The 70855-nt window shown below is 46.0% G+C and overlaps 2 protein-coding genes across 4 annotated transcripts; one reads left to right on the top strand and one right to left on the bottom strand.

Annotated features, from left to right (window-relative positions):
• Window positions 1–18062: 18062 nt before the first annotated feature.
• ATOX1 (antioxidant 1 copper chaperone) lies at window positions 18063–27738 on the bottom strand. Its single transcript, XM_067566420.1, has 4 exons — window positions 27585–27738; window positions 25586–25661; window positions 22007–22181; window positions 18063–18690 (listed from the first exon to the last, which is right to left on the bottom strand). Exons 1-3 carry the CDS (start codon window positions 27588–27590, stop codon window positions 22057–22059), a joined length of 207 nt encoding a protein of 68 aa, XP_067422521.1. The 5' UTR covers window positions 27591–27738; the 3' UTR covers window positions 18063–18690; window positions 22007–22056.
• A 3792-nt stretch (window positions 27739–31530) lies between these two features.
• On the top strand, window positions 31531–66193 carry G3BP1 (G3BP stress granule assembly factor 1). Of its 3 annotated transcripts, none has more exons than XM_067566404.1 (13): window positions 31531–31621; window positions 32367–32478; window positions 49934–50047; window positions 54723–54804; window positions 55890–56063; window positions 58640–58730; window positions 59074–59167; window positions 59578–59782; window positions 60982–61083; window positions 61695–61806; window positions 62346–62471; window positions 62591–62700; window positions 65083–66193. In XM_067566404.1, exons 1-13 carry the CDS (start codon window positions 31573–31575, stop codon window positions 65287–65289), a joined length of 1578 nt encoding a protein of 525 aa, XP_067422505.1. In that variant the 5' UTR covers window positions 31531–31572; the 3' UTR covers window positions 65290–66193. The 3 variants fall into 3 exon arrangements, with proteins under 3 accessions (XP_067422505.1, XP_067422507.1, XP_067422508.1); XM_067566406.1 differs by having other exon boundaries at window positions 31538–31621; window positions 62570–62700; XM_067566407.1 differs by lacking the exons at window positions 31531–31621; window positions 32367–32478 and adding an exon at window positions 32678–32820 and having other exon boundaries at window positions 62570–62700.
• Window positions 66194–70855: the final 4662 nt, after the last annotated feature.

Here is a 70855-nt window from a genome sequence, read left to right as displayed (position 1 = left end):
CCACAGAAATGGGGCAAAGCATGCCCTGCGTGAGCTCGCCTGTCTCCAAGGGAGGGCTGTAGCGGCTTAGGATGGAGCTGGGGAAAGAGCAGAGGATGCCACCCACAGGATGTTGTCTGGGCCCCCGACGCCGACCCGCCTTTGATTCACTCAGGTCTCCATGTGACAGATCCCACAGTGACCTTTACAGACAAAGGCCAAGATTTCCCAAAGTGTCCATTGAGCTTGGGTGCCTCCATTTTGGGGGTTGCCAACTTGAGAGCCCTGAAAGGGGCCCAATTCTCAGCGGTGGGGGTGGGAGTGTGTGCGCTGCACTTACTGAAAATCAGGCTCCCTTGAAGGCCTCTCCGTAGGGGACCCCCCCCTCAAAAAACCAGAGGCAACCCCAAATCACTAGTGATTTTTGGAAATCTCGGCTGAGGGTGCATTGAAATGCCAGTGGAGACGTTTGCTGCTCTGAACCGGAACCGTGAAAAAACTGGGTTCAGGCCCGTGCATTGCTGAAGACAAAGGAGACCAGCGGAGGCTGTTTTGGGGGGTGTCGGGAGAGTGATTTTACATGAAAATGAAACAGGAGCCTGGAAAATGTAGTCATTGCCTTGTGGTGGCTGGACGACGGGATTTGACTGTCCTCTTAACACTCAGCTTCAGCAAAATCTTGTTATGCTCCCTCCTCTCTCCTCAGCCTGTAATTAGTTTGGTGACTGGACTGCAGTGCGTGTCTTCTGTGTGAATTTTCCCTCATCCTCTCTCCTTCCTGTGTTACTGCCAGCTGTACAAAATGGCTTCCCTGCAGCTGGGAACGGTACGTGTCCATGAGCTGCCCAGGGTGTGGTTCTGCAGATGTGGTTGTGTAAATCGGGAGATACAGTTTAAATAAAGGATCCCATGAGGCCACGTCCCTTTCAAACAGTTATTAGTGTGTGCGTAAGGCTAACCAGTCCGTGCACAGCAGTAACATTGGCTCTTCCCCAGATCCAGGGTCTGCAACATGGGGCACAGATCTGGGCACGGGGGTGTATTTTTGCAGCAGTCATATACCACAAGCATGAGCATGGCAGAGCGTGTATTTCTATTTGGGCATTAGAATCCTAGATGATGAGGGTTGGCAGGGATCTCAGGAGGTATCTAGTCCAACCCCCTGCTCAAAGCAGGACCAACCCAACTAAATCATCCCAGCCAGGGCTTTGTCTAGCTGGGCCTTAAAAACCTCTAAGGATGGAGATTCCACCAGCTCCCTAGGTAACCCATTCCAGTGCTTCACCACCCTCCTAGGGAAAAAGGTTTTCCTAATATCCAACCTGGACTCCCCCGCCCACCACAATTGAGACAATTGCTCCTTGTTCTGTCATCTATTACCACTGAGACCAGCCTAGCTCCATCCTCCCTGGAACCCCCCTTCAGGTAGTTAAAGGCTGCTATCAAATCCTCCCTCATCCTTCTCTTTTGCAGACTAAATAAGCCCAGTTCCCTCAGCCTCTCCTCATAAGTCATGTGCTCCAGCCCCCTAATCATTTTTGTTGCCCTCCGCTGGACTCTCTCCAACTTGTCCACATCCTTCCTGTAATGGGGGGCCCAAAACTGGACACAATACTCCAAATGTGGCCTCACCAATGCTGAATAGAGGGAAATAATCACTTCCCTCGATCTGCTGGCAATGCTCCTACTAATGCAGCCCAATATGCTATTAGCCTTCTTGGCAGTCAGGGCACACTGCTGACTCATATCCAGCTTCTTACCCTCTGTAACCCCCAGGTCCTTTTCTGCAGAACTGCTGCCTAGCTGGTCGGTCCCCAGTCTGTAGCAGTGCATGGGATTCTTCCGTCCTAAGAGCAGACTCTGCACTTGTCCTTGTTGAACATTATGTGAGTGGCATTTGTGTTGCTTGTGTTAACTGTTTGTGCAAGAACATGCTTCACCCACTTTGTGGCAAAGCGGTATTTCCATTTTTAGGGCTGTCACGCCAACCTCTTTTGCCAGTTAAATGTACCTAAAAATGCCCTCCAACCTGTGACATACAGAACAAAACCTCCCACTTCCAAACTCAAAGGGCTCCACCAGGGGGGTGTCATGGAGCGGAAGGCAGGACAGTAATTCCCTTGATTGATTTTGGTCAAACAAGTGCAGCGGATCTGGTAGGGCCCCACAACCCTGCTTAGAAGAAAAAGATGTTACATTGTAAGCACGCCACAAGCTGATCCTGAGAAATGGCTAACCAGGATCATAGGCATCCTTGGAAAGTCATCGGCCCCCTGGATGAGTGTTTTCTTTCAGGCACCAAGCAATGGGGTTGATGCAGACGGCTGTTGCATGTTCATTGCTATTATTGGGTCGCGACTGCTCAATATCTCTCAGGGACTGGCCAAAAAACAATAGAGGAAGCAGGAAAGCCCCAGCGTCCCTGTCACTGCATCTCCAAGCTGTCCCGGACTCTTCTCTATACCATTATGAGCCATTATAAAATCCTCTGGCGAGGCCGGTGATTAATGTTGATTTTACAATGGGAAGAGAAAAGGGCGAAGAATTTGATGTACATAAAAGTCCTCATGCCTTTGGCAATCCACTGTTGTATGTGATGAAGTTGTAACCATGTCGGTCCCAGGATATTAGAGAGACGAGGTGCGTGAGGTAATATCTTTTACTGGACCAGCTTCTGTTGGTGAGAGAGACAAACTTGTCTGTGGCACTCCAGATATTTATGAGCATGCATAAATATTTCATTCCATGCATGGGATAATCAACCGAGACTACTTGCTTAATCTGAGCGGCTTTAATTTGGCAGGATGTCTTTGATAGGAAGGCTAAAGAAATTAGCAAGCACACAAACACGGAAACTGAGTCTGATGAAAAATATAATAACCCAACAGAATATATTAACGCGCATAAAACACTTCAGATCCTTTATCGTGGAGGCAGCAACATTGTTTTTTAAGTCCTTGATGATGCACAGAGGAGCTTGTTGAGTTAACGCACCAACTATTTGTTGCTGCAGTTAAATGTGTTCGGGCTGGTCTCAAACTAGCAGTAGTTTGCTCACATCGGCAACCACCGTAGAGTTTGGCACAATTTGGCAAGACTCTGTCCAGGAGAAGCTTGGGACAGAAATAGCAGGAGATGCCGCAAGCCTCCAGGACAGAGGAACACTGGCAGAGCTGAATGTTTGTGTGTGGCCAGAACTGAAATAGCCAGGTTGCTGCAGGATTCTGACTGAGTGGCAGAGCTGTGTGAGTGGAAATTTGCATCATGACTGTCCATCCTGTGCCTGGCTCTAACTAGCCGTGTGATCCTTCACTTTTAGGATTGCTAAAATTAACCAAATTGCACAGTGAAATTAGTCCTTTGCCAGGGTTGTCTCTTCCTGGAGCATCACTATAACCCATGACTCATGCGCCCTGCTCTGACACGCTCAGACAGGATCACAGCTGGAGAAATACAGCTGTTTAAATAAAGTGGGGAGGGGAGAATCCACTATGAGACCAGCAACATTCTGCATCCATTGATCAGAGGGGAAAGCACCACATGAGGTGTTGTGGGAGTACAGTCATTGGAGCAGTGAAAGCTGAAAAGACTTGAGAGAGGTCCCAGGAGCCTGGCGAATTACCAGCCATAGGAAATCTCCAAAGATGAATAGCCGGGGCTTCCCATTCCCCACCAGGAGTGACTGTCACCCTCTGCCAGTCCAGTGTGGAAAGAGTCCCCTGGGCTGTCCAGATTAGAGGTGGCTCTGAACCAACCCGCCCTGCATCCAAATATCCCAGAGCTTTGGGGGAGGTCTGGAGCTAAATCCCAAACTTCGTGGCCTGGGTCCAGATCACAAGTCACAGGACAAAGGTTCCTCATTGTGAGCTCTCTTGCTGGCCCTGCAGGAAAGGCAGCCCACCCCTCGCAGTGCAATTCAGTCTGGCAACTGGTAATGCTTTGAATACAAGTCCCGACTCTCTAAGCTGTCCCCACCCCCCCGGCTCCCCCACCATAAGTAGCTGCTTGGTGGGAGTTCGGCACACAGGCGCTGCCAGCAGCTTATTGTTCATTTTTGCTTTAAAAGAATGGGAGTTTTATAAACGTGGTTTTAACATTGCACGTTTGTAACAACAGGTTAAAAAGCCTCATCAACGGGTGGGAACCTTCACTAGCCAATCAGAATTGTCCCTTCCTAATGCTTGGTACTGTTCATTAGCATCAACGCGTCCTCAGCGGAAGATTTTTTTTTTTTCTTGACTTTAGAGGTGGGAAAGGTTAGAGGGGGGGAGAGCACCTTGTTGATGCTTCTCCCTCTAGCTCCCATAGGGAGCAGCCCCTCTGCTGCTCCTCTGGTCCAGCCCAGCCCCCAGCAACCTGCCTCCGCCTCTCACTTGTATTGACCTGCCTGCCCCCGCCGTGCTCTGAGCGCAAGAGAGAATTCGTAACCGGGATGAGAATCCCCGCGAACGCAGTAGCTATATCACCGGGGAGAAGGCTGATAGTGAGAGAGGCTGTAAAATACCAACTCAGCCTCAGGGGGAGGATGGCGGAGTCTTAATCTACTGGGTTACACCCGTGTAAAACGGATGTAAGATCAGAATCAGGCCCCAGCAATACAGCAGGGCATGGGCTCAAATCTAGGCAGCATGCGACCTTCTTCTGTTAGGAAAAGATGTTTCCCTTTCGCACACACACACAGACTAGCTAGGCGTCTTTTCCCTTCCCAAGCGAGCTGAGGGTGGGGTGATCGTGTCCGCTCCGTCGGATGTGCCCAAGGCTACACTGCCGATGCTCCCCTTTCCCAAGGAAAGGTTACAGAGTTCCCATCCCAGCCAGCCAGCTCTCCGAAGTGGACCTGTCTTTACGGTGACATTACCGAGCTCCAGGGTTTTGCCATTCAAACTTGTCGCCTTGCAGGGAATTAAAAACCGAGGGGTTTAGTGATGCACCCGGGAACGAGTTTGTTTTTCTGGTGGATGGCAAGTCAGAGAGAGAGATGCCTCCAGCCGGCAGATGTACCACCTTTTTGCTCTTTCCCTCCCCAGATCTCTCCGACTTTAACGTAGTTCAGTGGAGTATAAAGTGCAGCCCCATTCCCCCTCCCCAACCCGCTCTCCGTGTTCCTAGCTTTCCAATCCTGGCATGCACAGGAGAGGGGGAGGGAGAGAGAGAGAGATTTCCTCTCTCCCCCGTCCGCGTGTGCCTGGTGATAACTTGCATCTGGGACGAAATCAGGTCCCTGTGATCACAGGCTGACGTGACAAGGGACGTGTCAAGGGGGTGGCTCCCAGCCTTCTTCTGCTCCCAAAGGCAAGTTCTGCCCTGCAAACTTTCTGACACCACTTCAGCGATGACGACGAAGAGCCAGCCGAGCGATCCCTGCGCATTCCAGGCCGAGTCGCCTGTGGATTCTAGGGGGGTGATGCAATGAGCTGAGTGGATTTTTTTCTGGCCTTGGTTCTTCCATTTTACAGGAGTTGGCAGCTACTGGCCAGTTGCCATCCTAGGCCTGGAAAGAAGAGCAGGAGGGTTTTGGTTTTTTTTGAGCAATAGCCCCCTCTAGGGACATGTTTTAAAATCGCTCACCCGCGGGTCCCTAATTGTTTTCCACCCATGGAAAAGAGCTGATTCTCTACACTAGGGCCTGCCAATGTTCTCTCCTTCTCCTAGCATCTGTCCCTTTAGCACAGCCCCATCCATGAACCAACGTGCCGTGTGGCCAGGCAAGAGTTTGCCTCTCTGCTGCTGCCGTTTGCTGGCCTCTGAATGCAGTCTTCTCATGGTATGAAATAAGGGCTTGATTTTCAGAGGGGCTGAGCACTGCCGTCTCCATAGACCTCAGTGCACTTTGAGCCCCAGCGCAGACCAGACTCGGTCCATTTCATGCTGATGTCTTGCTGTGCAGACAGTGCCCCTGTCGGTGAGGAGCAGAGGAGGGAAGCAGTTGCGAGGGCAGGAGAAGTTCATTGGCAGGACTTGGTGGAGGGGATTGGAGAAGCCAGGCAGAGTAGGAGGGGGCAGGTCCCTAAAGTAAGACACAGCCGTGTACAGCAGTGGACAGGTGTCCATATCTCCACCACCGTCGGCCCTCACTAGAGACCAAAGATTCAGTGGCTCACTGAGTCTGAACTGTTGGCAGGACAGCGCAGCTCGGAATGGCACCTATTGATATTGCTGAACCTGTCCTGGGCCCAGCTTCGCTCTACCACCGTCTACCACCTCTGACCCTCACTACACAAACAACCTGAAGAAGGGCAGGATTGCCCGTTAAATAGCAACCAACCCTCCCCAAAGAGAACTCGCCCTCGCCTCCTAAAAAAAATCCCCCATCAGCAGAACTGCCCTAGGAGAGGATGCTGGAAATGCCACATGTTCCCTTTCCTGGGCTTCTCCCTTGGCAGAGCAGTAGCTGAATTAAGAAACCAAAGGGAGAGGAAACCGTGAAGTAATAACAGTGGTGCTGTGAAAAGAGCCTCAGACTTATCCAGGACAGGCCTGGCACCGGCACTCAGCCCACTGACTGCGGCCCTGGAAATTCGCTCTTTCCCACTCAGCAGCCTGTGTTGTTGTCTTTTGGCTGCAGAGTGGCGGGCACAGGCATTTTAGCACCAGGCCCAGGGACAACATAAATAAGGGGAAATGTCAACTCCAATGTACGTCTAGGAGTTTTTCTCCATCAAACAGAAACTTCAACCTCCTTTTTCGCTTGTATAATAAATGCCTAGTGGGACGGCATTCGGCACGGCGGGAGAATGCTATGGCCTGAAAGACCAGACCAAACCCCACTGATCTACTTATGGGTCAAATGGCCTTAGCTTCTCTCTGTGTGTTGGTAACACAGCCCGGCTCTGCAGCTACTGCCATACGCAGATAGGAGAGCTCTATTTCCCAGCCCCTCCTGTTCGCCCACGGACCAGGCCAGACTTCGATCAGGGTGTCCATGTTAACGATCTCAGCTGCTATTAATAGCCCAGAGAAGGACTTTGGAAAGGCTCTGGGGCTGGATCCTGGTCCAGTTCATGCTCAGGTCCCTTTGAGCCATCCAAAAGGCTGCCCTAAATAGGCATCTGAGATTGCCCCCAGCATGGGGGAGACCTTGGCTGGGTGTTGGGAGTAAGAAAGGGCATGATGGTTTTGCTGGATGAGTCTCATCGGAGCTGTTTGAGAACAGGGCCGACCCCTCCAGCCAAACACGGCGTCTGCTGAAAAAACACCAGAGCAAAATCAGGTGCCCTCTCTTTCAGGGCTTATCTACATAGTCCTGGCTTGACATGAGTAATGGGACATGGGTGAGGCCTCATTTCTTGGGAGACAGGACTAGGGACATAAATGGATCAGCAGGCTGGAAACAGATTGTCCGTACGAGCTAAAATAAGTGTTTTTCGGTCCTAAAATTTCCCACCCTTGGTACCATGAGCTCAGCTTCACCTGTGCCAGAAGGTTTTTTTTAAAAAAAAAGGGGGTAGGGCATTTTCCAAGCTCTGCCTACAAAATAAGCCCCACCTGCTGGAGACACTGCTCATGGCAGATGATGCAGATGTTTAAAATAGGATCGCACATGCTCTCTGGGCATCAGCCGGCTTGCCTTGTGAGTTAACGCCCATTGAGATGAATGGGGCTGCACACAGCTCTCAGAGCCAGGCTCTTGTTTCAGGCTCTCCGCAGGCAGACATGACTGCACTGATTACACTCCGTTCACATTTGCAAGATTTTCTTTGCGGCCATGACGACCAGAGATGGACCTGGTTGTTGTAAGTGGGAGCTGAGATTCGGATGCACAAACCGGTAATGTAGGAGAGGTGCTGGAGTGCTCCCCCGACCCCGGATGGTAGCCATGCTGAGCTGTCTTTAGGGAAAAAAAGCAGGCTCATTAATGGGGGTTGGCAGGAAGGCAGAGCTTAGGTACGTGGGCATCTTGCAGGTTTTCAGGGGATTTAAAAAAAGGATTGACTGAGAACCAAAGAAATTGCTCAGCTGGGATCCCAGAACATCAATCCACCAATGCCTGATGCGTCAGAGAAAGGTGAAAAGCCTCCTCATGTCTCTGGCCAGTAGCGCAATGTTGCAGCCACATGAGGGGAAAATGCCTCCCTGCTCCCTGTGGCAATCAGCTGAGGACCTGAAACCTGAGATTTCATTATTCCCATGGGAGCTGGAATTCAAATGCCCAAGCTCTTGTTTTGATTTCAGAGCTGAAAGTAAGCCCAGCTGGAATGCAGGAGGGGCCCAGCTGTGCCCTCCAAAAACAAACAGAAGATAAGAACAGCTCAGTGCAGAGAATTGTTTTCATTCTCCTCTCTCTGGATCTGGCTAATAGAAATGTGATTGAATGGTCTTACTTTGCACTCACTTTGCGATCTCTTTGCAAACTCTGCCTCCGGCCCCCTGAAAGGTGGATTCTAAGATCGCAGTTTTGCATATTGGGAAAGCCCAGAGAGCTTCAGTGATTTACCCCCAAGTCACAGATCAAGTGAGTGAGATTGCTGGGAAGAGAGCACAGAACTCCTGATTCCCCAGCCCTGTGCTCTAATTCCTAGAAAAGCTCCCTCGGTTGATTTAGTTGATAACAAAAGTTAGTGAAGAAAATCCTCCCTTTAGCTGGTCTTAGCGGAGACCTGCAGAGAAGATTCTGAAATGAGATGACCCTCTAGTTACGAACTGGATGCCCCCGTTAGAAAACAGATGTCTGTCAAAGATATTTAATGTATCTATCCCCACCACCATCCTGTGGGAAGTGGGGAACAGGAGGGAAATGACTTGCCCCATGCCACCCAGCAAAGCCAGGATTTAAACTCATGTCTCCTGAGTCCCACTCTAGTATCACGTTCACCAGGCCACATTGCTGTCTCTAGAGCTTTGCCTCCATTCCCCTAGTGACGAGGTTTAACTTATGATTAATTATTATTATTATTTTATTCTATCCAAGACAAAGTGGGCTCTGCATTTTGATTGGAATGAGGTGGGATCTGTGGTCATGCTCATCTCTTGTGGATGTGAGTTCCACAGGCCAGGACCAGCTGTCAAAGAAGCTCTCGTTCCTGCATTCGCTAGCCTCATCCTGATTGCTGACAGACGCCATTTCCCCTGCAGGATGTAGCTGTCGTGGTGGCCAAAACAGACGTGGTCTTTTAGGTAACCAGGGCTAGCCCCTTGGAGGGTTTTGAGGATTAGCACCATGACCTTGAATTTGACTCCGTGTTCAGTGTATTGAGCTGAGCCCCAGATGATGATGAGCTCTGAGCCTGTGTCATTTCCTAGATGGGTTGCCACATTCTGAACTCATCGGCGCTTTTGTCAAAGTCCTAGGAACAACCCATTGCAACACAGAAGCCTGGAGATCCCAGATGCCAGGATCGCCATGACCAGGTCTGTATCTGCAGTCTCCTGACCAGCCATAAGCAGAAGAAGCCATAGATAGCTATTTGAGTAACCAAATATTGAGTAACGATGGGTCCTGAAGGACCCCACAGTCGCGGACCATTCTGATGATCAAAGACCAGATGCCCTCAGCAGAGGGGGATCTTGAGTGGGTGGCAAGTTTTCTCGCAATTTTGCCCCACCAGCATCTCATCTCTTTTGACTAGGTTTAACTTCAGCCATCTGCCCTGCCTGCAGGAGCTGGTCTGTCCCAGACTCTATGGTTTGGGAAAGTCTTTTAATATTATCATCTCATGCCCTTTGTTCATGCAAAATATGTCAAGGGAAAACAATGCAACATGGCCTTAGCTAGAAGCAGGACATATTTCTTGATTTCTGGCTATTATCTTGAGACACCCAACCAGATTAGCCATAACAATAACACACTGTACAGTGTCTCCACGCGACCTACATCTGTACGGAAAACCTTGATAACAAAGACTTCATTTCACTTAGGGAGGTGGAAATTTACAGTTCACTTGGCTCCCCGTTATTTTCAAGGCTCTTAGAGCTGCGCGGCATAACCCAGCCCTGAGCAATCTGTGCTGTTATCATCCACTCCACCCTACTCACTGTCTGGGTTAAGGCTACGGGCAGATCCACCAGGTTTTTAAACAAATTTCTGACCAAATCAATGGAATTAGTCTGACAAGAGCTGCCTGTTTTGTTAGCGTTGTGCGTGATGGATTAAACAGGCAACTCCTGTTTTGATGACTAGTCATTACGCGCCTAATCCCAGCCTGCGTGATGCAGACAGTGTGCTCTGTGGGCTGAACTCTGGCCTCAGAGGCCTGCGGATGGCAAAAAGCACTTCAGTAAAAGCCGCACAAGAGCAGCAGAACAGGGAATTTAGCCCCGTGATCTAACAGGGAGGGCATGTAGTCAGATGCAATGGATTCCTCTCTGTATTCCTGTTCCTCTCTTCTTCCTCAAGGGAACAAGATGTATTTTCCATGCATTTGCCAACTGTTTCATAATGTTCATTGTCTATCTGTTTGAAATATGTGACTGGATCTCAAAGTCTGAGATTGTTCTGAACAGATTGTATTGCACTGGGGATTTTACAACAGCCGGAAAGCTGGACAGCTGGGGAATGTTTTACGCATTGCATTGCAACATTCTCCTACCACTGGCTAAATTCTGCCCTGAGGTAGCCTCTGCAGCTCCATTGGCTTCTAGTAAGATTGCATGGGTGGAAGAAAAGAACAAAATACGCCTACTTCTCTGTAGTGTCAGAGATTGTTCTAAAGCATCTTCCCCGCACACAGGAAGGTACTACAGTAATGAGCGTGATGTATACGGTAACATAGGAATTACCAGACACGCTGAGACTCATGATCCACTGAGTCCAGTGTCCTGTCTCCAAGAAAATACAGCCTCAGATATTTCAGAGAAAGGTGTAAGAAACCCTGCTGTAGGAACAAGCTAGCCACAGAGAAAGTTTCTTCCTAAGTCATATTAGAGAGGGTGACCATACGGCCCGTTTTTGGCTGGGACAGGCCCTTTTTTAAGCCCTGTCCTGGCTGTCCTGACTCTTTTTTTTTTTTTTTGGCAAACGTGGGTGTTTGTCCCGGTTTCTCTCGCCAGCTTGAGTTGGCAAGAACAAATGGGACAAATGGCCACTTTTGTAAAAAAAACCTGAAGTGTGTGTGTGGTGGGGGGGGGGAAGCAGCGATGCCAGCCCTGCATGGGGGAGGGGGGGGCAGGGCTCGGTCAGCAGCTCAGGCCGGCCCTACATGAGGAGTGTGGGGGGGAGGGGGCTTGGGCCAGCCCTGCGTGGGGGTGGGGGTGAGGGCTTGGAGCAGCCCCACACAGTGTCCCGTTCTCCCTTTGGGAAATACGGTCACCCTATATTAGATAGAGACCGTCTGGTGCCCTGAAACTACATAGATAGACAGATATCTAGTGTATTGGCTGCAGTGGCAAATTGCCTTCCTAGCACAGCAGCAAATGCTCAGCATGTTCCTCGCATCCTGCGAAGCCTCCCGGAGAGCTGAAACATCTCTCTGTGAGTCAAGAATAGCTGGCTGCTTGGCAAAGCATCCTAGAGAAGGCTCCACGGCTTTAGTGCCATTCATTTGTATTGATCATTCAGGAGAGGCATCTCCCAATCTGTTACCCGCCACCACCCGAAATGCCACTTCCTGTGGCAGCTGCCGGGCCGGGCAAGCAGCCAGGCTTCTCAGCACCTCCGGAGTCAGATACATTCTCTCTCAGACCAAGGACCAAAGAAGCGCGGGGCTTTTCCAAACCTACCCTGCCACCAAAGATACACTGCTGCATCTCATTTGACTTTGTTTTCTGTCCCTCCCCATCTGCTCTCCGCAAAACGGTTGAATAGCTTCAGTTTCCACAGTGAGAGCGCAAAGCCAAATCCTGAGTTCGACCTGGCCAAAGTGCCAGAGAAAAGAGAAGCAAAACAACAGCCTCTTCACGGTGCTTCTGCATTCCACAGTGGCTGGGAGATGTGATCTCAGCTCTTTGTTTTTATCTTGGCCTGAGCACTTTTCCTAAGCCTGTTAGAGAGTCACTCTGCAATCAAATATTTGCACACGTGTGTTTCCATATTCTGACACTATTAATTAAGCTTGTTGAAGATTTTTTTTAGTGGGGGAGGGCCTTCACAGATGTTTGCAAAGTCATGGGCTCTGTCCCCGCTTGTGCTACCATTCGCAGCACAGAAAGCTGCCTGCGATGGTCAGAAGACAGTGCTTGTGCGCGTTGGCACAGGCGTCTTGGGAAGCCGGCAATCTCATCTGGGATTTGTCTGAGTGTCAGGTGCAGAGAGGTAACGCACGCTGGCCGGTACAGAATATTCTGAGCCTGATCCGGCCCTTGGAAGGAGGATTGGATCTTTGTACTCCTTCTTTTAAATGCTGGGTGCCCCCTTGTAGGAATGGGCGAACCTGAAGGCTTTGAAGTCCAGGTACAGTTGGAAGAGGCACCCAAAAGTTTTCCGGCTAGTTTTCCTGTTTGAATCCCTCCACCTGGGTCTTCCTCTGAGGGAACACGGCCATGCATCTTCCATCATTTTTGGCCTCCTCAGTACAAAACTGTAGAGCAACCTGGACGGATGTTTAGAGATGCTGCCGATACCCAGCAGGGTGAAACCCACGCCTTCGGCTGCACATCTGGCCTGGCTGCTCCGGTTCCAAAGGCAACGTGCCAGAGTAACGCTATACATGGCAATGCTGAAGCAAAGTGTGTGTGTGGGGTGGGGGTGTGTGCATGCCTGCATGTCAAGTATCACCCATGGTGCTTGTCTAGCTCATAGTTGCTTCGTAGCTGCACTGGGGTGGAGCGTTAAGGGCAAACCGGAAGGTGTGAGCCTGCCTGTATGTTGCCCTGGGCACGGTTTTTTTTTACAGAGTAAATTTAAAAGTGGACTTTAATAGGCAAATGCCAGAAAATCCCCTCTTGTAACAGGCTAACACTCATGGCCCTTCACACAACGTGCCAGCTGGCTTGGTACCAAAGGAAGCGAGCCTGAGATATCCATAAGCTGAACCAGCTTTTCCCTTTCAAAAAGCTCATTAAGAGTTTACAGTTTGCCCCATTTTTTTCACTTCCAGAAGGATCATTTGTCTGTGTGCTGCTCTTCCTTCTCTGTACACACTGGGTGATGTTATTCTGGGAATTCGCTCATTTCCTGGCTGTTCCACATGATCTAACTGTGCCTTTGCCTTAAACAGGACCCACAATGTCACTTGCTAATTACAAAGGGTGGAAAAACCAGTGTTCCTTAAATGGCTACAGAATAGCCGGTCAGCCTGCTTTTTGCCAAGACAAGACCAGATACCTTACACCTTTCCACCAAACTAAGACAAATTCTTGTTTTAAGACTGAAAGGCAAAAGGTTATCCACCTGCCAAAGCCAGGATGATCACAGTGTATCTTTAGATGATCCTTTCGGGAAATGGGGGGCTTAGTCTGTTGCACCAGGGACTCCCCAAAGTAGAAGTTTATAAAATACTGTGGTTTGCTGGTACCTGAGACAGAGCGAAAACTAAGTTCCCACGAATGCTTAGCGTCTTATCAGAAAGGACGCGAGCGGGCGAGGAAGCGCGTGTCCTTGTGGCTGCTGTCAGGACTGGACGAAATGCCCCCTTCCGTTGATAAGCTAGCTAACAAGGTTGTGGGATCCTGTGAGCCGTCCCACTGTCCCGCAAGGCCAAGGCTCTGCTGGGCGTAGGAGCATGCAGCAAATCAGCCGTGCGCCGCCAGCTCTGCTCTCGCGTAATGTTAATCCTGCTGAATTCTTTGGGGATTTGACAGTAACGTGCTCGGAGTGCCGTTGCGCCGCAGCACGAGTGAACGGACACCTGGTACCAGCAGCTCTGCGCAAGGGGGGACACCGCTCCGATGCAGAAAGGGTTACTGAAGGAGCACTCCCTACCGCTCTGGGGGCAGGAGGTTGTGGGGGGGAGGAGGCAGGGAAGCAAGCAGTGGGAGGATTTATGACTACGTCCATGCCCCAGCTAAGAGCACATATTGCAGCTCAGGGACCAGCCAGCGCTAGGGCACGGAGCAGGCTAAGGCTTGCCTGACCCTCTCTTCATACAGGCCATTGGCTCAGGCTGCACTCGGGGAGGCAGAGAAAGACCCCCCGCCCCACTGCCCGGCAGGATCTCCAGTGCATGGGAAATGAGCGACGGAGCCTGTCCGGTTCCTAGTGGACAGGAGCACACATCACACATAGGTGTAGTTTGACTTCTATATTGGGGGGGGGGGGACAGCTCCAGGCAGGCCAAGGGGGCCCCATGTGGAGGGGCAAATACTGCCCCTGCCTGAGGCATGCAGTGCAGTTTGGGGTGGCAGTGTCCCCCCCAACCTACGCCCGTGATCATCATTGGCAGGCCCCGCTCTCGCTGGGCATGGACACCCCACTCCCCTCTCTTGAGCTCGCCACTGGGCGCTATCCAATGCCGCTGCGCCTACCCAGGCACGAGAAGACGCCAACCTCCGGTGCCAGCAAAGCTGAACCCATGAAAGCCCACAAACACGTCCCGGCCAGCTCCGATCCCACCCGCCAGAACCTGGGGCTGGGAGGGTTTGTCTCCAGAGAAAGCTGCTGTTGCTGGCATCTCGACGGGTTGCACAGGCGGCTGCTGGAACCCAGCACGCTGAGCGCAGCAGGAAAATCACAGCGGCCGTAATGACAGGGTTTCGTTCTCATTGAGAGATAATGGCAGGGGGAAGAGAGCAGCGTCCGTCCAGGGATAACGATCTCCTGCTGCTAGACGTTCAGAGGCATTTATCAAACCCCAAGGCAGACAGGGGCAGGGGGATGGGCATCAACCCCAGCGACGGCATTTCGCTGCAATAAGTTTATGCCAGTTGCATCCACGCACCGGCGAAGAGTTTTCATTCACCCGTCCCTCCCAGCAGCCACTGGCCGGATGAAGTGCTAGCCACTCACCCCAGCCGTTAGAGAGAAGTTTGCACCGGCTGGGGGTGGGGGTCAAGGAGTTGTTTCCAGCTTCACCCACACAAAGCAGCTTAATCCCAATTCAGGCCCCCCGCCCCCCCCCTGCACAAACAAGCCTACTGTAGTTTAAGGAATAAACCAGCTTCTGTGTTTTTAGCAAGTGAGAGGCAAGGCCCCCGGGGCAGAGGTTAATGGCATCTGGGGGGGGACCATGAAGTGCTGAAAGCTGGGTATTCGAGAGAGCCCTCTGTATGCAGGATACCCCAGAGGGCTTTGTAAGACAGGCCAATACTTGGCCCGGCCGTGACTGGGCTGGCACACGTCGTCCCTGCCATGCTACGCTCAGCAACAACTCACACGTCCCTTTGTCCCTCTGGACCGCTTTTACCCACAGGGGGAGGCTCCCACTTTGTTTCTGATTAACTAGCGACAGTCAGTGCCTGGCTTCTGTGTGCGTCTGCGTCCAAGGAGAGATCCCCAGAGGCTTCCCATCTCTCCGCAGGGGAAGGACTGAGCACACGGGAGTGCGGACGTTGTGCCGAGCTACCAGCCACAGTGGCACAACAGGCTCATGTCGCGACTGCCTGGGGTGAGCTCCGGGCAGCACTGGACCTGCCCACCACGCCACCGGTGCCACGGCCCAGTCAAACCCTGGCTGTGCATGGTGCATTTTGGGATCCACTCCTGTGACATCTGTGGTGTAGATGGGACCCATGGTTGCATGGCCCTTCTCACGGTAAGATCTTAGGGCAAAGTTAGACGCCTCAATCCACACTGAAGTCAATGGGAGCGAGGGTACCAGCATGCCTAGGAGACACCAAGTTTGATGCTTAATTTTAGGCCCCTGACTTAGCCTCACCTCCCGGCTCTGGACAGAAGCCCAGGATCGTCTGGCTCAGAGATAAGCCCGCTCCTAAGTGAAATGCACAGTTCTATGGGGAAGGGAGAGCAAAACAAAGGGAGAGCTGGGGAGTGGATTCGACAGCCATAGCAAAGCCATCAGGGAAAACAGTCTGATTTACAGTGGGACAGGCCGTGATTTTCCTGTACAAGAAGGGCAAGGCCGCAGCGCCTGGCTGGTTTGGCAGAGGGCTAACTCCTTAAAGACTGCTGTTTCCACTTAACTACCCATGAGACAAAGCCAGGAGCTGTGCCTCCACGCCACACAGTCCCTTCGCCTCCTTGCCAAACTAACGCCAGTCCCTCCCCACCCCCCCAAAAATAAATCCCCAGCGCACGTACGTTATGAAAAAACGAATGGCCGTCCGTGTCTGCCATACCTAGGCAGGAAGGAAATTAAAAGCAAACAGCATCGAGTAAATAAACAAAAGCTAGTTAATGTTAACCTAACAGTGAGATGAAAGAACTGGGTGCATAAGAGGCAGGAAATTCCAGAGGGCTGGGTTTCACCCACTCAGTTAACATGGCTCCATTACACATCCTGTGTATTTCTTAGTAAAGAGTCAACAAACAAGAAGACAGCCGTGTTTGCAGTTCACGGGGAAAGAGGAGGGTTTTTCTTTAAATAAATAAAAAAATACAACACGTGTCTCCTGTAGCCAAGGTAACCATCTGTGTGGAACATTGGGCCTGACGCTCCGGGTTACATCTACACTGGCAGGGAGTCTCAGAGCCAAGATCAACTGACTCAGGCTCCTGGGGCTAAAAAAAGAGCAGTGTAGACGTGCGGGTTCGGGCCCAGGCCCTGAGACCTTCCCCCCTCGCTGGGTTTCAGAGCCCCAGCAGGAATGTCTACACCGCTGTTTTTAACCCTGTAGCATAAGTCTGCGTCAGCTGACCCGTGCTCTGCGACTCACCGCTGTCTGGGTGTTTTGGGCTGGTAGATGCACCCTCAGATGCAGCAGGGCTGGATATGGACGTAGGATGGCAAAAGTGGATGTGCATTTCCCCAGTTCTGGGACTACTCTAAATTACACAGGCTACCGGTGGCCCCAAAGAAGTCAGACCAACACACAGGGTTTGCCAGAGTGCAGGAGTCATCAGGCATTGCCCACTTCTCCCTGGGAAGTTCCTCCTCATTGGGAGCTGGGAGCCAACGCTAAGCCACCCAGAGATTCTCCTGCAATCTTCAGCAAGGCAGATCAGCTGGGTTCTGGCTGCTGGAGTGGCACAAAGCAGGAAGAACGGGGAAAGCGTTCTAGCCCTGTAGCTCTCCTGACATGTAGACGCTTTATATCACATGGTTAATGTTGCATTACTTTGAAGCATTTAGTTTCCATGCTTTTTTAAGAGGAAAAATTGGATGTCCATAACAGAGACATGCTCCTTAACTGAGCTGAGCCACCTCAAATCACTGCAGGGCTTATAGCAGCTTCGCCAGGGCTGTGGAATATCTTAGATCTGAGCTAACACGCTTCAGAGAAAAGCCAATGTTCAAAACCCCTCTAAGCTTGGCGTGATTACACCTCCGTGGACAATGATCTAACTGTGCATGCATGAAAACGTCCATGACTTTTAAAATTCTAAACTGATTTCCTTCCAGCTTGAGTTGATTTTCCTTCCTTGAGGAAAGCTGTAAAACAAGCCAAGTTTGACGTGTCCAGCTTCATGCAACTACAAGAGCCAAAAATATCAGAAGACATGGCAAAGAGCCTATTTCACCCCCAGAGAACTCAAAAGCAGCAGAAGTGATTTTACTCAGAATTTGCTTTTGGCTAGAAATGATTAGAAAAATGTCAGTCCCAGACTCATTTCTTGACAAACACCATATGCATCTGAAAAGGGGCTCTTAGAATGGAAACTAGGATTCAGCCTTAACTAGAGGCTCTGCTGCTGGTCACAGCTATAATAAGGGTTAATTCGGTGATGCTCACAGAGAGGCTGTACTAAAACAAACTCCCTTTGTCCCAGAAAGACTGATGTAGCTACACAGTACTACAGGACCAGCCACTGACACACCAGTCATGATCTATTGTAGTCACATGGTGACTTTCTAGTGGGATCTGCTTTCAGGACAGAAGGGGCTCAGCCACAGTGGCTAGAAGATGGTAGACAAGGGAAGTACTAATCAGCAATGATGCTAAATGAAGCTGGTAGGGGGAGGGGACAGACAGGTGGTGCTGGAACAGTAATCCTAAAGGAAATCTCCATTAAACAGTAGATGGACCCTAATGTGCATTAAAGCAGCAGAGTGAGCTTGTAAATGGGACACTGGACTAGCAGCCAGAAGACCTGGGTTCTATTCCAGTCTCTGCCACTGATTTGCTGTGTGACCTGGAGCAAGTGACTTCACCTCTCTGTGCTTGTTTCCCCTCCCATCCTTTGTGTGTTTTGATCTTCGGTGCAGGGTCTGTCTCTAAGCACATGTATGTTCAGCACCTGGCACAATGGGGCCCGGATCTCAGCCCGACTATGCCATGATGCAAACAAACGTCCACAGAGACACCAACTCACGTGACTTATCACCTAATCAGCCTTTGAACTCTGATCTCCAGAGACTTCGTCTCAAGCCGAGTCTGCAGCCAGCGCACAAGGTTCCGTGCAGGTTCCCCAGAGAATAAGTAGCTTGGAGATCCTCTCTTAAGTGACAAGCAGTTTCTTTTTCTAAAAGCCCTTCTGGTGCATACGCCACCTCTCCCAGCTGAAGAAAACACCAGCCACCAGAACATGTATTTGAAAATAGAGGAAGCTCCTTCTTTTACTGCAAGGCCAGAGAGGGAGAGCACATCTGAAATCTACATTTCAAGAGGGGAGTTTTACAAATGACAGACGGTTCAAATAGATTGTGGTCCTTTACGCTGAGGGTCCTTCCTCCCCCAGCCTTCTCCTTTCCAACATCTGGCAGGGTAACCGGGGTCAAATGACAAAGGATGCCAGCAGATGTATATACAAGCCATCTTCTCACCGAAGCCATGTTAACGCTCCTGCAAAAACAAGGATAGTGGGGAGGGGGAAATGTTATACTGGAATGCCCCCTGCTGGTTAGACCTTAAAGGAAAGTCAGCAACCTGACATCTAGTCAATGTCAAAAAAAATAGGAACTGAAAAGAGTTTCAGGCATTAACTCTCCCTGGCAACCGCCTGCCAGTGCATGTGGTTTCACAACTAGCATCTTCCTCTTAAAGAAAAAATCCTCTCCCTTCTTGTTTGTGTGTAATATACACAGGAAGTAACTAGCTGTATAAGAAGCACTGAGTCAGATGCAAATCAAACAACCTGAAAACAGAGGAAAACATTTACAGTCCTCTAATCCTCCAGCTACATTTTTCTAAGAGGTTCCTTGTAACATGAGTTGCGAGAGGATTTTCTAAGTGTGATTTTCAAGCTGACTGTGTCCATTTAAACAGCAGCAAATATAATGTAAGTGATCCAAGACCACTCTCTACCCAGTGCTTTCAATTGTCAGAGCGCTATACTAATAAGGGCCAGGTTTTCAGAGGCAATGGGCAAATGCAGCTCCCATTGACTTCAGTTGGATGGGCCAGTGCTCAGTAATCCCGAAAATTTAACCCTGGGCAAAGAGTCCTCCAGGGTGGATTGATTTAAATCAAGGCAATTTAAATCACCAAGTGGAAACCTCAATTTAAATAACTGTTTTTAATCAACTTTTCCATTAGTACTTCAGGTGCATTCTCACTGGTTAATATAACCATTAAAACATGTTCATTTACAACTAAACAGAGCCATTACACTACATTCCGTGCATCTTTTTGCTATCTAGGAGGGTTTGCTAAATATTTTTTGTTTAAAAATAGAGTCTGAGATTTCATATATTTTTGTGTTTCTCATTTTTTTACTAATGACATTTTCTTAAAACCAGGATCTTCCAACAACATTTTAGAAGAATTCAGAGCTTGTCTATATTAGCAAAGTTGCATTGATTTAAAAGCAGTTTTGCTAAACCCATCTAGTTCAAGCGGCGCAAATACCTAATGCAGACACACTTAAAACAGTTTAATCCTCACTTTAATTGCTTTATCTTAATTCAGGAGCTTATCGACACAAGCTGAACTGACATAAGCAAGAGTTAAACTGGTTTAAACGTGTCTACATTAGGAATCTGCACTGCTTGAAAGAGAGAGATTTTAAATCTATTTCATTAAACTGGTGCAAGTTTGCTAATGTAGACAAGCTCTTAATACTGGCTAAAGATGCCAGAACAGCAGCCTGGGATACCCAGGGTACAGCACATGCAGTAACATTTCTGCCTTCCCCACTCTGCCTCACCCCACTTTTGTTTCAACCCTGTTGTGGAGAAAAACTCTTGTGGCAAGAGGTTAGTTCAGTCTGTCCATTCAATCCGTGAGCTCTCCACTAACGGTCTTACAGAGTGTGCGAGCTGCAGTGATGGCTTCTTGGATATTTGCCCACCAGGAACTGGACTGAAACCCTGTGTCTTCCTTCACAGCAGCCACCAAACCGTTACTAGCTGAGTGCTCCATCTTCTGCCCCCTCATGTATTCAAGCCCTCGACTAGGTTAAAAAAACTGAATTGAGGTCGAAGCCTCGTTAGTTAATGAACAATCCCCTGAGCCATGTGTTCTGTTCCCTTTTAGCACTACTGAGACACTGGGGACCTGGTTGGCCAGGTTGTTTTGTGTTGCTCAGTGTTTGTTTTCATCCAGGGTACTTTCTGGCAGAGTGTAGGTTCACCTGGGAATGGAGCTAGGCTGCTGTTCTTCCACCTCCCCAGAAGAAGTAGTCCAACCAATTCAAAGGCCCACGAAATTCAAATGATTTCCTTGTCCGCTTGTTCTCACTGAAGTGGTGTTCAGTGTTACTTGGGCTTAGTAGCAAATAAGGCCCCAGGACATGTAGGGAAAAAGGGTTGGTCTCTTACAGCAATAAAAGCGAGAGCTCGGCATGTCTCCGAGTGCTAGATGCAAAGAAAGGCTTCCCTGAGTTTGCTGGAACCGGCTCAGCGAGCCTTCCTTCCTTTCACGTGGCTGACTGGCGAGGGCACTGGCCTAAGAATCTGCAGACTGAGGTTCTATTCTTGGTTAGGCCTGCTGCGCAATCCGGGACAAGCCACAGCCCCTCCCTCCGCCTCAGCTTCTCCATCTGTAAAATGGGGATAGCGAGACACACCTGAGAGCTAGGGGTGACAAGTGCTCTGCGAGAGCATGGTATTCTTCCCTCTCTGAGCGCAGGCCCAAAGGAGAAGGATTAGGCTGAGTCAGGCTTCCCCGATCCTTTGGGTCCCTGCTCCAGTGGCAGAAAAGTTGTCTGCAAAAACCATCCACTAGCTAAGGAAGAAAGTCTAGCTTGGGCGGAGAATCAGCCCAGGAGAATGCCAGATCCCCCAGCCATTCCCTTATCACGTCTCACGTGCATGGAGGCAGGTGTCTCTCAAACGAGAGGCCGTGTCTCATACCAGGGCAAAAGGGACCATCAGCAGGGGGTGAGGAGAGCCTCTCTCAGCCTCACCCTTCCTGCTATGCACACACCGTTCGGTCACCTTAGGGTGGGAAAAGGGAAGAGCCACCCTCTGGCTCTCCCTGAACTCCATGCTGGAGCACAGCCCCCAGCTGGGGACACACGACCCCCACACTTGCCCTTTGAGAGATCACACGTGGCTGCTGAAGAAACAATTGTGATGCGACCACCACAGGGCAACGGCTAGAGGCAAAGCTCACGTTTGCAGGCAGGCGGCGTGGCGGAGGGAAGCAGACAGGTTTCCGCTTGCCACATCCGTGCAAGGTTCCCGCAGGAAGAAGCAACAGCCCTTTAAACAACCCTCACCCCACAAACGCACTGCTGGAGGAGCGTCAGCTCTGCATGGAGAGGCTCCGCTCAGTTTCCAGCAATGCTGGCTGTTAATGCTTCCTCCTCAGACACAACAGATCATGACGGTGTCCCAGGGCGCCCACAGCTGGCTTTGGCTCGGGTGAATTCTCAGAGCAGCTGTGCTGTGACAGGAAGGGCAGGGGAGTGGGGTGTTACGGTGGTTTTAGCTCCCATGCCGCAAGAAATTGAGCATAGGCCAAGTCTTCTCCACGTGCCAATCTCGGCACCGGCAGTGACTCCCCGAGTCCCACCTCATTGGCGTCACAGCTCAGATTGCTGCCCAGCTCTTCACGCTGGCACGTGCCCAAACCCTGCTGCCCCTGCACTCCCGGGGCCACCCTCGCCCAGCATCACTTCACGTGGGACCCTGGGCCCAGCAGGTGAGCTCAGGGTTTCCCTCAGCGTCGCACATCCACTAGCTGCATAGGGAGAGCCCCTCGGCAGCAGACCAACCTTCTTTGCGGTGGGGAGAAAGCCTGACCCCTGAGCCCCTCGGCTCCGGGTTATTTCTCCCCCAGGTAGGAGGCGCTCTTCCCGGTTTTCTTCAGCGTAGCCAGCAAGGTGTCGACGCTGTGCTCCGAGTCGATGCACACCTTCTTGTTGGGCAGGTCGATCTCGAATTGGACACCTGAGGGAGGGGAAAGGATGCCCCATGTGTGAGAGGAACCGTGCAGCCTCCAAGCACAGCGCCCACCATGGCCACCTCCCAGCCCCTTTCCCCCCCTTCCGCCCCTGCCCCCATCTCGGATGTAGAGTAGAGGCACTGAACAGCTTTTTCACAACCAGGTGAGCAGACTGAAAAAATGAACACGACTCGGGCAGGGCGTGCCTGTCCTTGCCAGTGATGAAAGCTCTGATGCAAAGGCAGACATCATCCAACCGTCGCTGCCGCTCCTGCTTGGACATCCCAGTCCTGCCCCACGGGCAGTACAGCCCCTGCCTGTGCAGCTTCTCATGCTGCTAATTCAGCTTTTTGACTTCACTGCAACATCAGGAGAGGGCATGAATACCCCTCCACTGCACTTCTTTAGCACCTTCACTCCACAGGTCTCAGAGTGCTTTGTGGGGCTCCATTCCCACAACCCCAGCCCAGGGGAGGAAGATACAGCCTGTCTTATTATCCCAACTTCACAGATGGGGGAACTGAGGCCCGGGGAGCTTGCACGACATTCCCCAGGATCAAACAACACGTCAGTAGGTTCTCAGCCCACGGCTCCTCACCCCTTTGGCTTAAAGATGCAAGCTTTTAAAGTGCTAACGGCAAGGAAGTCCCTGCGAAGAAGTGGGGGGGTTCGGGACCGAGCACAAAGACAGGAATTTAGTTGCCAGTGGCCCTGAGAGCAAAGTCCCTCTTTGTCTACTGGGGTCTTAAAACGTAGGAGGTCACAGCACACAGTTAACTAGCAAAACTCCGCCCAGGAGAGACAGACCGCACAGAGCAGGCGGTCAAAGAATATCTTGTTAACACATGCTGTGTGGGTGCCTCCTGCTGGCATGACAGCATATTACCATCACCAGGCAAAAATCTTACAGTGACCTATCCACTTCAGAGCTCACCTGCTGCCTCCCTCCAGGCCCTTCCCTTCAAAAGGGAAGCACCCTACAAGGCCTCCAAAGCGGCAGGCAGTGACTTCAGCAAGAGGCTAAACAGCAGGGTTGGACTGATCCAGTGCTAGTACTGCCAGCCTGCTGGGAAATGGCCATTTCCCTCATCTCTTCCCCATGCAGCAAGGACACACAGAGCGGGGGAAGGAGAGGCATCCACGTGAAACCAGAACTGGCAGAAACCACTGGCCCTGGATGCATTTGCATTCATGCAGTGTGCTTAAGGGTTTCTTTGCTCTGCCACTTATTGTCCCACCTGCCACATTGCTAGGAAGCAGCCATCTGGTTAGCGGGGAAGCCAGGCGCGGCTCTCTTGGAAAACCCAGCGCAGCAGACGTCACTTTCCATAGTTTATTTTATTTTTTAAGTCTATAATAAATAAAAGTTCAGCTCCAGCATGCCCATTGGAGGGACGGGCATTTCCCTGGTGGTCTTAGCTCTGCAGCTAAAGCTCGGGCTAGGCCGCTCTCAGCCAAGCTGAACAAAGCTGGATTCTCATGAAGAGTCATAGCTCTAATGGGGGGGGGGGGGGGGAAGGCAGCCGGGGATTGAGGGGGGCACCTGATTCATGCCGACAACTTATCCACGCCAGGCCGACCCCGCTGCTGTGTGACATGGATGGGGCGTGGCGTTTATTGTTTGGAAGAGGTGGCAAAAGCACGTGGACTGGAGAGTGCAGGCGCGTCAATCGATGGCTGGGGAGGTCGAACTGTTTCGCCGCATCCTCAGCAGCGACTGGCTGGCTGTGCTTGGCAGAGCTGCGATTCTGAAGCTGGCCATATCCCTCAGGGGAACCACACCGGATATCCCTAGGCCTTCTACAACAGCAGTGCACGGGGAGGAGTATGCTCCATGTAGCTACGGGAAATCAGGCCTCTGAGCCTTCTGCTCTTAGAGGAAGGCCTCCAAAGCCCAGCAGAGTCAGTGGAAAGGCTTCCAAGGGAGATGAGTGGGTTTTGGAGGAGGCCTTGCACTGAAAGGAGACTAGACACTGCTGCAGTCTGGTGACTGGAGCTTCCCATAGTCACACGGTAGCTCCGAGCAATGTCCCGCCCCCGCCACAGCAAAGGGCAGAGTTTCCAATTAGACATCTTGCCGCTACAGATCAATATTAGTTACTGACTAACCAGCTCCCACAGGAGCAGGGGTGGGTGGTTTTCAAGGGGCGGGGGATAGGACTGGGTTTGGAACAGGGAACACTCCAGCCCCCAGCGGCTCCCCTGCGAGCATGGTTGGGGGAAAACACAGAGCTAAGCCGGCTGGGGTCATCTGCAACGTCGGCCAAAGTCCTTTCTGCTTCCCTTTGCCAAGAGTCTTTCCTCAGGCCTGGGGAGGCAAGTGGCCCGAGAATGGGCTCGAGAATCCCCATGAGATTGCAAAGGAGAAGGGCCTGGCTCTGAAAGCCAGGATGCCAGAAGGGGCGGGACGGGGTGGGTTTTGAAAAGCAACGGGCACGTGTTTTAAATGTCACCCGCCTCTCTGCCAACCATGTCCAGAGAGGAGCTGCACAAGCCTCCGGCACAGGCTCCGTCCTTGCTGTCTCTCACCGGCATCGCGCTAATGCCACTCTGTGCCCCTGCTTCACGTCCCCGCTCTTTGCTACCTGGAAATGCTGCTTTGCCCAGGAGAGGATCACCTGGCAGACTCTTGTCCGTTGCCAGGAATGCAAGCCATCAGTGACAGAAGGCGCCCCAGCCGGGCCAGAGGGGCCAGCCCCATGTGCTGCTGTTCAGCTAGCACCAAGAGGAGCCTGATTGTTCCCGAGAACCCATCCTGAAATAGCACCACGTGGCAAAGAGCAAACTGAACGCTAGGACAAAAGCGGGAGCCTCGCGCCAGTGGGTTTCATAGAGAGGGAGCAGGTGTAGGCTCTGAATGAGGACCCAGGGCGTATAAATGACTTCCCTAAAGATACGGGGTGGATCTCCTCTGGGAGTCAGCAGGGCCAGGATTTCACCCAGGGCCTCCTAAGACTCCCATTTTTTCCAGACCAGACTAACCAGTACCTCCCCACTATGTCACCCGCCAACCCATGAGCTTCCTGTTTGTCGAGGGCTGTGTCTGGCACGCCAGAACCTCCAGCACAGACCTGGCAAGTGCGGCCGTGTGCCAATCACAGCATGAGCTTGAGGCAGGGGCAAGCATGAGCTGAGGTTGGAGTAAAGTTTCCATTTCGTTGCCACCGCAGCCATTGGTGACTTTCGTCTCCTATGGAAACTTCCCCCTATGTGAAAACCATTTGCCGACTCCCGTGCAATTCTACACCCGGCTTCTCGGGCAGGAAGTAAAACAAAACAAAAAAAAGCAGCATTTTCACTGCTGGAGGCTGGTATTTTTCTCCCCCCTTTCAAGAAGGGGGCAGTCCTGGGCATGGGGCACGTGTCACTTTGGTTAGCCGCTGTTAAGACCCCAGGCAGTGCCACTCACCTCCCAGCTTGTTGAGAACGCGTGTGACCGCGTTGGAGCATCCTTCACAGGTCATGTCGACCGAGAACTCGTGTTTCTGAAATAAGGAAGAGAACAGATTGGAGACAGCCAGGGGGCCCTTCTTGCTTTGTCAGCAATGACCCCAACACGCCGGCTGGGACCTCTAGAGACCTGGGTTTGAACCCTCATTAAGTCACGTGCAAAACATGCTCTCACCCCAATCCCACCAGGCACTGGTCACAATCCAAGCACAGCAAAGGTACTCGCAGCATAAAACCAAGTTTTCTGCAAACTCCAGAATATCTAGTTACATGATCTCATTGTTTTCTTGTGCTACACAATCTCTCTGTATCCACCTGCTGTGTTGTCTTAGACTGTTAGCTCTCTGAGGTGGGGCGGTCTTTTTCATAAGTTGGCCTAGTGTAATAAGATCCTTGTCCATAAGTACGGCTTCTAGACACTCCACTGCAATACGAACAATACTGCTTTACCTTACCTTACAAACATGAGTAAAGTACCTTTAGTTTATCTTAAAAACGTGTATTGTAAAAAGTACCTTTACTGTACCTTAAAAACGTGATTAAAGGGATGTGACAGGCACATTGTTAAAAAAAAATCATATCTATAATTTGTAAGTATGATCCTAGTTGCTACTCAGAGATACTCTATCAGTAACATAAAAATATGTTTATCTGTGTTATTTATGAACACTGTGTTATTTATGAACAACCAAAAGACCTCTCATCTTCTTTTTCGCACTTAAGCTGTATGTTCGCTATTCAGATGATAAAACCAATCAGCTTCATTTCACTGCTGCTTAAAGGCCACAGACCTAGAAAATTAGGTCGACCCAGTACATCATTCCTGGATCTGAAAAGACCACACCCCTGAACAACACAATGGGGCCGCTGCCGTTGTGGGGCTGTAGGGTTTTAAGTACAGACAAGCCCCTAGTCACTTTCTATCCCACTCCCATTGCAGGTGGGTTCCCCCGACTCCAAGGGAACGTTTTCATCCAGGAAGACAACGACAATTTTTGTTTCTGTTGACATTTTAAAAATTCATGAAGGTTGGCTGGTTTGGGAGAATTTTCCCAAATGAAAAATCTTGGAAACCCGCCCCCCCTAGAATTAGTGGATGGACCCTTCCCCCTTCTGTTAAAGTGGGTGCAAACATCCACAGCAACAGGATGGTGGCAATCGGTATAAATCAGGGGTGTCGCGCACCAGGGCCTTACTGTGCCAGGCGCTGTACGGACACAGTCCCTGCCCCAAAGAAGTACAAGACAAAGAGCCCACATATGAGACAGATCCACAGGGGAGCAGAAGGAACCAATGAGACTATTGGTGAGCAGACCAGCAGCCTGCCTGACCAGCAAGTGTTTTGTAGCGTCTCCAGCAAGGGAGAGAGTTAAGGAGGAGATGAGAGACAGGATCCCCCAGGCATAAGAAAACCAGGTGCCATTAAGCCCTGCTGATGTCTATCTCCCCTTGGCGCCTTACCCTTCGGAGGCCAGCCTGTTCCCCACTGTCCCTGCTAGTAACAATGTATCTGGTCACCAGGGGAAAGCCCAAAATCCCCGAACCCACCCAGCGGCTTCCCCGGTCCCTTCGGGAGCTGCTGGGGACAAGTCACAGCGTTCACCGGCTGGAACTCCCGAGCCGCCGAGCCAGCCCGGGGCGAGCCTGGAGCGGGCGGGGAACCCGGCCCCTGCCCAGCGCCCCCTGCAGGCTTCGGGCGGATCCGGATCGGGGAGGAGGGAGAATCAAGGCCGGGAAGGACCCGATTCGCAGAGGCATGGGCCCGATTCAGGCAATGGGGGGTGCGCCACCCCTCCGGCCATGGGGGACTGGGTGGGGCTGTCCCAGCTGCAACCCCGAAAGGCAACAGCTGGGCACGGATCGCCTGGGCCAGTCCCGGCCCTGCAGCAGCAGCTCCCAGCCCAGCCCACCCGAGCAAAGCAACGCGAGAGCAGCGGGGGCAGGCCGGAGCCACCCACCGGCATGGCGGAGTCGGCTCCCGTTTACACGGCGAGCGGGCGGCGCTGTTCCTCTTCTCCCAGCTCTGCGCGGAGGAGAGACCCAGAGGCCGGTACGTGCCCTGCCCTGCCCGGCGCCGCCTCCTCCCCGCAGAGAGAGGCACGTGTGCAGCGTCGTGCACGCCTCCCTCTCTGCCAGCGGAGGGCGCGGTGATCGCTCCCAGTCCACGGGGAGCCCCGCCCGGCTGCTGCGGTGTGCGCCCCCCCAGACTGCCCCCCGTGCAGCCGGTCACCCTGCCTGGCCCTTCCTGCTCCGCCGCGGCTCGCTGCTGCCCTGCTTGCAAAGATTTAGGGCTGTACCTCCCAGTTTTGCCCCCTCCCCACTCTGTCGGCTAGGATATAAATAATCCCACATGAGGCGGGGGGGGGGGGAGACACAATTTCCCCACCCCCCCCATTTTTTCCGAAAGGATGCCCTTGGCTGAACCCGAGCCAAGGCAGAGAGCCCCAGGCACAGCGGCTCTCAGCCCTCCCGATGTGAGCCCTGGCTTTTAGGGGGTGTCTCCAGACCAGCATCTTAGGCCCTCTGGCCCTGCCACGGGCAGGAGAGCCAAAGGCGTGACAGGGTAAATGTGACCGCTGCCCTCTTGGCCGATGCCCTGGGGCTTGAACTGGGGCCCTGGGGCGGGCGCTAAAAAGCTCGGGCTGGCAGAAATGCAGCACCTCCTTATAACAGCCCCATACATACCTGGCTGAGCCCAGAAGGGGGAACTGTAACACACACTGGGTTACAAAAACCCAGAGGAAGAACAGGCAGATGGGTCCCACCCCGGCAGACCACAAAGAAGATGGGGAGCACCTGACGTTTGGAGCCCTGCAGTGGTCCAGCTTCATTTAAGGGGGGTGCTATTCACTCTTTTTTTTAAAGTGATTGTTACATTTTGGTTTGGAACAGCAGGGAGAGCCAGGCAAGGCCCTTCACGGGCATTTGTTGTGGCCCCGGCTAATTGGTAACATCCATTCTCCCAGGCTTGGACTGGCCAGGAGTACAACCCCTCACCCCCAAGGAAGCAAACCTCATAGGCTGCACTCTGCCAGCTGGAGCTCCCCTAGGCATCCCACTGCTGGACAGCACTATCACACAAACACGTTTCTGATCCCAGGTTGTGGGCAGGCCCCGGGCAGGGTTGACCCACCATTGTTACACAAAAGCTGTGTCCACGCTAGAAATTAGAACTGCTCCTACGGGACCCTCTGACAAGGAACTGGTTTAAATGCAACCGGCTGGCCCGCTGCATTCGCACAAGCCATGCTGAATTGGGCCTGGAACCAGCGCACCCACACTAGTGCTGTTGTAAATCATCCCAATCTGCCGTGAGGACTTTTGTGTACCTATCCCACAGTTCCTGGTGCAGCCTCCAGAAGCAGTGGATTCTGGGAGATTTTGCAACGGCACCAGTGCGCACCACAGGGCAGTGCAGTAGTGGGAAGCCCTAAATGGAGGTTAACTGAATAGGGAGGACAAATCAAAAAGTGCAAGGCGAGGAGGACTGAGATCGGGAGTTATTTACTACTCATAAAGGAAAGGCAATAGTTCCAGAGCCCTCTGTTTATGCTGGGATTAAATTGGTTTAGATTGAGTTGTTCTGCATTTAGACCTGCTGAAAGCAAGTTTAATCCAAGCTGTATTTGGCATGTATGACACTCTGTGGAGCACTTTCTTGGGGGACCCCAGGTTTCATTAGTATGTTGGGGGGAACCAAATGGTTCTTTGGCTGGTAAATTTCTCCAGTGTAGAGGAGACCCAAATGTAACCCCACCCACTTACATTTCGTTTCCCTTTTCTACAGGGCTGTAACTGGGACAGTAAATCAGAGTTTGTATAATTTAGGATGAAGGGTGAAATTCTTTTTTTAAATAAAGTTTTTTCACTCTTAATTAGGAAATGGCTTAAAGCTGATGTTAACTGTGCATAGTTACTGAGAATCTGGTTGGGTTTGGGGAAGGGAGAATTTTTCCCAGCTGAACCTGCTGGAAAAACTGCTCCCTAAGAATGTGTTTGTGTAGGACAGCAATAGAAGGACATGCTGCAGTGTAAAGAAAAGAGATTTAAAAGGGAGTTGTGTGGGGGGGCGAGGGTGTTAAAGAAAGAATGTGCTGAAACCATTGGGAATCAATGGTGGATACTTAACAGCTGATGGGGAATTCCACAATCCTTAGCATTGAGACATGTACATCAGAGATTAAAGTGGTAATTGTCAGCATTGGAATAAAAAGACTGTTGGTGGCTGAGAGGAGGAGGAAGGCCCCTATGGTGTGGAGATAACAGTGAAGATTTGAGTCCTGATAGGATGGAAGGAGCTGGTTTGGCTTGGTTGCATCAGGAAATCACCCGTCAGCCTATGAGTTGTAAGAGACCCTGACCAGGATGGGGTAGAGCATTCAGTGATAGGTGCTCTGGTTTTTCTGCTTTGGAATAGGTCAGGTGACATGAGGGGGTTCCCAGCTGGATGTTTGTCTATCTGTCAGCCCCTATGGAATTGCAAGTGTCTCCCAAGCTCTGTCCTGTCTTTGGCTCCATCCCAATACACTGCACTAAGCCAATCTTTTGAAGAAATGGAGTGGAAGAAATCCCCTTTGTGAATTTGAGAGTAGGATCTGCTGTGAAGGAAGTGCTGCACCTGTAGGGTGGGACCGAGAGGAACAGACGATGGTGTAGAGACTCCAGGATGGGGCAGAAAGAGGTGACACTGGAGTGAGATGCATTGACTGAGCCATGGATGGGGAGCTGAGGACTGGAATAGCAGGCCTGCTGCAGGTCAGGAATGTAGTGTGTTGGCAGAGCTGTGTGGGACCTCAAGATGGGAATGGAGGCCAGTGCAGTTGGCAGAACTGTGTAGGAAGGAGTTACAGACAGTAATTGACCGCTGTATACCTGGCTCACACGCCCCCTCCCTTTTAAGAACACGAAGCTTCAGTTGGATATATAACTGGAATGGGGAGTTTCTCTTGCTGTCTGTTGGCCAGAACAAACTAAATTGCTTCTTAAGCTTGATTCCTAAGAACAATTGCCTTAACAGCAGGTTCCAGTCAGGATGCTTGCTTGCTCTCCGTGAATTAGCTGGGCATGGGCCTGCCTCGGGGGAGGCAGGGTGGAAGATGATACCAGCAGTATAGCGGCTCAGTAGCACAGGGGTCATGGCAGATACCATTTCAGTGCACATGGAAATGTCGTCTTGTTTCACTGCTGTACTAGTAGGTGGTGATGTGATCCTTTTTACAAGACGGGGGAGGGGATTATCCAAGAGCACACACTGCTGCACTGTGCTCTGCTGTTGCCTGAATCTGTATCACAAGTGTCCCAACTATGGGGCTGGGAGTGGGGTTATTTTACATGGCTGTCTCTCGTCTTGTATTAAACTCTGCAAAGGCCTTGCTACTGATTTATGAGTTGGCAGCTTGCAATGTGGCTCAGGATATAAATAGAAAAGGGGGGGGGGGGATTAATGCCGAGTTTGGTATAATGCCAGCCCGGGGACTGTAAATCTCTGTACAAGATAAAAGGGGAGGAGGGGGGCCTACACAATGGCTTCTTAAAAGACTGCCCGCTAGGGGAACAAGAGGCAAAAAGTCAATTTGGTCAAAGCAGGTGTCCCCTCCCTTTCCACCACCACCACACCACCTCACAGATTTGCTGGGAAACAGCCAAAACAAACCCAATGCCTGTGGAAACTGACCTCAAGCACTGATGGCTTTTACTGTGTTAAAGCAGGAAGGTGGTATGAAAGCTGCTGTTACCTTACAGGGCTCTTTAATCCTTTCTAGTGATGGAATGCAATGTGACTTGGTTTGTATGTGGTGGATCAGTAGCTGGGCATCTCTTTCCACGTGGAGAGTGACATTGTTAGGGTGGGGAACTGAAGAGGCGCTGCGAAAAACCCGTGTTTGTTTTGTGAGTTTGTTTCTCATCACAGCTCGAAGAGCAAGTTTCACTTGGAGCGATTTCTCCATGTATTTCAGTAAGAACTTGCCCAAGAAGAATGCTGATGTACAAACAGGTGAGCTAAGCGATTTGTCTTCTCAGCCATTTGTCTTCTCCTGCACTTGACTCCATTTGAGGTGGGCCCAGGCATCCAGTCCCGGTTCTTTCTGCGGTGGGTAGCGGCTGCCCTTCACTGATCTGAGGTTCAAGCGGACTTTGTCGCTTCCGGGGAGAAGGGGATAGGGTGGGAGGGGAAAGCGCTGAGATGGTGTGGTGATCAGAGGAAGACAGGTGGCTGGGCCGGGCCGTGGGTTGGAGGCCGGGCGAGGCCGGGGCTCAGCGAGAGGCCGGACATGGCGAGTTTGGGGAGGCCGGGGCCAGGGCGGGGATGGGCTATGCTGGATTAGGAGGCCGGACATGGTTCAGGGGGGATGGGCCATGCTGGATTAGGGGGCCAGGCCCAGGGGGAGGCTGGAGGTGGCGGTTAAGGGGAGATGGGCCCTGCTGGATGGGGAGGCCAGGGCGGCGCCAGAGGAACTGGGGACAAGCAGCCCCTGGAGTGGGCCAACCTGTGGGAGGCAAGTGGCTGCCCTGCAGCCTGTGGGCGGGGCGGGCTCAGTGGGCTCGCGCCCTTCCTTCCCGCAAGGGGGCGCTGTCCGCCGCTGGGTAACCGGAGCCCCTTTGCTTAGGGGGTGTGTTTCCCTTTAAGAGGCGCTAGTCTCTGGCCTGTCAGTCACGGCCAGCCGCGCCTCGTAATTGGTTGTCCTGCTCAGCGCCGGCGTGAGTGCCGCCCTCCTCTAGAACGGGGTTTGCTTTGCCAGGTTTCAAGGGCGCCGCTGTACGGCGCAACCACACTACAGAGGCATCGGTGTCCCCGCCCCTCCTCCGGCTTTCCCCTAATAGCCAGGGGCACGTCGTCTCATTAGCCCGCAGGTGAGTCAATCAAGCTTGGTCCCACCTCCGAGAGGCTTGAACCGGAACGTCGGTTGGCTGGCGTTTACGCCGCTCACGTCAACGGCCGTCGGCTTTAAGGCAGTGGGATAGGGTGGGTTGGCTGCCACTCAACAAGCACCGCCCTTTTCTCGCAGCGCTGGCCAAACGGCGTCGGAGGAGGGAAGTGCCGCGCTTGGTGATTGGCTGGCGGGGAGCAGCGGGTTAGGCTGCGCGCCGGATATATGTAGCCGGCGGGTGTGAGCACGCCGTTGCGTGATATCTTCCCATCCCCCCGGCCGGCCTGTAGCGAAGCCGCCTGCTCCTGTCTCGCTCCGTCCTCAGGTAATGGGGGGAGGGGGCCGGCCTCGGCCTCTCTTTCGGGCCTCGGGGGCGGGGGGCCAGGCCTCCAACGGCGTCACGGACGGTTGCGCCAACCGCCGGCGTCACAGACGCGCGCGGGCCGGCCTCCCCCCCCCCCCCCCGGGGCCGGCTGGGGGTGGCCAGGCTGAGCTGCGGGGCCTGGGGCAACCGGTGGGGGTGGGGGAGGGGAAGCTGGGGTTTGCCTCCCCTCCCGCCCCCCCCCGGGCCCGGCAAGGTGTGCGAGGCCCTGGGGACCTGCAACGGGGCTGGGTCGGGGCTCGGGCACCAGCGGTGGGGGGAGCTAGTGGGGGGGGGGGGGGAGCCGGGGCTCGGGCACCGGTGGGGGGAGGGGACGGTGGGTGGGAGCGGGGAGTGACGTGGGAGCGGGTGTGGGGGGAGGTGTGGGGGGGAGGGGAACGGGTGTGGGGGGCGGTGACCCCCACGGGCTCTCGTTCGCTGTGTGAACACCTCCCCACGCGAGAGCAGCGGGAGTCCCCGCTATAATTAGCGCCCAGCCTCTCCCTGAGCGAGATCAGTGGCTGCCCGAAAGCCTCCTGCAACCTCCTGACCGGCGAGGACTGGAGCGTCCCATGCGGACGGGCAGGAGAACCGGGCTGCCTGCCGTGTCCGTGCGGGTAGTAACCCCCCAGCGGCTTTTCTAGCCTGCACAACTGCGACTTTCGTGAAGCGTTTGAAAGCCCCTGTGTGTTTGGGCCCCATCGGTGTGAGAAGAACCTTCCTCCAGCCCTACGGAAAGGAGTGAGGCTCCAGAGACGAGTAAACGTTGCTGGCAGTGTGGACAATAGTGTCCTCGCTGAAAGCAAACGTTCAGAGGAGGGGGAGTTCAGGGGAGGGACACAAACAGGAGAGAATGAAACACACGTCATTGTGTGAGCCTGGATACAAAGCTACAAGCTTTGTTCTGTGCTTTACAGGGCCTGTGTGTTGTATCGAGCACGTTACATGCCCATGCATGGTAGCTGGGCTGCAGAGTTTCTTCCTGGGTTAAGGCGGCATGGCAAAACACCCACCCTTTGAGAGGATGATACTTGGCATTTACATAGACGTTGTCATCTGTAAATCTTTGTACAGAAGAGGATAAATTTCACCCCCGTTTTATGAATAGGGTGACACTCGCTTCTGTGGCATTAAATGATGTATCCAAGGTCACACAGTAAGACAATGGTGGAGCTGGGGTTAAACCTTGAACTGCACAGGATAGTGTGTGAGAAGCTCCATGTCACTTGTGAGGCCCCAAACCTCCTTACTTGTGTAAGCCCTACCTGTGTCACTGTTGCGTTCATTACTTGGATTGCAAGATTGTACTCACAGACACGGGTACATAGGTGTTATCTGTATGGTGAGACATCTGCCTTAAGCGTTATGTATATAATGTATTCCTTGTGAAGGAAGTGGCATCTTCCTATTTAGATCTGAGGAGTATTTGTAGCAAACAGCCATGTTTCCAATCTGCTATTTTTGTCAGGCTTATCCTTTCACAAACAAATGACAGCTTTAGGAAATGTAGACGGTGCTACAAACACCTGAACACTGTAACTTCCAGTTGCTATAAATAAAACCAGTTGGGGTGCATGTTAGGCCATTATGCATGTCTTACCAAGAATGTTTCAGCTGAGGCTTGTTACTTCTCTAGAAAACAGTATCTTCTGTTCACTACATCAGTCATTTTACTTATTCATGGGCAAAAGTGGTTAAGAAAACCTGCCAAGTCCTCTTAAAAGGATTTCAGGGAAGATGAGAATAAATTACATATTTGCTAACTGACGTAGGTTCTCAGATGGAGCAGTGGTGTTCACAGTGACAATAGTCATACTCTTCACATCTTTCAGGAGACACTATACATCTCTGCTGATTTTGAAGTAAAATCGAGTCATAACTTGCAGCAGAATGTCTACAGTGCAGCTGCTTGTTCAGGTGTAACTGGGTAGAATATCTCATTAAACTGCAAGTTTACTTCAAGTAGTTGGATAACTAAAGAGCTGCCTGAAACAGAGTAATGATGCTGTGTGAGGGAGAAATTTAACCTGTGTTCCCAGATACCAGAAGTGTGCTTTAAACATTAAAGTGTATCCTATTCCTATCCCACAGGTTAATTTGCCTTAAGTGTAATATCTTATAAAATGTAAGCATATAAAATATATCCTTTCAAATTGAGCTTCTGTTGCTCAATTTCACCTTGAAAATGCAGCAGTAACATACCTATTTTCTTCTTAAAAGTTAGTTTTTAGAATGAAATACATTTAAAGTCTCTTGATTAAATCAGTTTTCATAATGTCATACCTTAGGAGGCAGATGGGATACCACGGTCTTGGTGAATTTACATTAATACTGAATGTAACCAACTTGAAAGCCAGAAGATGGAAGCAATGAAAGAGAGAACCCTTGCCAGATGTTTCTATCGTGCCCAAACTCCCTGGCAAAATGTAAATCCTTTGGGAATCTTTTGTAGGCACCCTAATGTGGAATGACATAGCAAAGAATCCTTTGCATACACTCTTTCATGGTGCTAGTTAGCCACAAAAGCAGCAAAACTAATAAAGGTACAAAAGAGGGTCTTATGATGTCTGAACTGGTTTTGTACAGTAATCCATAGTCCTCAATTGGCTGTCCATTCTGCTGCAGCCATGTTATCTCTTTAGATGGAGACTGTCAAGGATGGTAATGACACACATTTGAACTTATCTGTTTTTAAAATCTATTAAAACTTCTGAAAATTAATTTGAAAAAAATCCCTTATTTGCCTCTGAGCTGTAGTCATGATGATGTCCTTTATCTATTTAGTAAGGAACCAAAACAGGCTACTAGCTGTGTCTGGGGACATAACTAAATTCACTTTCCTCTCACTTCCAAAAAGAGTGCTAGAAACAATGTGAAATACTTTTAAAGACTCACTGTCCTGAGTCTACCTCCTTTAATTCCGTATTCGCCAACAGAATTTTCTAGACTGAAATTTAGATGGGGGAAAAAACCCTTTCATATTAACATTTCAGTTCATGGTGGTAGAAAAACACGTAAGGGTGTCTTTAGTGCATGTCATCTGCTAAAGATGGTTGAGAACTCTACTGAAGACATACTATTTGAGATTGTGCTTTCCCCTTGCATGTTTTGTATACCAAATTATACACAGAGGAACACTGGTTAAAGAAAGTACAGTTTTTTTAAAAACTTGAGGGCTAGCCTTTCAAACTGCAGAGACAGTTATCTGGTTTTTGGCCAGTAACCTTAGTGACTTTGAGAGAGAGCTGCTGAAATTGACACATGACAGGTCCTGTTGGATGAGTTATGAAACACTTGTGAACTAACTGCTGCAGCTTTCCAATGACATAACCCAAGCCTTTTTCGCTGAGTATTTTTAAGTGACATGGCAGGTGGAAAGTTGAAGAGGAGAAGTTGGAAAGTGGATTAAAATGGAGCAGGTCTCAGATCTTATGACAAGTGATGTTGTCCTGTGCACGTACATGTCAGCTACTGAGTTTGTAGCACTTCATCTTTGGTTTTATTTATGTAATGAGACTTTTTTCACGAAGTATGGGCACCTGTATAGTTATTGACAGGCATTTTAATTGTCTGACTAGCATTGAAAGTCTTTAAAATTAAATTAAAAATATCAGTCAGAACTGTTGCAACTAAAGCTGCTGTGAATCTCTCTACTTGTTGGAAATGTCTCTGGCTGCTTTGTCTGGGAAAAAGATGTCAGATATTAAACACAAACTATTAAGTGAATGCAGTGGATACTACGGCAGAGGTTCTCAAGCTCTTCTGAATTGTGCACCCCAAACCTTTTAAATTATTTTGGAGCATCCCCATTATCCCACATATTTGGAGTAATTTGCTTAATATTTTGCTTTAAAATTACCCTCTTAATTTTGGTCATTACCTTGCCTCCTCTGTCATATTCCCCCACCACTTTGGTTCCAGTTTAATTTATTAGTGCTGTTGTAGCACTTTTTTCTTCATCTAATAGTCAGCACATCTGGAATCCTGTTTTTCAAATGGGGAAAAAAGCAGTTCTCATGTCTAAAATTGTGCCAGCATTGAAGTGGGGAGAAGAGCAAAATGATAGACTAGCCTGCTTTTTTAAAGTGTGCATTTTGCCTAACACACTAAAACCATTTTTACATGTTTCTCCAACACTAATCTCTCATAGCCTTCATCCTTAACTAATATTTGTATTGCTACTTCGTTCTCTAAGTGAAATCTGAGGGGTTTTGTCCTATTTTATTAACATAAGTAGGACCTGTATCTATATTTAGAAGAAGCTACAATGGCCCAGTGAACCAGATGGAAAAATTGTAGCCCCAATGATAAATCGGATTTTTCTCCCATTTCATTCAGCCATTGAGTAGCAGCTCTTGAGTGTCAAAACAACTGGTTATTATGGCAATAGCATAGTACTCAACAGCAACTCTCACTTTGGCTGGGTGAGGGAACTGCAGAAAAGGTACAAATACTGAAAGAGCCAACTTGTAGGATGATTAATTAATTTAGTCTACTGTATACAGGCAACATTGACTTTTATAATAAATTGATATCCCATGCTTCTAGGCTCACATCTTGTGAACTGTCAGGGCTAGAAACTCTACAGAACCGATACGGATGGTTTTAGGATAAGTAAACTTCTGCAAGCACTGGTGCAGTATCAGAGATCAGAAGTTTCTTAGTTATGTACTGGGACCAACATTTTGGCGGGCACGGTGTCCTGGGATTTTACAAAACCTAGTGGTGGTAGAATTTCAATGAATTTGATGCTCCTAATTTTCCTTCACTTATAAACTAGAAACTTGTAACTTCTCCAAGGAAAGCTTGAATTCCAAATTTGGCAAGAAAGTGTTGTCAATGTTCATTGGTAGCCCCAAAGAAGCTGTATTGTATGTAATGTTCCCCTTCAAAGTACTGATTTGAAGTGTATTACTTTATCTGAAAAACTGGCTTCTGTGGATGTAGCATGATCTCTGTCTTCCTTCTTTTACCCACTAGTCCAGGGGTGGCCAACCAGTCAGAGACAGAGCCCAAAAATAGCTATAGATACCGCAAAGAGCTACCTTTACCTTACCCTCAGCCGAAAATTCTCACTGATCCGTCAATTTCGGCGGCAGCTTGTCAATTTCACATTTGAAAGTAAACCCTTTTTGGCACCCCATACAATGCGCAGAACCGCATTTGATAGAACACAGAGCCGCATGCGATTCGCGAGAGCCACATTTGTATGAGCAAAGAGCCACGGCTTGGCCACCCCTGCACTAGTCCATGCATCTTCCTTGGTAAGGTGCTTTCCTGTTCCTCTGTTACAGATTGTATGGAGAGGCAGGCCCCTGAGTAACTCCTTGAACTTCATGTGTAGTGGAGATAGGGAATGAAATGCCTTTCTTCCCCCTCTGGTCATAGAGTATTAGGTTTCTTCCTCTCATAGCGGTTTCCCTCTACATCCACTCCTTTGAGGCAGGGAAAGTCACAAGCAGCTTCAGTCTTCTCCTCTCCTGTGCTCAACAAGTAGCAACATAAACTTGTACATCTTGAAATTCCACAGGATTGTAAATGAAGGTGTAGTACAGGGGCCATGCTGAAAGCAACTCACTAAGCCTATGTGGATTACTGTGGTAACAGCAGGGAGAGCAGCCACCATGGCATGTTTAAGGTTGTAGTCGACTTGAGACTTAAAACCTTGTGTGCATTGATTGACCAAGTTCATCCAAACTGAGGCTGAGAAGGAAAACTGTCTTCCTGCCTAGGCTTCCTTGTGAATGTCCCCAAATGGCAGTTGTGCTCCATACTATGCTTTTGGGAAAGCACATATAAAATGGGGCATGTGTGATCTTCTTGAAGTGTATTGTGGGTGAAAATTGCTGACTGGAGCCAGAGGAGGAAATTGGCAAAGTAAGAAGCCAGGCGAGCATCTCTTTTACTCTGTGGGCATTTAGAATAAAAGTGGGGTGGGAGATTTCCTTTCATTTTTATCTTAGACAGATGTGCCAGTAAAAATTTTTAACCCTGATGATATCCCTTTATTTTATCCCCTGGGATCCAGATCTGCTAGGGAAAATTTTAAAACTTTCTGGTGAAAATAACACTAAATTTATTGGTCTGGGTTTTTTGTTTTGCTGCTTGTGTTCACTTGATGTCTCTCGTTGACTCCAGCAGTATGGGGCAGAATCTGTTTAGCATAGTAAACTAGCTTCCAACCTATTGTGTATTGCTCTGAAAATATGAAGAACTCTGTGTAGGTTAGTCCTTGTTCTTTCATTGAAATATTATAAGCCCCAATGGCACTAGTGCCTTCCAGCAGCATTGTATAGCAATGTGGTGGTTGGGGCAGGGTATGAAAAACTTACTCTCTGTATATTAGGCAGAGGTAGATATGTAACGCCATGAGGGAGCTCAGTCTGTGGGATCCAAGGGCAAGACCTTGAACCTTGCTGTCCTCAGCTGCTGATAATGGGGGAGAATTGGGATTTCTACCAGATTGCTCTCCCTGAGCCCTGCTTGTGATGGACTATATCTTCAATATCAACTTTAGCTCGTACATGTCTTGACAAATTTGAAGCTGCACCCTCCCCTGCCCCTAGCTGTAGGTATGGGTAGGTAGAGAGATTTCTTTTTTGCCTTTTTTCCTTCCATGCCAAAAGCCTCTGCTTCTGTGAGGAGAGCATGTCTCTGTTGCTCTATCTTACTTCCATATTCTGGGATTTCTTATCTCATGAACATCCTCCTGTGCCTGCCTCTGTAGCATGAAATTAACCATCTTGATCCACTACTGCTCACAAATGCTGAATAGCAGCAATGAAAATCACTAGTTTAGCTCTTGCTGCTTGGCAAAACTATGAACAGCAGCAGAGGCACTGGATTTTGTCTACACATTGGCAGACAATGATGCATCTATTTTCTCTTGGCTCACATTTGGAAAGGTTTATCAGCAACAATGACTAGCAATGTAACTTTTGCAAAATACAAGTCATTTAAGAAGTTTGTTGCTTATTTATTTGTATTGGGCAACATTCCAAGACAGGCCTTTTACACATCTGCCACTGGCAAGTGGTGGAGTAGATTTTTTTTCTCTCCAAAGTGTTGGTCTGGGCAATGTTGACTTTAAACTTAATTTTGAGCTGTTTTGTGTGTTTGTGTATGAACTTTTAGCATATATCATAGAGCAAAGAAGTTGTCCCTCTCTAAAAATATTTGTGTGTGGTACAAAGAATTTTTCAAAAACACTTTTAAAAATGTAGGTGTTTTAAAGTCTTCATAGTTTGGATATATTACTTCAATCAGAAAATTATGCCTCTGATTCAAGAACTCCCCTCTCTCTCTGCCTCTCCCCAGCTGGTATACTGTGTTTCATCAGGTTTTCAATGCCCTCTACAAAAGAAGTAAGTTGTTATCCCCATTTTGCAGATGAGGAAACAGGAACAGAGAGGTAAAGTGATTTGCCCAGGGTCATCCATCAGGCCAATGTCAAAGCCTGGAATAGAACTCAAAACTCCTGAATCCCAGTAGATTGCACTGTCCATTAGGCTATGCTGCCACCCCTATAAAAGTTATGTGGCTTTCTTTCTACAATGACTAGAATTTTTTGCAGATCTAGTGCATGGCTGGTTCAAATGAGTGCTGATGATCCAGGTCAACTTTTTATTAGGTACAGTTATATTTTTGAGTTAATGTCCTTTAGTAATCATAATCCACTTAATTGTTAGTACTTTACACTTTAATTACTCTATGCTTGGTTAACTAAGGTTCACTTGCTGCTGTTTTGAATGGGTAATTGATTCTTATTTCACAAGAGAAAGTAATGTAACAGTTAAAATACCACTCGTAACTCATTACAAATTCCATTATTCTTGGCTAAAAGATCTTGGGTCAGACATTCCATCACTTAGCTTTGTGCTCCTACTTCCAAAAAGATGAGGTTTTTGATCTATTGTATCTAAAGAAACAGTAGAACAGTTTGTACCCATTCAACAGCTGCAGTCTTTTGGCTTTACTGTAAACTAACTATGCTTGGAAAGCCAACTTGTAAGACTTTCTCACAGGCAGACAGACAACATTCTCCCATGGGGTCTGTCAGTACAAAACAGTGCTATTGTCTGTAAACAGGTAACTTCCTATAATGCTTTCTGCTTTCCATCTGCCTTTATATAAAGACTTTCTTTTAGGATTATTGTTTTTTGAAACTTAATGCCTAAATGGTTCATTTTTTAAAAAATTGCTTCCTTTGTCTTTTCTAGTAGTTATTCCCCATCTAATGAGAGAGCTTTGACATTAATTGCTCACATTTACTGATTCTAACTTCAAGATTTCTGTACCCTGAACTTCCTTGGGCGCTGGCCCCTGTTAGTGCATGGTGTATTGCACACTTATTTGTCAACAAAAACTGTTCTTTTAATAGCCTCTTTCCCCAGGTAGACGACGGTGGGTTTTAGTGCCTCTTATTCTTTCTGATCTCTTGTAACGCTATATTTCTGCTTAGTATTTAAATGTGCATTTCCTTGAAAAGTTTGTTACTGCAGAACAAGTTGTCCTAGTGATACGCTTCCCTAGCTAAGAGACCAGTGCTCTGGAATTCACTTAGAGATGCAAGTTTATCCTGCTTGTACTATTTTGTCTATCTGATCTGTAGTGTTTAACACTATAGTTTTCCACAGGTACCCACTTGCTGCTTTCTTCCCCTCTCATTTAATCAAACAAAGCAGAATGGATTCAGCCAAAAGATGTTAGTTTCTGCTCCCAATAAACGAAATATTTTGGCTTTCATTAATAGTTAACTAGTCTACATTTTGTTGCGTTTAGTCCATTTTGGGGGCAGGTGTGGATTTTCTCCACTGTTTGTATTTGCTCATTTTCACTCATCCCATGGTGGACCCCTGTTGAACTGTGATTCTAGTATAGGCTTTTCTCCAGACATATTGACAAATGACTGCTTATACTGAACATTCTCTCACCAGTGAGTCACTTACCTGTTACTAAGCAACCCGGAAAAATCTGAAAATGGTATTTCATTACTGTAATTATGATTACTAATGACTATCTGAAATATCTGACATCCTTTGGATTCAGTATTTATCAGGTATGGAATAGGATATACATTTATAGATCCCTGTTTACTGTATGTGTTTGTGAGCAATTCGTCAAAATGGTAGCAATTGATAGAGGTTAGGGAACTACTCAGCTACCAATGCAATAGAGTTAGGGTATATAGTAAGTATATATAGTCATACCCTGAAGTTTGCAAAAATCCTCACTTGAAAAACAAAGTGAGTGCATGGTGCCAAAATGTCCCTAACATAACTAGATAAGGCTATTGAAGTGAAAAAACTACAAAACTGGTTTTTATTTCCTGGAAGCTAGTCTGGATGTTGCTTAAGTGACATGACGGAGCAGTGTGACTCTTTTGAGGACACTAACCTTGTGGTTTCAAAGGCCTGGAACAACTATTCTCAGAATCCTGTAAATTACAACAACTCATAGAAATCTGACAGATGTAGTGGAAATATCAGATGAGTACTTATTTTAAATATAACAGCCGCCAAAAGACTGGGAATCAAAGACTGCTGCAGGATTATTTACTTCATTACGCAGCCTAATCCTTGCATCAGAAGAAACTTAATGCATTGCAGTGATTTGGTATTTTGGTAGAGATTTTCTCTTAGGTTGAAATTGGCCAAAAACATAGCGGTGAGGCAGGTGGAAGACAAAGATGCAAGGGACTGAAAATAGGCTATTCAGAAATACTATAGCATTGTTCTAACACTTCTAGACACCTATTTCTTCTCCTTTGTTTTGATTTCCGCTGTGTTAAGCACCCTTCTGGTAGCACACTTGGTAGTACTAAACACAGCAGAAGTCTCCTGAAAAGGGATGTCTGGAATCCTTTTGATTTTTAAAATTTCATTTGAACCTACCTCTCTGGGATCATTATGACAGATTAAATGGCTTTAGTGATCACTAGCTGGCCTCACTGTGAACCTTAACTCTGCATTTAGAGCACAGGAGATAAGGATATTTGGCGGAAATGTGACAACCAGGATTCAGATTGAATTTTATAACTTCAGTCTTGGGTTATTGAAAACCATGGATTAGTTTATTTTGATTATATAGCAATTTGGGTGAATGCTTTTGAAAATGCTAATAAACTTTGGCTCAAACTAAGCTGAAAACCTCAGTCCAAATATACTAATGAGTTGTGAATCTAAATCTTAATTCGTTGAATGCACTGTTTGCATGAATCAATTTTGAATTTACATAACTCTACTTTGGAAACTCAGTGACTAGCACTGATTTTGTGCAAAGTTCTAGCATTGTAACAGATGGTAGAATTTTCCACTAACCAGGTGAAGACCAGTTTAGCTGAGGTATGTGTCTAAATTTAATCTCTTGCTTTAATAAATGGCTAAGATTCAAACTTTGGTAACCATACACAGAATGTAGTTAATCTGCTGATTTTGTTTTTTATATTGGGGTAGAATAACCTAATAAGTTCTTACACTTGAAGTAAGATGAATGAATGTTAAGAGAAGAGCTGGAAACCAAATTATTTCCTAAGGCCCTCTCCCTGCATCACCACTGCTACTTCCAAAAACATGGTTGTGTGTGATTAACTCAGGCACTCAGATACTACTGTGGTATGCACAGTATAAATACATTTGTTATCCTATTCCTTGACCATAGGATAACAATATATTCCTGAGTGGTGTGGAGCAAATACTCTTTCTGGATAGATGAAGTTTATATCTTTCAGGTTGTTGGCTGCAGAACTTAAGCAGATGGTTGCTGGTGGAAAAGCAGCAGGTGCAGCTGGAGTAAAACCAGATTGCTATCTACTGATTAGGTCCTGTTGGTTTTTTGCCTTTTTAAAAAAGATCTGCTTACTCAGCATTAGACACCTTTTTGCTCTTTATATGGTACAAGTCAACAATAAAATATGAAAATTCTATGTCAGAAATATTGAATTAGAATTGCCTTGTGATAATTGTCTTTGGTATCTGTATGATAAAAATCCATCTGATTAGCAGAGGTGGAAATATCTTTAATATAGTAGTGGCACAGTTTAACCCAGCAGTATGCAAACTGATGTAAACTCTAGTGGGTGAACGTAGCTGGGAAACATTCATCTATGACAGGTAAAAAGGATACAAGTCCAAGGGGAAGGACTCTGATAAAATGATCATGTGTTTTTTGTACAACATTCTGCTGGATTTGGGACTCTGCTCAAATTCTGTGCTGGAAGCAGGTCATGAAGGCGCTGTTAAACAAAAGTGTACCAAATTGAACTTCCATTCTGAAAGCAATAGAAAATAGCTATCTTTGTATGCCTGATTCAGCTCCCACTGAAGTGAGTGGAAAGTCTCCTATTGGGTCAGATTGGGCCCCCTATATGGGTATTCCCAAATCTTTTGTGCTATAAAAAACAGGCTTATAGGACAAACAAGCAAGTATTATGTCCTGTACTAACATGGAATCCAGCTCATTTACAAACCATAAACAATGAAATTTTCATACCCTATTGTTCATGAGTTTACAGCATCATTGTGTGATCTGTGCAGTAACTAAATCTTGCCTCTTAAACTGAATATTGGCTAGGACTTTACTCCTATTTGTCATCATTCATAATTCCACCAGTTTAAACACATTTTTAAAAAAATTAAGGAAATAATGGTATGTCACAACTGGCTAGGGGAAAGAGCTTGCTGATTTTAGGGTACAAATACAAAGTTCCTTATTTAGCTTTCCTGTATTTAAAGTTTTTTTTTTTTCTTTAATAGTTTGATGCTATTTTCAGTGCCAGCCTTGGTATTTAGAATTTTCACCCAGTGAAATTAAGCACCCAATTAAATTTAATAGTAGTTGAGGATTTGCCACCTTTCAGTCACTGCAGACTCAGGAAGACATCACTGGATCTATATGTCTGAATCCCCTTTGGAAGGCTTTTTGCATAACCATCATGGTTAGAAATTTTTTAAAGGAGAAATGAGTCTACAGAATTTGAGTCTGTCCTGTGGACCAAATCTGGTCCAGGGGCTATATGTGCATCTTCCTTGGTCCATGGTGACTTCTTGAATTCTTGAAATTTATATCAAGATTGAAAACTATTCAATTAACTTTTAAGAGGAAATGTATTTAGTTTGATCTTGTAGGACCTCGAAGAAAGGATGTGTTTTTTTTTCCCTAAGTTTATACACCTGCCTTTTCTATGAAAGGAGCAGCAGCTCACAAATACGTTCTCTGGCGTGTGTCGAATCTGGTGTTCCTGGGTTTGGCATTCTTGATATCGCTAAGGTAAAACACGAACAGGTTTCTTAAGTCACAAATTAGGATTTATACCGTCTAAAGGAGTAGGGGGAGAACATTCTTTTAATCCTCTGCGGGTCATCTTTAAATAGCCCTTCACAATTTAACCCTATTTTACCTAGTTGATCTAGTAACACCACCGTGTTGAGCCATGCTCCTCCTTCAGTCTGTAAAAGATTCCAGCCTTTGTTGCCCATCAGTAAGCCTGTCACTTTAACACTTCTGCAGTTTCTCCCACACCACTGCTTATGCATAGGCAAAACTCCTAATATAATCTCTTCAGCCACGGTCTTATCCTCCAATTCCTTAAGATTCGTGTCTGATGTAGTTAGTTTCTACAAAACCCTGGATGCAGGTCATGGCTATGCATGGCACTTCCCCTCCTTTCCTTTTCCTACTTTCTCATGCTGCTTTATTCCTTGTCATTGTTCACCCTGTCTCTACCCCACTTTAAACAAAAAACATGTAATTTACAAAGCTGCATCACCATATTAACTTGTATGTTGTATATCTGTTCCCTAACCTTTTGTTTGTTTTTGTGTCTTTTAGACCATATGCCTTCCTGTGCAGGGATTATTGCCTTTTGATGTTTGCATAGCACCCAGCCCAGTAGTGCCCTGCTCACAATTGAGTTTTTGGGCACTACCATAATACTTAAGTGTTCATAAATCCTGCCAAGCAGAGAATAAATCAAGTCTGCATGGTGTGGTTACTGTAGAGAAGAAAGCATCTTATGGACTATCAGCTGAACAAATCAGAGTCTTTATATTTCAGCTAAGAGATTGGTGGTGATCAGAACTTCCCTGTTCTTTTGGGAGTTTGAAATTACTGTTTACATATCTGCTACCTCCTCCAGGGTGGCCATAATTGCCTCTGCATGCCTGTAGAAGATCCTCTGTAGGGGGTGGCGCCGGTGGCACTCTCCCTCTGCATCAATCTCAGAGGGAGGCCACACCTCCTGGTGCCTATGCCCTTTGGGGAGTCTGAATTAAGGGGCAACCTTTAGCCCTCAGTAGGGTGAGCCTTGGTTCAGGCCGCTCCTTTTGGGGAATAGTCTCTTGCCCTACGGGGCGTGCGTGCTAGCAGTCTATGGTCCGGCCCTCAGCCAGGTACGGGCCGGCAGCAGGCAACAGCCCTCAGCCAGGTGAGGAAGCAGTCTATAGCCTAGCCTCCCTGGAGGGCAGGCCAGCAAACAGTCTCGTGCCCTAGACAAGGCGAGTCAGCAGTCTCTGGCCTGGCCCTTCTGTAGGGCAGGCAGGCAACCCCAAACAGGCTCGAGCCCTTAACAGGGTGAGCAGCAGTCTATGGTTCAGCCCTTCGGCAGGGCAGGGCAGACAGTAAGGGACAGGTTCTGGCTCTCAGCCAGCATCCACCCCAGGTCAGGGTGAGGGAAGGGGGACAGACGCAGGCCCACCCATCTCCATTGTGTCCTAGCCCAGGGCCTTGTCAGTGATGGGGTGTCCCGTCAGCGGGGCTCCGGCTGAAACGTGCTGACTCAGCAAATGTCAGCTCAGCCGCACCATAGTCAGCTTCCCTGGGCTTCTTCCTTCCACCCTCTCCCTAGAGTACCTGGGGTTAGTAGTCTCCCTCTGAGTCACTGGGGTAGAAGGCGTGCAGGAGTCCCACAAAGTCGCTCTCTGTCAATCAGCGGCAGGTCTGGAAACTGTGCAGGGTCCTCTGCAGAGGGCAGTTCCTCTAAGTTCTCAGGCCCCCCTGGCAGCAGGCAGCACTGGAAAGTCCTTCCTCCAGGTCATACGGTTCAGGCAGCTCCCCCGGATCCACAGGGCCCCATGCTGTGGGTAGATCTGGCAGCTTTTCTTCTGGGTAGAAGTTGGGCACGGCCCTAGGCTTGAGCACCAAGGGAGAGGCATCCTTCTCCCTCGGCCACTGGCCCCGACTGAGTGAGCAGGCCTGGGTTTTAAAGGCCTAGCCCCGCCTACCTGCTTCCGGTCAGGTGGTGTCTTTCTGGGTTCCAGCCTCTGGGGTGGAGTTTGGCTCTCCCTCTGTGTCAATCTCAGAGGGAGGCCACACCTCCTGGCTACAGTGCCTATGTGCAGACTGGAAACCACCAATATTTGTCTTACTAAATTGTTCTGATATTACCTTAGTTATGGATCATTAGTCTGTCACACATCGTAAGTTTGATGCAGCTTCTTGCCTATAAATTGGGCAGAAACACTCTCGTGCTTTCTGGCAGAACAGGGCTGGATCCTCAGGTATACTGGAACATGGCATAGTGCATCTGGGCAGGGGACGTGAGTAGTTTTTTGTTTTTTTTTTCCTACTACTGGATCCTGAAAGTAATTTGGGGCAGTTCTGCATACGTGGGCATCCAGAAGCCCAGTGCCCCCTTGAGTCAGCAGGTGTGAGGGAAGCAAAGTTCAGGAGCAGGTGACCAAGCCAGCTACCTTAGCTGGGTTCCCTGGATATTCTACATATGGGGAGTACCAGCTGGCTTTCCATTCCCATTGCATGGCCAAAGCAGAGCTGAGGCTTTGGCCCAGAGTGAAACAGCATACAATCAAAGCCAAGAGCAACTCTCTATATACGTGAATATATAAACTCTTTAGACTTGGATTGGATTTTGATTGTTGCATTGTTTGAGAGTCATATGACTTCTGTTCAGGTCTGTTCATCAGAATTCTGTCTCTCAAGACAAATCTCTTGCTGTACCTCTTTTTGATCTCCCCACCCAGGCTCTTTATAGAAGTCCGAGTCCCTCATGCGTAACTTGCGCTTGACAAATATCAGGGAAACTTGATGATAACTTGTCCTACTGAGAATGGCAGCATTATGATCCCTTAGTAGCCAAATTTTATACGACTGTTTGTAGTTTCCTTTGTCTGTGAATGGCTTGCTTCCTTGCAGGTAGCTTTTATAAAACATGTGAATCAAGCAGTTTTTAGGATCCGTTTGAAGTAACACACCCTTAAAATCCAATGCTGAAGCCATTGACTTTTGATTTCAGAATGCTTCTGATGAATTGGTTTATGATGGACTCTAACTGGTTGTCCCTTTCAAGAACCAAAATTGAGATTCTGTGCTGTTCCTCTCCAGAGGTGCAGCACAAAAGGTGTAGCCCAGGTAAGAGAGGGCAAAGATGGCTATGTACTATTGCAATTCTGGGCTACCTCGTGGGCTAGTGTAGCCCCCAGAATAAGTTAAAGCAGCTCCTGAGGCTTTTCTGATTTAGGGCAGCCTTGCATGACCACCTACAGGCTGCTATGCAGCATAGACTATTCAAAGGGCTATTCTCTCTCTCTCTCTATCTATCTCCACGCTGGCACTATGCCAGAGGGCAGAATAGGGCTGCCTGTGTTGGCTCTGTGCTGCTTTTGTGCTGGAGGAATTCCCCAGGAGGATTATTATGGCCCCTTCAAGCTGTTGGAAGAGACCAAATTCCAGCCCTGAAGCTATTTTTAGTAGCACAAATTTAAAAGAATGAAACCAATCTTAAAATTCACTGTTGATCTACTTGGTTGTGAGGCTCAAGTTGAGTGAAAGGTGGGGGGTGGCGGGTTTAAAGTTTGTAAGTTCATATCTATAGGACTTGCATGCTACATTTCTAAAATCCTGAGTGGCAGCAGGGAGGAAGGGATTATGGTGTTAGTAACATTGGAAAAATCTTTCAGATGTCATACTGCTCCTTATATGCTTTTGGTTAACATCTGCTCTGCTTATTACCAACTTTTGCTAGCTTTTTATTGTTCCCAGCACTGCAAAACTGGTATAGTGGCAGGAGAGCTAGCAATGTATTCTGCTTTACAGAACAACAAAACTATCAACTAAGCTCCGATCCTGGTACCCATCTCTATTGGATTGTGGTGTATGAAACAACAATCATCCAGTTTTGTTTCAATATCAACTCTTAGTACTGGTAGTGAGATAACTCTGGCATTGATTTATAATCTGCACCAGATTTATATGAATAATTGAGGGGGAAGCACATAGAGGGGGAAGAACACATGTTCTTCGGTTCCTTTTTTAGAATGACCTAAACATTAAGATTTAGGGTTAGATGTTTTGTGAATCTCTCTTAGCAGCAAAGATTTTTTTTTTATAATTACTGATCCAGGAGGATTAGATTAAAAAAAAGGTAAATAGACTGGTAGTGTCCTAGGCTGGGTACTCTGTAACTCATTTGATTTATCTATTGGATTTAGCTGACACATGATCAAGTAAGTGGGGGGAGATGGGTGGGAAGGAAGGATTTTGCTTTTGTACATAGTAGGGTACATTAATATAATCCAATATTCCTGTTAAGTTTTGAGATTGTTTAGAAACTGCATTACAGACCTTCAAGAGTTATTTGTGCTTTTGACAAAAATGGTTGGACTTGTATTGCATTTAAAATGGTCTTAATACTGTAGAATCGGCTTCACTTTAGAGCATCTGATTTTTTTAAAAATTCTTATAGTGCAGCAAATAGAATTTGGATCCAATGTGAATGACTTAACCACTTAGGAAATCCACTTGAAGAACCTTATTTGTATGCTTTCTACCTGGGTATTTGGGAATTTAGGTTTAAACTCCTTTTTTTGTTTAAAAGGAAATGGGACTAAAATCCAATTGTTCATATGGTGTTCTTGCCGGTGTTTCCCCCCAGTAAAAAAAAAATGTTGATGATAATACAGCTTTCTCAATTAAATGGATTACATTATTGTGTTAAAACTAATCATAGATGCTTTCAGTGTTTTTTTTTTCCATTGTAATTACATAATTTCATCTTGTCTCATGTCTCATCGGTGTGTATATATAACAAAATAGCTAAATTTTCATGGAGTATTTTTTTCTTCAGTTTTCAGTTGACCAAAGAAATGGTGATGGAGAAGCCAAGTCCCCTGCTGGTCGGGCGGGAATTTGTGAGGCAGTATTATACTCTGCTGAATCAGGCACCAGACTACCTGCACAGGTAACGCACTTTAATGCTTCACTTCGTTTTTCTTTACATGATTTAACAATACTTGTATGTTATAAACTGTAACAAACCTATGCCCTCCTTTTGGCTTGTCACATGCAAGATTTGGATACTTTAATGCATTAAACTTGTGCTGGGTGGACTCTAATCTTACATTAATTTAATTCACTGCCAACTGCAACCAAATGAAACAAAAGATAAAAGTAAAGGTTAAAACAGATGATTTTTATCTGCCGAAGGTATTTCTAATTGCCTGTCAGTGCTTAAATTTTGAGAACTGTTCTGTTTGGTGTTAGCCTGAAGCTTATTTACTCATGCAGTTCTCATTCTTACAACTTAGTATTATAACAAGGTTGGTTTAAAATCACTTGGGTTTATTTTAAATATTTTTTAAAAATATTAAAATTAAATGTGAAATTATGGCAAACTATTTTAAGGCCTTAACTTTAATTTAATTAAAACAATTTTAAAATGGTGCATTAAAAGATGTACATGCCCTAAAAGTGTAAGGAATCAAAATGTTCTGGTTTTTAAATTATATGCAGGATCAGAGGAAAAACATCTTTAACTTTTGAGGTCAACTCAAGTTTTAACTGTCTCAATATCATGTACTCTAAGTATTTATACTTTCAGTCTTTACAATGAAGTGAATGCCAGTATTTACATTTAGGAAAATGTCTACTTCTGGTTTCTGTTGTACGGAAAAGCTTTTGCTTTGATTACTTTGAGTTTCTGGTCAGCTAACAGGTGCAGAGAGAATATTTTCATTTGGAGTGGTTCATTCAAGATAAAGACTGGCTCTCTTGAATTTTGTCCACTTTTTAACTGAACTCCAGTTTCCATCCAAATGCAGCTTGACACAAATCCTGAGACACAAGTCGTCTAATAAAAATAAATGCATCATTCATCAAATTCTTAATATTTACTTTTTTATTATACATTAATTCAGATTCTAACATAGAATCCTAGAATATTAGAGTTGGAAGGGACCTCAGGAGGTCATTTAAGTCCAAATCAGTGGCTCTCAACCTATTTACCGTTTGTGGGCCACACACCCACACTGCATGGCCTTGAGGATGTCACGTGGGCCGCAGCTGTGTTCTGATTGGGCCGTGGGTTGAAAACCACTGCACTATATCTATAAACTATATAATTGCTTAAATAAATGTTTCATCCTGGATACTCTTAGATTATAAAATCAGAAGTGTCCACTGTGTGATTATCTAGCCTGACCTCCTGCATAATGCATGTCCTAGAATTGCTCTGAATTAAGTCCTATTTGAACTAGAGTATCCTTTTCTTTTCTTTTCTTTTTTTTTTTTTTTTTTTTTTTTAAAAGAGAAAGAAAAGAAAAACAAAAAAAACCCAAACCCCCCAATCTAGATTATTTGCAAGAATGGAGAATCTACCACAATCTTCGGTAAATTGTTCCAGAGCCTAATTACCCTTACTGATAAAAATCTATGCTTTATGTCTTGCCTGAATTTTCTTTAGCTTCACCCTCCAGCCATTGGATCTTGTTATACTTTTGTCAGCTAGACCGAAGAGCCTATTATCAATCATATTTTTATGTCCCATGTAGGTAGTTTATAAAGAATGATAGTCACCCCAACCTTCTTTTTGTTTCTTGTTTGCAAAAAGACGTGTAAAGGCCAAGTTTAGTATAAAGGGGTATATTTGGTTGCAAATCAACGTGTTTTAATGGTTACATGAATCAGTGAAAATTAATATGAGGAAAACAATAAAAAGAGCAAATGCTAAACAAGGGTAAAATTAATAATTTAAATGGTGGTTTCCTGCTTGTTGACTTAAATAGATCCACCCTGATGATAAACATATCTTTGATTGGGAGATTTGCACTTGTTTGGGGTTATGCTTTGCCACTCTAGATGAACTAAGAACTCCCACAATCCTGAAATCCCTCTTCATTCATAAATGTCACAAGATGTTGGGTAAAGATAATTTAGAATTGTTCACAAGTGTACAGAGCAGCTAACACACTCATTTAGTCCAGACACAGTTTACTGCATATGCTTGAGGGTTTTTATTCTAATCTAACTTGTACCTGCTGGCAAAATTCTGGGCCCTGTAATACTTCTGCTATTTTAGCAAGTAGCAGAAGAAGCTATAAAATGGAGGCTTCACCTATAGTTCGCACATTAGTATCTTCTAAGTCTCTAGGTTAATAAAATATCATCCTGATTATAAATTATAACCAGGTCTTGACTAAATATTGTAAGATGATATCTGCTAGCCACAGGATATGGATGTGCTTTGGGGTAGAGGCGCACACCAAGATCCTACAAAGTCTAGCACCAATCCCAGCTAGGGTGACCTGATTGCACATGTGAAAAATCGGGACAGGGATGGGAGGTAATAGGCACCTACATAAGAAAAAGCCCTGACTATTGGGACTGTCCCTATAAAATTGGGACATCTGGTCACCCTAATCCCAGCTGCTGGAAAAGGGTGATAAAATTCTTATCTGTGAGCTATGGTAGAACCACCAGTATGGTCCATTTCTTGGGCAGAGGAAAGAGCTCTTCCTCTTCTTTCGCTCCCCAAATCATAGAACTTCCTGATGGCTCTAATGGTGGAGGGGGACATATCCTACTGCTCTAGCTGGCTTTTTTTGGCTGTCTTCCTTGGACACTTCAGTGCCTGTTCTATGCTGCTGTTCATAGTTTTCCCCAGCAGCAGAGAAATTAGCATGACTCCTGTCAGTTTCACTGCTGTCCATAGAGTTCTGCATAACAAGAGTTAAACTGACCAGCATCTTGCTAATTATCCTAGGCAGCAGCATGAAGCTGTGAGGCTTGCAGCCATCTCATAAGACTGCATTGCATTGGCTCACACTTGGAAGGTTTTTTTGCAATTCTTACCAGTGTTAGAACTCTTTTTAAAAGCTGAATTTCTACAGAAATTGATGTATATCCTCCACTTGCTAGTAATGGATTGTCAAGCCATCTAAGTGCCTAAAAAGTATTACTCCTATTTCTCAAAATAGCATTCTCAAACTGTACAAAGAGAATGATAGGCAAATATTTGTAGTGTGAATGTAGTTTGTGGCACCAATTCCACTTAGTAGGTCTTTGAATGGGAAGTGTCAAGGTACTCTTGCTTGAAACAGGCCTCGTTTGTGTATGGTTTTTTCGCCACTCTGATCTCTTAAAGATGATTCTATTCTCTCTCTAAATTGCTGCATTCTCACTTGTGGCATTGCTTGTGCGTACTGTGTTGCTAATTTTAGAGGGAAAATTAAAATCAAAGATGAGCTGTGGTGCTCAAGTCAAAATTAAATTAAATACTGCCTCCACTAGTGCCATGTATAGAATGGAAGTTTTTGTTTAGCAAAGGATTTCAAGATACCAGAATTAGGCTTCATTCTGATTAGGAATGAAAACCAATTTCTAAATTCTCCAAAAGAAAATTCTGAAGAAATAGTTTTAGGTTGATTTTTTTAAAACATTTTGTTTCATTTTAATTTTGACTATTTAAATTTGTGTATGATATAAAAAAAAATTTCAAAGCAAAGTTATTTGACAACAAAAAATCAAAATGGTTCATTCTGAACATACCAAAATGGGTATTTCAAACTCTTTTCTTTCAAAACAAAATTCCGGCAGAATCAACCAAATTTCGCAAAGGATTTCAGTTTTGATGGAACTGCATATTACAGCAGCATAGGATTCTGTTAAAGCTTCTCCAACCAGCTCTAGTACTCACTAAACTGTGGATGAGATTCAGCATGCAAATGTATTTAAATGCCTTTTAAAAATAGTCTTTATAGGCTTTCTAGAGTCATTTTGGTCTTCTAAGAGTGGCGCTATACTTAGAATGCATAATTCTGGAGTGCTACTGATACTGGAAGGCTCACAACTGATTTGGTCTTGAGGTTGTCGTGGTACGAGAGCTGGCATGGCATGGTCAGTTTAAGATGGGTCTATTTCCCCTTCTTCTGAGTGTAACAAAACCAGTGAAGTGTAATTATGGTCAGGAAAGGTCTGTAAAATTGGCAGTCAACAGAACAAAGTTCCACTTACCGAATTTTTGTTGGCAGTGTCTGAGCCAAAAGAATTCAACATGACTTTTACACCATAAAGTGAGTTTACAGGATTAGCCGTTAATTGGGGCAAAAAGGTTTTAACTGAGCAAATTTTGATCGATAAATCACTGTAGCAGTAAACATGAACACATTGCTTTTCTAGAGTCCACTTTCTAGAGTACAGTTGCATGTCAAAACTGGTGTGCTGAGCCCCTGCAAGTGGCTTATATATCTTTAATGCCTTTGGGAAGGTGAAAGATTCCAGGGTACTGTTTTCCTAAAACCTTTCCAGAGAACCTGGAACTGGCCAGGTGACTTCAGAAGCCCCTTGAATTCTTTTAAAAGATCAGAAAACTTGATGGCCTGATCAGTGAGTGTATTAACTTCTGTGTTGAACTCTCCACGTTGCAGTAGGAAAACTGAAGAATTTTGAAGAATAAATGCTTGCAAATAGGAGTTTGGATTTGCATGCAGTGAAATTTTGGATTCTTGACAGCATGCCTTTAATAAGATTTAGTTCAAAATATAGTATTTATAGTAAAATACTGCGTGCTGAAGACTGGTAACATGATTCAGTATTTTTAATGCAACACGGCTTAATGTATAAATTGTTCCCTTTTGTAGGTTTTATGGAAAGAATTCTTCTTATGTCCATGGTGGCTTGGATTCCAATGGAAAACCAGCTGATGCAGTCTATGGGCAATCTGTAAGCATTTGTAAAACTGAGTGAAACACTTTTTTTGCAGGGAACTAAATATTTACACTGAGATCATCTTTCTGATCTTAAGATCTTCTGGCTTGTTTATTGTTTGAAGCAGATCTATCTTCTAGACAGTACTGAACGTGTGTATTCAGATTCTCTGGGGTATTAGCGGTCGTACTTGGTGCAATATGAACATCTTGGACAAGCCTGTTCTGGGGCTTCAGAATTAATTTTTAATAAGAGCCATCCTTTTGGCTTGGTAGTCAAACTGGTCAAATGTTCCCAAAACTATGAACAGTGAAGAAATTTTGAGATGGATGTGAAAAACCGAGAAGAACACCACATTAAAGCTGAGTGCTTTGGTCCATGCTGTCATAGTGGTAAAGCCTTTAATGGTTTTCAAGCAGTGATACCTTCTGCCAACTGAAGCAGAGCCCAGGGGTCCTCTTTGACTCTTGTCTAAACTCAGAAGAACAAGCACGTGGCATGGTTGCTTGGGATATTTTTGTTTGTTCGTCTGGGTGCTACATGGGTGTAAATTCAGTCATGATCAAATTTGCAAGTGGCACCAAAATTGGAGAGAGAGGGAGAACAAAGCCACACAGCAGATTGACCTGGAGAGATTAAAACAGTGAAGGCTGAAGGTATTGAGGGAAGTTTAAATGTGTAAACCACACCAAGGGGGAGAAAACCAGCTGTGCACTTACCAAACAGATGTATAAGTAAACCATCATACCCGTTTCATTAAAGTGCCTTTTATCTCCTTAGCATTGTCATGGTCATACTGTTACACTCTCATGTAACCAAGCTGTGTAATTAATTCATGGATGGAGCGTGACTGAAGCTTTAAGAAGTTTTCAGGTCCATGACATGAAAATCTCTGAGGACCATTGACCTAACTTTAGGTAGGAGTGGCTTTTTGGGAGAGGGCCTACACTCTCTCAAGGGCTTTGAGGGCAACCCTTGGCTGCAAGCCTCACACTGAACTCGATATTATCTATACCCACCAGTCTACACTATAGACGCCCTTTCTGCTCAATTGAATTAATGTTGAACATGGGTAACTGACTCTTCTCTGCCTTTTGCAGGACATCCACAAGAAGGTGCTGTCACTGAACTTTAAGGACTGCCACACAAAGATCCGTCACGTGGATGCCCATGCTACTCTTAATGATGGCGTTGTAGTCCAGGTGATGGGAGAACTCTCCAATAACATGCAGCCAGTGCGCAGGTTCATGCAAACATTTGTACTTGCACCGGAGGTACGCTCTATGGAGTGCTGCTGTTACTTTAACCGTGTGCTAATGCCGACATAAAAATAGTTGTACCTATTTAGCTCAGCATTGCAGTCTGAAGATTCAAATTGCAAAGTATATCTTGCACAGTGGTGTGCTGCAAATGCTTTAAGAAGTTACATTGCTTTAATCTATTTTTGCTAGCCTTGAACAATATCATGAAGGGATGTAACATTTTAAGTTTTAGCTAGGAAGTATCTATCATTAAAATGTTGCTTAGGTTTTCTGAAATACTGCAGATTTCCACTTAACAGTTGTACCTTGCAGCTAATATCTCAAACAGTTAGTGTTGGAGAACAATGCTCTCTAACATTTGAAGACTTGAATTCCCAAGCTTTCTCATGCTGTAAAGCATTGACTTCTCATTGCTGTTGCTTTCAAAATAGCAGTTTCAAAATCGTGACAGTTGAAAGTGGGAGTGAAGAAAGAAAGAGATGGTAATTGAGTGACATTATCTTTAATTTGGCAATCCCCAATTTAACTTTCTGGAAGCTAGCTCCCAGTCTTTTTTCAGCTTTGGTAGGTGATAACAAATTTATCTTCACTGACTCAATGCTAGCTCTTTCCATGCATTAATCACACTGAGTATCGTTGTAGACCACCCATCTTATTTACAAGTATCTTGCTATGATCAGCACATGCTTTTACTTCTGCATTGCTTGAAAGTTGAGCAGATACACTGCTTCTAGAGAATTGGCCATGTGATTGAGGGTAGCTCCTAATCTCCATGTCTCCAGACTTTCCTAATCAGACTTGATGTGATCTAAAATATGACTTTGGGGTTTGTGATTTATTCAACTTTTTATGTTTGGCATTATTCAAATACCACTTCTTAAATACAGCACCATTAGGCAAACTACTACTACACAGCATCTCAGCAAAGACTTCTCTGAGCTTATTAATACAATTCTCTAGCCCTTACAAAGGCAATATGTCACTAGATTTGTCCATAAAGTTGGGATGCTTTCAGGGATTTCGTTTAGATTACTCCTCAGTTTCTTGGTATTCATAAAGAGCTGGCTATTCTGTATTTGATCACCTTTTCTTTTCTGAAATCCAGTCACAGCCACTTGAACTATGATACATAGATATATTGCCAAGTTTTGGCTATTTTATACAGTGGAATGAACTTTTTCTGACCCTCTTCTGTTTGAAATAGAACTCATTCATGTCTAAAAGTAGAAAATAACACGGACAAAGTGCAGCAAAATAGTTGGTATACTCACGTATATTACCTATGCACTTACCATCTTTGATGGCAGCGAAGGCAGGCCCATCTTTGGGCACCCCAGTAGGTCCTGGGTGTGGGTCTGCTTTCTCCGAACAACTGCCTGCCCCTCCTGAGAGTCCCTTTTTAAGTTTCTATAGTCTTTTTGACTTTGGTTCCCAGGCTTTTTACATCCTAGCATTCTCTTAACACCCCACGTGTTTTTCAAGAGGTGTCTTACCTTGAGCCATTCTGTTTCCTTTCTGCATGTTTTCCTTATATACTAACACTGAACTTCCTAATTACCAGGTCAACATGCAGTATTCATGAATTATCGTAGAGCAGGTCCAATCCATATGTCTGTTTCTAATTGTGGTCTGTTGTGTCAAGTTGCCACTGAGATGGCTTCCAAAAAACTTCCTCAGATCTTACAGCTAGATGCAGTTGCCAATCTTTTGTTAGGCTCAGTAAGGCCAAATGAAAGCCTGTCAGTCAGAATGAAGCAAGGTATAGCAGCTTGCTTTCTTGGACTGAATAGTATTTGTCCTTTCTGCTTCAGGAGTAATTTTTAAAGCTAACTTTCTCACTTTGCAGAAAGCAATGAGACATGTACAGATGCCAGAGTTTTATGGGTCATGTCGTAGTCCTGTCTGTTGCCTACAGCAGTATGCGTGCTATTATGGTGGCGTGGCTGTTATGATTGCAACACTATTTTTATTTTAACAGGAGTATCAAACCTTCATTCTTTTTTTAAAATATTGTATATGTCAAAGTAAATATGAACCTAGTACTTGAATTTCTCATATTGGTGATGAGTTTATAAGTTTTTCCTCCATAGAATGGCAAATATTCCCTAATCACTGTGGCCCAGATCCCTAGATTTGGCCAAATTTGCTTAGTGCAGTATATGGAATGGGGGCAGAAAGTGATACAAAGAAACTTATCTACTCCCTTGATCCTCTGCTTGATTGGAGACCAAAGCAGTCCTATCATAGCTTAGAGCAGCATCAGTCTGCCCTAAATTACATCACCTAGTATGATTTTTCTAGAGAATTATTTGGAGTGCAGCATATACTAGTATTCTCCCCTCATTGCCTGCCCAAGAGTGCCCCCATGCTTGAGGGTTGAGTGTAGAAGCAACTTTGTTGGTTTTGTGCTATCCAGAAATTACCTCTGTTGGGGCAGCTGCTTCTTCCGCACTGCTGGAGTGTCACAGGAGATGCAGAGCTGTGGCCAGGATCTGTCATTATGTCTGTAAACTCTTCATAATCATGTAGAGTTTTTTGTTCTGGGACTGAATATAAGTGAATCAACTTTTCACTCTGTTTGCCTCCAGGGTTCTGTTGCAAACAAGTTTTATGTCCATAATGACATCTTTCGCTACCAAGATGAGGTTTTTGGTGATTCGGACACTGAGCCTCCAGAGGGTAAGTGAGTGCCAGGAGCCTGGAGAATTCTTCTCGTGGCCGCTTTTGTGGCATTAGTAGACATAGTAAGCAACTCTTGATACCCAGACCACAGGAGAGTCGTCTGTTATGAGAATACATATTTGCAGTAAATTAGAGAGAGAGACGATTTGTTCCTCTGTCCCTTCTCTACTGCTGGTACTTCAGCATGGGCTGGTGGAATACAGATTATTGTAGTCACCGGTACAATCCTTCCTGCAGTGATCTTAAAATAAACGTCCAAAATGCATATTTTGTGGAAAAAATTCCTTTGAGTATGTGATAAGTGAAATCTGAGTTCTCCTCCTTCCCTAACTCACTTTAGAATCTGAGGAGGAGGTAGAGGAACCTGAGGAAAGACAGCAGACCCCTGAGACAGTCGCTGATGATCCCAGCACTTACTACGAGCAATCTGTCAGGTAAAAAGACTATATACTCTTACTGTGATGAAGTCGAACCTTATGCATCATGTGATCTCTTCAAAGACAGGGTCTGGAATCAAATGTGAAAACATTTTCATTCTTGATTTGTCTTGTCTCTAGAAATCAGGCTTCTACTGCAGGTGCTGTAGTATAAACGTTATATAGAACATTATTAGTTCTGAGGCTGCGAAACTGTTTTCCACTGATATAACACTTAGGCATTCCACAGAATAACGACCTGTAGCTCACACTGCCAGGAAACTTATGCCTATTGACGTGAATTTTGCTGTGCTGTTCCCCTTGATTGCATTATGCTTTGCATACTTGGGTTAAAAGCATGCCCTCAGTACTGTCCATTAGGAGAATTGAAAAGAGACTTTGTTCCCGTTTGTGGTGTGCTCCAATAGCAATGACCTGGAGGAACAGCTGGAGGAGCCAGTTGCGGAACCTGAACCGGAGCCTGAACCAGAACCTGAACAGGAGCCAGAACCAGAAGTGCAGGAAGAAAAATCTGAGCCAGTGTTGGAGGAGACTGCTCCTGAGGAGACTGTGGGAAAGAGTCCTTCTCCAGTCCCTGCAGACCCCGCTCCAGCTGTGCAAGAGGACTCCCGGGTAATGAAACGAGTGACTTGCACCATATCGTTCAAGCAGTATGTTCACCTTTTTTCTCCTCTCCATTATATATAATGCAGCAGCATCTTGGCTCTGGCAAGGTGAGGGGAGCTGGATGAGAGGTATCCCAAGTTCTTTTGCATAAGACTTTTCTCTCCTGCTTCTGAATTGTTCTTTTCACCCCACATTGAGCTTATTCACAGAACACGGATGATTGGTCAGCTAGCTGGTTGCTGGTATCTCAATATGATCATGGCCTTCTGTGTTCTGTACTTGTGAAATTTGTTCCAGAAACTGACTCAAATTTGTCCTTGGCTTTTTTACAAAAAATTGAATGCTTACAGTAAGGCTTGGAAGGATTAGATTTTTATTGAGTAATAATATTGCAAATTTTGATAAGCAAAGTAAGGAAAATCCTGCTTGAAATTATAATTTGATTTAAGCATAATTACTTTCATAGTCTGACATATGATGTTGACAACTTGTGTGTTAACAGTTTCTAAGCTTAAACTCTTTGAATCTCAACGTCTGCTGTAATTAAGGGTCTGCCTCTCCTAATTTCCCACAATTGTGAAAATTGAAATAGTTACAAAAAAAGTCTTAACACATTTTGCACAGTTGTGAAAATTTATAAGCATCGATATCGATTGAAATGATTCTTTTTTTAAAGTCCAACTCTTACAAGCCTACTTATGGTTGTGAAGATGTCTTTCCAAATATGGCCAGGGTGTAACCAATGCAGTGGTGCGTCTGTAACTATAGCTCTGATTCTGTGCTGCGTCCCTGCCTATTTATGCATCATTAAGGAGTTGAAAACGGCCTTTTTCCTACCAGTGTGGTGGGGAAGTAGGACCATAAGTGCCACACACAGGCCTAGTGTAATGCTCGTAGGCTACTACTATGCCATATTTCTTTCTCACATGCTGCATAAAGGTGTGCTGGGAATGAGACACGATGGCTGGAATGCTCAGCTCTCTGGCTTTTCTGAGTTGAGATGGTTCATAGGCAGCTGTGAGGAAACTACTGAAGGCTGGATCATGAGCTCAGAACGCTCCTAGATGGCTCTATAGCTATCATTACTACACCCTCAAATGCTACTCCTGAGAGGCACAGTCAGGACCTGGGCCAGTTGCTCAGAAGAACTAAAGCATGAGAGCTGAAGGCCTTGAGTTACTTAGTAACACTGTTCATTTCTTTAGACGTTTTCGTGGGCATCTGTAACCAGCAAGAACCTCCCACCTACTGGAGCTGTTTCAGTATTAGGAATACCACCTCATGTTGTGAAAGTACCAGCTTCGCAGGTAGGAATCCTGCACTAATCACAAGTTATTTGGTGACCTGGGGAAAAAACATGCAGTAGATATTCTCTGTTTATAGCATAGATTTTAGAACTCTTCATGGGGTTTTGGAATTGCCAGTGGCTTTGTGATACAAATTTACATTTGTAACCCTTGTAGCCATGAAGAAAACCTTCATCAATGTGGCCCAAGTGTGTGCACATGAGTGTTGAGTGTATTTGCCTTGAAAAACCTGCAAAAATCTAGTGAGGGCAATTCCACGGGCAAACTTGTCTAATGGTTGAAGGATTAGTACCTCTAACTTGTCAAGATACAGTTCATCTCCCTTTCCAATATCGTGTAGCTCCAGGGTACATTTTTTTTTTTTAAATGGGGGATGACTAATAAGTCTAGCACTACACAGTAAATACAGAATAGCATTTCATTTTGAATTTACAAGTATAACTTGAGCTGAAATGCATTTTATAGCCAGTGATGAAAACAACTATCGACCTTCTGCAACTTGGAAATTATCTCAGTATAATCTAAAGTTTGATAGTAAGCTCTGAAAAGTGACCATTGCTATTAGCTTTGTCTTCTTTTAAAACGCACATATTTCTTGTTCATTTCTGCAGCCCCGTCCTGAGTCCAAGCCTGAATCTCAAACTCCACCACAGAGGCCTCAGAGGGATCAGAGGGTGAGAGAGCAGCGAACAAGCATCCCACCACAAAGAGGGCCTAGACCAAGTAAGAAAAGCTAGAGCACAAGTACTTCACTTTTTTTCTTCTATCTTTCACCTTTTAATTGCCTTAAGAAGCCATGAAGCACTCCAATATACCATGTGTTAATTCGTGTTAGATATTCTGAGAACTGAAAAACCATCAAGTCACTCCTGCTTTTGTTGCTATTTTAGCTGATCTGGACCTGAACCTATGGTACGTTTTAGAAATGAACTTTCACAAATATAAAAAAGCTTATAGTATTTAGATTTTCACTTGCACTGTTTGATTCCAGTTAAGCTGCAAGAGACCATTTGCACAAGATTCCAGCTGACTGAAAGTTCCAATGGTTTACATAAATGCACAAACTGAACCTGACCTGGATATTTTTTTTAAGTTTGCTCATCAGTGTGACATTTTCTAATGCATGGCTATTGTGAAAATGGTTGAAATTCCAGTAGAGTTTGAGAAACTGAATCTTATTACGTACTAGTTACATTGATGGAACTGTTTGGGTATTATGCATGATATTTGACTTTAAGCAAGTATGTGTTTTTTGTTTTAAGTTCGTGAAGGTGAGCAGGGTGACATGGAAACTAGACGGATTGTTAGGTACCCAGACAGTCAACAGCTGTTTGTTGGGAACCTTCCTCATGATGTGGATAAAACTGAACTGAAGGACTTCTTCCAAAGTAAGTCACTGACTTTGCTGTGTTCATCACATGGTTTGGGGGCCTGCAACCATAAGCACGTGTCTGTTTCTACAGAACATTCTAATGTGTGACCAAAGAACTCGGCTCCTCTCTTGCAGATTATGGGAATGTTGTGGAACTCCGCATCAACAGTGGTGGGAAGCTCCCTAATTTTGGGTTTGTGGTGTTCGATGATCCTGAACCAGTTCAGAAGATCCTGAGCAATAGGGTAAGTGGCGGTGTTTTGAACTGGCAGAGATTTGTGTGTCCATGAATGTGCAAAATAATGTATTTCAATTTGTTTTTCTGTGTTAATGGTGGGCAATGTCTGTCTGACCCTTAATGGGAAGGGATGTTCTCCTAGCTAGCCTTTAGCCCCACCTCTTCCTCTGCTGCCAGTATTACGTCCATAAATGAACTACTCTGAATGTTGATTTACATGTTCATGCTGCTTGGAAATTAACACACACAGTTGGCCAAATATAGTGCTGAAGCAAGCCAAAAGAGAGGTAAGGCTGCCATGGAAAACAGAGCTAACCAACTACAGCAGTCCTACAACAAAGACCCTTTGCCAACAGCAGTTATGGGAGCAACTCATGGCTATAGGGGACCAATTAATCTTGTCATCGTAGGCTGAGGTTCAGTATCTTCGAGTCTTACTCACCAAATCACACATGCACAATTTGTGGGGGAGGGAAGGGCTCTGGATTCCAAATTGAAGAACAAAATCTTTCTTCTCTGCACAGAGCCCAAGTAAAGAGGGGTTGAAAAAGGTGGGGAACTATGTTAGTGTTTTGGCTTGGAGAAAGAATGTACACCTTAAACAGGGTGCAGAGCCACCTGTTCAGTCTGGCCACAGCCACTATGAATGTAAAAGGCTGCAGTTAGTGACCCGATGCAGGTTGTTTTGTAGGTGGTAGATGTAATCACGCTAGCATCTACACACACCTTCCCCTGTGCTGCAAACCTTCACTTTCTAATGGCTGGCAGTAGTCGGGGCACTTCTCTTCCTCCCTCAGCGTGATGCCATACTCACAGGCTCTTGGAAAGTCTTTGGCCCTTTCTCTGTTAATTATGTTTTATATCATTTTGTGCTCTTTTCTTGCAAGTTACAAATCTGCAGGCTCTAGGGAATGTTTGTGTCAGACTTCAAGTATGAATAATTGTGATGCGCTCCTTGGTGATATAAGACAGTAATGGGTCTTTTATATGTGGGTTGAACAGCTGAAATATCTATGCCTGTAATAGTTCAGAAAACTTCAGTTAACGACAGATAGAAACAAGTGATCTGCATTGATCTTCTCCGAGGGTCATGCACAATATGCTGGGCACAAGCACACTTCCTTTCATTCAGGATCAGTTCTTGCAACAATACTAACTCTGCTGCATTGCAAATACTGCATATTGGGGATTAAAGATTTACTAGTAAACTATCAGCCAGAGAGCTAAACCTGCTTGTTAGCAGTTTGTGTGAAAGGGAGGTCCTGCCAGTGGAGTCTAGGAGCAAAGTGATAGCAAGATGCTTAAGTCCTATTCCCATACCTTGTTGCTGGGAAGGGAATTGATACCCCTCATACCAAAGCTACTGGTTGGGACTGCTCAGTAGGAACTGATGGCTAAGATTCCCACTTGACTGAAAAGCTTTCTGCTCACCACTGGCAAGGGGAATTTCCAAATCCTTTTTTGTATGTGACAACATCCAGAATAATTCCTGACCTCTAATGAGGTGGTATTGATCTATGGATAAATGAACCATCACTCTTGAATTTCTTAGCTCTTTGTAGATTTAATTCCTTAGCCTTTTGTGGCAATAGCTTATCTGGCTTTTAATCCTAAAGGGCCCGTTGTGTGACTACTGTAGTCTTGCCACTGGTCTCTTCTCTACATCAATACAATTTCCCAATTCAAGTTTTGTCTACAGAGTGAGTCATTGCGTGGCAAGCCAGAGGTGAATCTACAGCGCACCAGCTTGCTGTGCACTAACTTGCCATATGGACACCGCTACAGGACCCTGAAAGTCCCATAGTGTGGCTTCGTGTACTGTGGTAGTTCCCTTGCTGCCATGTAGATGAGCCCTTGGTAACTCCTTATCACAGCAGTACAAAATCCTGCTTTTAATAAAAGTGAACAGTTTCACCAGTATGTATGTAGGGTGCAGTATGGGCCTCTTGACTTTTCTTCAGCTTTGAAGCAGCTAACTGGGACACTGTAGCAGTGATTCTAATGACTTAAACTGTCAGGTAAGATGATCTTATTTCATTAACTGCTTACTAGGAAAGGTGGGGCATGTAGAGAGTTCAGCTGCCTGAGAAGACACTGTTCAAACAATTGGAAGGATGGATCAACTGTCACCTTTTATTTCTTGGTCGTCTCCTGCTATCTTAACAAAACATTCAGTTGAGTATACAACTAATGCAGTATTTATTTATTTATTTTTGCCTGTAAATAGGGGGCCATCATAACCTTTTATTTCCTTCTTTCTTCTCTTGCTCCCATTCCTATTGCTCATCCCACTGAAGGGAACTGCATAAACTGACCCAGGTGAAAGGCCTTGTTGGAGTGTTACAGCTGGATTGCTAATGCTGGTAAATCTCTTTGCTTTCTCTTGCAGCCCATCATGTTCAGGGGAGAGGTGCGTTTGAATGTGGAGGAGAAGAAGACACGAGCTGCCAGGGAGGGTGACCGCAGAGATAACAGACCACGTGGACCTGGAGGCACTCGGGGTGGGCTGGGAGGTGGGATTCGAGGGCCTCCCCGTGGAGGAATGTCTCAGAAGCCAGGATTTGGAGCTGGAAGGGGCATCGGGCAACGCCAGTGAATGCATCAAGGATGTTGACACAGTGGCACAAACCCTTGTTCCTGCAGATTTGTGAATTTCAGCCTTGGGTATCTTGGAATGTGGCCCTAGCCTGTTATAGACTGCTACGTTTGATACTATTTTGGCCCCCTCTTGTTTGTTATGGTTTTGTGTTTTTTTGTTTGTTTTTTGGTTTTTTTCCCCCCCCTTAGTCCTTGTCCCAGATTCCAGCTTTGTGGAACAATATTTTAGGAAAAGTGGATTTTAAAAAGAAAAGAACTGAAGTTCCTTGTTCACTGCAAACTTACGGACTGGATTTTTTTTTTTTTTTTTTTTTTTTTTTTTTTTGGTACCAGTGGTCTTTCCTAACGGAATGTGGGATTTTGCTCTATACTGAGATTGGGTGCGTTTCAGTCAGTGGAATAATCTTTCACCTGCATGTGTTCAAGAGCCTGTAGGAAAACCTAGCACTTGGCAAGCATTTCAAAGCAGGAGAAACTATTGTTTATCCCCTGAGGGTCATGTGAACATCCCCTGGTCTGGCGATGTTGCCACTTGAAAAATTGACATTCACTCTTCTTTCTGTGGCGCTGTAAAAGTGGAATAAAGGGTATCCATAGAATCTTTTTTCTTTTGATACATGATCACAAAAAAGAATTCTAACTACTATTTTACCACTTACAAATTTTGGATTGTGGGATAGGTTTTAAATGTCTAGAACTTGACTCTTAAAACACTTTTCCTGAACTTGTGAAATTTTTTATTGAAATAAGGAGCTTTTTTTCATGTTTTAGTTTGTATTTGTATAAAAAAAAAAAAAGCAAAATTGTTGTGCCTTCTATTTATCTTTCATTCCAGTCTTGGCAAATTGTTTTAAAAAAAAAAAAAATAATAAAAAAAAAAAAGTCTAGATTTGCTTTATCAAGTTCAGAGTATGTTGGAATTCTTCCAAAGGTGTGATTTTTTTCTCCTCTCTTCAACCCATCACTAACTTCGTCTAAGATAATGACAAAAGGTGCTTTCAAAATTGAACCAAGTTCTTCTGTGACAATAGGTGGAGATGTCTAATATTAAAAAGTATGCTGGCAGTAGGTTGAAGGACCTATGTGGCTGAACGTATGCTTTCTCCAGCTGACTGAAAGGTTACATGATTTTGTAACAACTCCCACTGTGACTAGAAAATTTCTGTTGCAGATTTTCTTATTTTTTTTTTTAAAATAGTTGCAGTGTAAAAGTGCTTTTCAGTATCATGTACACTTACTCTGTTCTTAGTTATGGGGGAGCTACATTTGCAGAAACTCCCCTCTGCCAGAGGTGAAATTTGCCTAGAAAAGACTGTACAATTTTTGTTGCAGCGGTCTTGGAGGATCACACTATTTTTGTTTGGGAAATATTTATGGTGTGTAACTTCCATTGTGTGGAAAAACTTCTCGAAGAAAATTGCAGCCTTGCTTCCAGATTGACCCCAATGACTTCTGGTGTTTAAACTACAGAGGTGGTGACTCTATGGACCACACCTTAAATTGATATGAAGTGAATGGATGGAACATCATGCTCGTATGCCTCCTGCAGTATCTGTATCACAATTTGGGCACCCTAGAGAATTTATAAGCTACTGCCTTCCATGTGAACCAGGATTCAGTGTGTTTAAGTTCTGAGTTTTCTAATGCAGCATCTGTGCAGATGTGATTGTAATGGCATATACAGATCTTGTGGCCTCTGATACATTCAGCTTTCTAACCTAGAAAAGAACTGTGGCCAGGGGAAGGTCACTATCAACCATACCAGAAAAGTTACTTGAGAGTCGGTGTAGTTAAACAGTCCAGACCTCACTAAAGTCATTGGAAGCTTTTTGTCATAAACTTCAAGGTTTGTTTAAAAACTGTTGTTCAATGCACCATACCTCAGACCTTTTACAGGTAGAAAGGCGTGTCCTGGCACTTGAGCAGAGCTAAATGTAATGGTTATCTTCGCAATGTGCTTGCTGAGTGCATGGACATACTGGAGATATACACTGCTTCCTCTTGTGGTAGTAACTGGTAGTGTCTGTCCTAAACACTTTTCCCAACTTCAGATTAGGAAAACAACCTCTCGGCAGTGGTAGATACTAAGTGCAAATCTTTTTCTGAAATCTATCCTCTGGTGTTTTCTTTGCCTTTCACAGCTACGCCTTCATAATGATACACATATATAATATACTGCGGTGGGGAGGGAGAATGTCCTCTGCCGAGGAGAAATCAGACTGTAATAACTGATGCTGCACTTTAGATTGTCAAAACACTCTAGGGAGAAGCCTCAATATCACCTATGCCTTGCACGTGCTAGAGCTGTGAACACGACTCAACTTACGAAAGGAGTACTTCCTTAAAGGGATTTTGTCATAGTTTTTGGCTCCAAATACACTTTTATGAGGGCAAGTGGAGAAGACCGTTGCGAAGCCTCAGTGGGTTTTGTGTTTGATCTCTCTGTTTAGACCGTCAGTCTCCTTTAGTGTGAATCAGAACGTCTTTGTTGTAGTGCAAGAAAGCCAGAAGGAAAATTGACCAGATTCTTTGTCAAAAGTGAATTAAATGCAAAAATTAAAATGATGTAAGAGACTCTTTTTAATGTGTTCTATTACAGGAAAAACACTTCCTTAAAATTTATGCTGACAATATCTCAAGCAAAAGAAATGTAATGATTAAGGCTACAATTCTGATATCAAGGTCATGATGTTCACAGTAACTTAATCTGAATGGAGTCTGTGATGAGCCCACCTAGCCCTTTACCTCACAGTGGTGGCTTCTGTCTCATGGGTGTAGGCCTGGCTCCCCTCTTTTGGTATGTCCCCCCCAGACATACCAAAACAGTGCCACCCAGTTTTGGTATGTCTACTCTGTTAATCAATGGAGAGATGGAGGTGCCAAACCTGAGTGGCACTGACGGTACACCTGTTTGCAATGCCAGGAGCGGGGAGCTGGGCCCAGTCTCGCAGGACAGGAGCGCCATTGTGGGGTGGGCTTGTACTCAAAAACTCCTTCTTTGTGATGACATGATTTTTTTTCCCACTCTGCACCTCTGTTGTGGAAATTACTAAAAACTGCCATGCCAAAATTGCCACCTTATGCATGATGGATAGCAAATAACGCCTTGTCTCCATGCTGCATTTTTGGTCAAGCTCAGATAGGCTAATGTATTGTCAGGTCCTTCAGGAAAAGATCAGCTAAAGAATGCTCAGTGTGCTGCACTTTAGCCAGAGCCTAACTGGGTTGCCTGCTGTCCCAGTTAGATGCAATGGAATGGGCAATCCAGTCATGCTCCTTCTGCACTGATCCCATTGTTGGAGCATTGAGTCCTGAAGGGCCTGGAGATATGATAACCTCAATCTGTTGAGGTTTTATTCAAACAGAAGTGTGACAGCCTCATTTGAGTACTTTATTCAGACATCCAGGAACTTTTTGGAAAGAAAATGCCTTTCTGCTAGAGAGGAAGTGCTTCCTCTAAGTGAAGAGGCCTCTTTGGTTAGTGAGGCAGCCGCAGGCCTTTCTAACTCCTGTTCTGAAGGGTCTCTGAAGTTCCAGGCTTCTACAAAAATGCAGTGGGGTGTTAAACTGAGTCTGTCTTTCTCTAGGTGTGAGGTAACAAGTGCATTGACACTTTCCCAGAGAGCAGGATTTTGTGTAGAATTACTAGAATTTACAACGATTGGGGCCAAGAATATAAGCGTACCTTTTTTTTGTCTTCTACCTGATGGTCTAGTCCGTATGCATTTAACACTATACTATCAAGCAGGGGCAATTGATTGATTGTTTTAAATCAAGGCGATTTAAATCATCAAGGCCTGGTCTACACTTACCTGGAAATTCGATGGCAGTTGACAGGAGTTACGCAAGCTATGCAGAGTAGCTTGCGGAACTCCCGGCGACTGCTATACTTCCGTTCTGTGTGGTGTCTTCACTGCACTGCGCCGACGGAACACGGCGCTACGGCACTTGAGGTAGTTTTGCTAGGTCAACTTCCTGATCGATTTGAGTGGGTCTTCACTGACCGCTAAATTGATCTAGAAAGATCGATCTGGCGGCGGTGAGTTTGCTGCCACCAGTGTAGACGTACCCCAAGAGAAAATCATTGATTTTTAAAGCAAGTTTCCCAGTGATATTACTTCACATATTTCTTAAACAATGGTGCAAATCTGATCACTAAAACATGTTAATTTACAACTCAGTGCAGCAAATTACAACATCTAGGAGGGTATTCTTTGTGTAATTTTTTAGATAACTTATTTCCTAAATTAATAAAAATCACTACATAACACTCATTACCTGGGTCAGGCTGCAGATGGAGCAGCAGTACATTAGGAATGGTAAGAACTAAATCACACACAAATACAATTGCACTTACATTTAAGATTTAGGTTAATAAAATATTACATAAATGCTGCAATTGCAAATGTGAAAGTCTCCTGAGTTGCCAGCTGACGGCTGTCCTTAAATTTTTTTTTTTTTAATTTTCAAATTTTATTAACTACAACAGACAAGTCATCACAACACTAAACATACATTGTCCTTAAAACTTCTACAACTAGCTCTCATCTTCCCCACTCCCACTGTCATTTTTATTCATAGACAAACAGAAATGCGAGTTTTCCTGCTTTTTTCAACTCCCAGTTGATTTCTTAACTTCGAGTGAATAATACCAAACAATGAAAATATTCTCTCTGTGCCTGCAGAGGAAGCTACTGCTGTGAAAAGTTGTCTTAGCAACCGAAGGAACTCTGTTTCAAGGTGCCTGGCTAATGATTTCCACCAATTCAGGAGAGTGACTTCATTCAAAACATCATCAGTAAACATGTACTGTTTAAATGGTTCCGCTCCAGCCCTGAAATTTATTATGACTGGCATAACCGAGGAGTGATTTTTGAGTGATTTTTTTGGCAGTAGCATCATCTTCAGAAGTTAAGCATCTACCTTTATATCTGGGATTGAGAAATTCCTAAGAAAACGAGGTGGAGTTAGTGCTTGATCCATTCGCTTCTTTATTGCCTGCAGTTAACTTTCTGGTGAGGTATTTCTTCAATGTCTCTTGAAGTGCCTTTCAAATTTCGACAGCATCAGCAATGCAGCAACAATTTCTCTGAAGTTTGTTTAAGGCTATGGATATAGGCTTCAGTATATTTAGCATATGGTCTACATTCCTCTTTAATCCAATATTAGATACTTTGGATGCGATACGTCCATCTATAATATCACAGTTTTCTTCACAAAGTTTTATGAGAATAGGCCAATTTGTAATAAATTGTTCAAAACAATCAACCACAGAATTCCATCGAACATCTTGAGGGAGAATTAGTTTGGAGCCTCCTGCTATCTTCAATGAAGCTGAAGCAAAATGGTTGTTATGGAAGTATAGTGCGACTTCAACAACATTTTCTTTTATTCCTGGAGAAGATGTACTCAAGTCTTTGGCTAAAAGATGCATTAAATGGGCATCCTTCCGTTTCTAAGTATCTTCTCATCTTTGCCACATTTGTAGCATTGTCTGTGACAAAACTGTGCATGTGACAGTTGAATTTTTGTTCACAGTTTATTACAGCTTTCACTGCCACTTT

The sequence above is a fragment of the Emydura macquarii genome, unplaced genomic scaffold, assembly GCF_026122565.2.
Source record: "Emydura macquarii macquarii isolate MOO-44397 ecotype Brisbane River unplaced genomic scaffold, CSIRO-AGI_Emac_v2 contig_2768, whole genome shotgun sequence".
NCBI lineage: Eukaryota > Metazoa > Chordata > Testudines > Chelidae > Emydura > Emydura macquarii.
The sequence above is the reverse complement of the archived record's forward strand: the minus strand, read 5'-3'. Positions and strand labels throughout refer to the sequence as shown.

Excerpts from the sequence above, each read along its gene's own strand:
- G3BP1 (XM_067566406.1), top strand. The coding sequence starts at position 31,573 with ATGTATTTCAGTAAGAACTTGCCCAAGAAGAATGCTGATGTACAAACA. Across the intron at positions 31,622-32,366 it reads GAATGCTGATGTACAAACAG|GTTTCAAGGGCGCCGCTGTA; the intron begins GTGAGCTAAGCG and ends TTGCTTTGCCAG. Across the intron at positions 50,048-54,722 it reads GCACCAGACTACCTGCACAG|GTTTTATGGAAAGAATTCTT; the intron begins GTAACGCACTTT and ends TCCCTTTTGTAG.
- ATOX1 (XM_067566420.1), bottom strand. Across the intron at positions 22,182-25,585 it reads CGTTCTCAACAAGCTGGGAG|GTGTCCAATTCGAGATCGAC; the intron begins GTGAGTGGCACT and ends CCCCTCCCTCAG.